Here is a 72089-nt window from a genome sequence, read left to right on the forward strand (position 1 = left end):
CCAGCAGTGACACTAGCATTCGGAGAGGTGTGTAAAAGCAGGAGACTACTTTGAAGGTGACTAATGTCAAACAATTTTCTCTGAATAAAGATTAATTTTATACGTAAAAATCGGATACTTTTTGAACAGCCCTCGTACATCCTTACTCTGTAACGAGATACCGGAGACCATCGATCCCTTATAACAAAATACTCACAACAGCGCTGAATAAGATTCGAAATGTTGTCGGTGGAGTTCTGGTTCATCCTGTATAATGCAGAAAATAAAAGCAGTGTAGTGTGGAAAACAAGAAACTGGAAAAGGCAGACATAAGTATAATAACGCAGAAATCAAAGATTCATGGGAGGATAACAGAAAGAAATTTAAATAACTATTTCGCTGATATTGTGGAAAAAGTACAACAAAATCTTCTTGAAACATAACTACCACCCACAATGACTTACACAACAGGCACAATGATGTTGTTCCTCACAGCAGAGGTTGAAATCAGGAAGACAATACAGAAACTGAAAAATAAGAAGTCCGCAGGTTTAGATGAGGTTCGAGTCTATGTTCAGAATGTGTGCGTAGAGAGCATACAAGCCCCATTAACAAACATAATAAATGAGTCTTTATTTCAGATATTTTACCAGAGAATCTAATGTAAGTTCAAGTTGCGCCCTTACTACAGAATGGCAATGCGGAGAGTGCTGAGAACTGCAGGCTAGTTTCAATGCTGTCAGCATTGTCAAAAATAAGAGGATCATTCATGAAAGACTAACGAGTCACATGAATAAATAGAACATTTTTTAACGAAGCATAGTTTGATTTCCGAAGTAGGAGTAGTACAAAATCGGACATTAAAGTGATCGCGAAAGTGGTAGTTGAAACTTTTGACAAGGATTACAGTGTTACAGTCATATTCCCTAACTTGTCCAAAGTTTTTGACAATGCTAACCATAAAATGCTTCTAAACGATCTAGAAGCATTAGTTATAAGAGGATTATCAAACGAGTTGTTTCAGTTGTACATCGAAAACAAGGTGTGGAAGGTAGGGATAGTTCACACATCTGCTGATGATAAATATTTAGTAAAACAGTCGTCAGACAAGACATATATAAACGAATCGGTTATTATGAAAAGGTCATAAGTCCATAAAACATGATTTTGAGATATATGAAGAAAACTGTTTTATGCTTCAATGGTAGAAGATATGAAGTACTTTGATTTTTATAATCTCGTGTACCTGGAAACCATTAAATCTCCATCCTCAAATCATCAGTTTTTGTGTTCATATTCTTCAAATTAATTTTTTTTATATTGGACTCATGATCGTTTTGACCCAAATTAAAATAAATAATAGTACAACTATAGAATTTTGAGAGGATTTGCTAATAAACACAAGTTACAAATAGTATTTTAACATAATCATCATTACAGATAAGCATTGTTGCAACATTTTGTGTAGGTTTCATACATTTTCGTCTTCTTCTGCTGTTGTAGACTAAGTGAATAAATCGACAATAAAGGTTTTGTTCTTTTCTGGGATTTACTGTTCCAGTTTTTTATATAGTTTATCTTAACTTTGTTTATAGGACATTTCTCTCCATGTGCTAAGGTTGTTGGGAGTCTAATATTTGCTAGGGGTTTTAGAAGTCTGAAAGAGTTTTGAGTCAGTCCATTAATGAATGATTGGGCTACTAATACCCCTGGGTTGTGGCTGTCATACTCAAACATACTGTACTGTGAAACAGTGAAGTTGACTTTCATTGAACCGTCTTTTCCCATTGTTTGTAAACTCTGGGAATTGCGTTTAAAAAGATCTGTCACCAGTCCTTATAGTTCTTAACAATGTTGTCAATTGAAAATTCAAGATTGAAGAATACGTTCAATTTATTCTTTCACGGTGTTTACTCTATCAGTTTGTCGTAACTTTCTACATATACTCACAAACACCCTATCACAAGGTAGGAAAGAATGCCCCCTGATAGGAAAGTATTGAAAATTTTTTTCAAACATACCAAGCCCGACTAATGCCATTAAGAATTTGACTACTGTATTCTTACGGCTTTGTCCTGGGCAAGAGGGGAAATGTCCATCTCCTTAATATTTTTACCAAAGTAATGCTCTTCAAAGAAAGCAAGCAAGAAACTACAAATGTCATTAGCTCCCTTTTTGGCTATTCCTTCATGGAATACAAAGAAATGAGGTTTGCCAGTCCTAAGGTCATAAATACAGACCTGACGTAGGTAAAACACTTCCTGCACTGGAATGCAGGGAAGTGGTACGTTCTGCGTAAAATCCATAAATATGCCTTGGACATCGTCGTTTTGCTTGCACTTTTCCTGTACAGCTTTTATCTTTTTATTAAACTTTTTGGTTCTTCGAATATGAACCATTTGCCCAGCAACAATCACTCTTTTAGCTGAATCACAAAGGTAAGTGTTTCCTTAGTTTAGTTTTAAGTTCCTCACAGTAAGCACAAACATCTTTTTGAGGTCTACCAAACCTGTAAGTATAATTTTTGTGGAAAAACTTTAAATAAAATCCATATTTTACGTCCAAATTAGAGAACGTCTCCAGAAACAGCGAATGCATGATCTTCAGATTCTAACCGGCCTTCAAATACTCAATATCTCTGTTTGCATAGTGAGTAACTTTTACCTCTAATGATTCGATATGTTCCTTTACTTTATCAATAACATCACCTTTTATAGCTCTGACTCTACTTCCCATGCTCTTACCCCTATTATCTACAGGAGATTTTCCTAAAACCAGCAGGTCCCCTAACCTTCGAATCCTCCTGTCACTCTTCAGGTCATGAATACTAGTAAATGCAGTTTTACACATAAGTATTCTCTTTCCCTGAATTTGAACATGATATTTGAAATTCCTCTCCCTACTTTTTGGACTACCCTTCCCTAGGAGTCTGCGGGTCATTTCCTTAACTTCCATAAGACCTTGCCGTCTTGTGCATCCCGAATTCCTTGGACATTTACAGGATCTGGGCTCGAGCTAGTGATATCAAAACAGCGAAGCTTACAACTGCAATACTAGAAAGCAATGTTTAGAATAAACGAGGAAAACATAGGCTTTATGTTTTACTATACATATACAAAACATGTACTCACCATTTAGTTTTGAAATTCATAATTACTTGCGATTTTTCCCCGTTGCAGTTACAGGAATGTTTTGCCCTTTGTAGTTAATGTACGCTTCTCCTCGTAATCTAGCTTTCTTTTAATATGATGTGTTTGTATTTATCATAATGCCGTATGCCTTTCCTCTTGTTATGGCTGTTACCTTCTTCATTTGAGTCCGTGCTCTCTTTTCCGATTAGATTGCCACTACTAATGAAAGATTGGACAACAACCACACAAGATTTGTCTTACAATGTGGTGCCAACAATAGAATATGAAATCGGTATTGTTAAAATTTGAGTGTTGTTAATGTAGGGACATAAACAGTAGGCTACTTCCGGTGATATAAAAATATTACATAAAAGTAATGAGAAGATGTAGTATGAAAACGTCATGAGTCCTGGACTCATGACATTTTTGTACCAACTAAATATTTTGGCAACTACACTCCTGGAAATTGAAATAAGAACACCGTGAATTCATTGTCCCAGGAAGGGGAAACTTTATTGACACATTCCTGGGGTCAGATACATCACATGATCACACTGACAGAACCACAGGCATATAGACACAGGCAACAGAGCATGCACAATGTCGGCACTAGTACAGTGTATATCCACCTTTCGCAGCAATGCAGGCTGCTATTCTCCCATGGAGACGATCGTAGAGATGCTGGATGTAGTCCTGTGGAACGGCTTGCCATGCCATTTCCACCTGGCGCCTCAGTTGGACCAGCGTTCGTGCTGGACGTGCAGACCGCGTGAGACGACGCTTCATCCAGTCCCAAACATGCTCAATGGGGGACAGATCCGGAGATCTTGCTGGCCAGGGTAGTTGACTTACACCTTCTAGAGCACGTTGGGTGGCACGGGATACATGCGGACGTGCATTGTCCTGTTGGAACAGCAAGTTCCCTTGCCGGTCTAGGAATGGTAGAACGATGGGTTCGATGACGGTTTGGATGTACCGTGCACTATTCAGTGTCCCCTCGACGATCACCAGTGGTGTACGGCCAGTGTAGGAGATCGCTCCCCACACCATGATGCCGGGTGTTGGCCCTTTGTGCCTCGGTCGTATGCAGTCCTGATTGTGGCGCTCACCTGCACGGCGCCAAACACGCATACGACCATCATTGGCACCAAGGCAGAAGCGACTCTCATCGCTGAAGACGACACGTCTCCATTCGTCCCTCCATTCACGCCTGTCGCGACACCACTGGAGGCGGGCTGCACGATGTTGGGGCGTGAGCGGAAGACGGCCTAACGGTGTGCGGGACCGTAGCCCAGCTTCATGGAGACGGTTGCGAATGGTCCTCGCCGATACCCCAGGAGCAACAGTGTCCCTAGTTTGCTGGGAAGTGGCAGTGCGGTCCCCTACGGCACTGCGTAGGATCCTACGGTCTTGGCGTGCATTCGTGCGTCGCCGCGGTCCGGTCCCAGGTCGACGGGCACGTGCACCTTCCGCCGTCCACTGGCGACAACATCGATGTACTGTGGAGACCTCACGCCCCACGTGTTGAGCAATTCGGCGGTACGTCCACCCGGCCTCCCGCATGCCCACTATACGCCCTCGCTCAAAGTCCGTCAACTGCACATACGGTTCACGTCCACGCTGTCGCGGCATGCTACCAGTGTTAAAGACTGCGATGGAGCTCCGTATGCCACGGCAAAGTGGCTGACACTGACGGCGGCGGTGCACAAATGCTGCGCAGCTAGCGCCATTCGACGGCCAACACCGCGGTTCCTGGTGTGTCCGCTGTGCCGTGCGTGTGATCATTGCTTGTACAGCCCTCTCGCAGTGTCCGGAGCAAGTATGGTGGGTCTGACACACCGGTGTCAATGTGTTCTTTTTTCCATTTCCAGGAGTGTATTTTCTTGGATTTAAAGGCAGAAACTCATGACGTTCTCAACACAGATACATGCGTCTACAGATGGAGAGTGCAAAAATACTGAAATCCGAATCTGTGAAAAATTGGACTCGTGACCTTTTCATAATAACTGATTCAAACGAAGGTTTTCCTAAGGGTAGTGTATTGGGCCCAACTCTAGTCTTAATACATATCAATGAATTTCCAGACACTGTAAGACATGGAGAAAAAGTTCTTTCTGCCGATGCCAGAAACATCGTTGTTATTAATAAAACACCAAAACTCCTATTAGAGAAAGTAAATGTAGCCCTCAAGGATGTTTACCATTGGGAAGTATGAGACAGAGTTCTGTCACATTAAGCTTAGATGATAAGTGTATTGGCTGTCTAACAAGCACTAAGTTTTTAGGGATGAATATCGATTGCCAGTTAACTTTGAAGAACAGACAAAGATGCTGGAAAAAAGGGTGTCTTTAGCATGTTTTCCTCTTAGGGTCTTGTTATCAGTTTGAAACACCGAACGTCTTCTGGTGAAGTACTATTGCTACGTCCATTCACTTCTTAAATATGTGTTTCTTTTCTGGGAGAGATGGCACAAAACATGTATAGAATTTTTAAACTACAGTTAAGGCCTGTAAGAATATTAACTAGACGTAATAGTTGGTCTCATTCTAAAAAACTGTTTCAAAAACTGGGTAGCCTTACTGGGCCAAATGATTTTATTTGTCAGTCTGTTTTACATTTCAGGGAAAACGTTACTAAGTATTTTGTTAATAGTTCTCTGGATTATCACAGAACAAAAGCCAGTTTGTACTTACATGTACCCAGAAAAATCTCAACGCAACATTTTCTATCAGGGAATAAATGTAGTAAATGGCCCGTGCAGATGAAAGCGATTACAAAAATACATTTGTTTCAAAAGGGAGTTAAAAGGTACTTCATAAGTAATGCATACTATACAAGCAAATATCACTGAGAGGATTCAGACTAGTGGTTAATAATAATGAAAGGGGATAACAACAGCACATTGTGAAATTACGGCACTGCCATGATTTTGCATTTGAAATGCGGTGCTGCAAAAGAATGCTGAAGATTTGATGGATAGGTCGCATACCTAATGAGGACGTACCAAATAAAATTGGAGAGAAAAGAAATTTGTGGTATAACCTGACTAAAAGAAGCGATCGCTCGATAGAAGACTTTCTGAGACATCAAGAGATCACCAATTTAGTACTGGAAGGAAGATTGGGTTTAACATCCCGTCGACATCCAGGCCATTAGAGACGGAGCACAAGCTCAGGTTGTGTCAAGGATGTGGAAGGAAATCGGCCGTTCCCTTTCAAAGGAACCATCCCGGCATTTGCCTGGAGCGATTTATGGAAGTCACGGAAAACCCAAATCTGGATGGCCGGACGCGGGTTTGAACGGTCGTCCTCCCGAATGCGAGTCCAGTGTGCTAACCACTGCGCCACTTTTCTCGGTCTGGAAGGAAGTGTGGGGGAAACAATCGCAGAGATGAATTCAGTAAGCAGATTCAGAAAGATGTATGTTGCAGTAGTTATTTGGAGATGAACAGATTTGCACAGGATAGTGTAGCAAGGAGTCTTCGGACTGAAGATTACAAGAACAAGAACAGGGATCTTCCAAGAAAGTCATGTGCCCGGATCTACAGTAGATGAGAGTAACATCTTGTCGTTTTCCTGAGTTCAGCATCCACACATCGTGGTGATATGCTGACAGATGATTGAGGGGATGGATTGAGGAAATAATGGCATCTTTACGGATCTGGAATCACCTATCCGAACGGACTGGTGTTAGTGCAAGCGTGTTCATGTTTCAAAAGTCAGCAACTGGCGTCCTTTGAGTGTTCAGCTGTGAACAGGAAAAATGTGTTTATATCAGAGAGCATTGTACAATATGAACCAGCCGAATAAGGCAGTGCACCTGTTACGATGAGGTTTTCCGCGATTTTCCTAAACCATTTCAAGCAAATGCCGGGATGGTTCATTTATCAAGGCCACGGCCGACCTTCTACCCTATCCTTATAACACATTCGTATATATTCTGCGTGCATGTGTATTTTCGAGCTATTTATTTTCATTGTATTGTAATGGTAATCCACAATCATTGTAAGATGATCGCTGGTTGAATAATAAAATAAAAAATAAACCTCGACTATTAGTGTACCTACCCTCATGTTCCAATGTCGTTCAACACTGGGCCACTGTCACGTTGGAATGACTCTCAAATCTTGATTTTGTACGATTCGACCAGCCGGCCAAATGGAGATTCAGAATGAGTCATCTTTTAAATTCTGTCAGACGCTAGTAACGCTCTCTCACACAAGTACGCGGGATCTCAGTGTCCTTCAGAGTGATTACTCAAGATCTGATGCTTACATGCCCTTACATTACACCTTGTAATTCGAACAACACTAACACAGTCTGGTGGCCATTTTACCGCTCACACAGAATTGCAACTCTAATAATTCACGTACCCCCCGATAGTGTGTGTATGTGGCCACCCGTCTGGAGGAAATTTATTGCAAAATTTTTGAATGGAAGTATTTTCTTTTGAGGTTGTCACTTGTTGGAAGAGCACTCCCTCAGTTCACGCTCAGTCCGGGCCTGTACTGCTGGGCTAAGTATAGCTCCAGTGGCTGGAAACTGCTTGCGAAGCACACTAGCCAGTTAGCCTCTAACTTGTCACCAATAGGAAACGTGGAAGGATGTCACGTGAGACACCGGAGATTGCGGCCAGAGCGTGGATTCCAGAACTGGCTCCCTCTCTGTCTTCAGCCTCCGACCTGACGTTATCCATCCCTTCCTCACACCTCCATAACTTCGTCGGAATGGCTCCTCCAAGACACTCACTGCCTGATTACCTTCCTTAATTACGTGCTTTGTATTCCATACTGTGAATTACACGTTATCTATTCAGCAATCCTTCCCGTTCTTACTTAAAAATATTTCATGTTAACAGCACTATACCCTCTTTTCTATTCATAATTAAAATGTTAGCTTATTGTCTTTTGTTACGATATCTGGTTGCGCCTGTTGACCTGTGTGATGGTACTAGTACCTTCGCTGTCTGCCGTATAGTATTCACTACTAAAAACAGAGATATTGATGCTTTGAACACTATTTTAGATAAACTGAACTCTCTTATGTTATCCGCATTTTTACCAATCTGAATATTAATTGAGCTTTTGTACTTCTTCTGAAGCGTTTAGTGGGCGAACTAGGGGTCATTGCTCTAGGAACGAAGTACAAACTTCACTTCAGAATTATCTGCAATCGTCGTTCTGATAAATAAGGTTTCCATCTAAATCACAGTGGGTCAGGAACCAATACTAAGTAATCCGTAGACTTTTCCTCTAAAAATAAATAAATCTACGTACAAATATCGGTCATCGCGTCCTGGAGGGCCAAATTTTGAAAGTAAGTCTGTTTATTCAGCTTAAAACAGATGGTGAATTTATAATTATAGGAATGTAATTACAGCTTCTTGTGCCAGAATGTAAGGAACAAGATCTTAAATGACTTCTATTTGGAACATTACTTTTCAAGCATTGCAAAGATAAAATGAAGTTAGTAGTTGTCTTTAGACTATAGATACTTCAAAATATTTGGAACATTACTTTCCGAGCCTAGCAAAGATAAAATGAAGTTAGTAGTTGTCATTACACTATAGCTACTTTAAAATATTGAGGCTTTCAGTGACTAAATGTAAACAAATGCAATTTAATGGAGTTCTGTAACAAAGCGGCCCATCAAAGTTGTGTGTCTCCACTTTGTTACTTTAATAATGTACTAAGCCATATCATTCACTGTTGTTAGTTTTCTACACAGCAAACTCTAATTTTAAGTTAGGATTTAGACAGATTATTGACAAGTTCTTGAAATGAGATGGTAAACTTACTAAAATTAGCTCTCAATATATTGGGTCAGAAGCACTTTTTATAACAGATGCTTTCCTGCACATGTGTAAGGAAACAAATTGTTTGTAGCTTGCAGTGCCAGAAATAGTGCAGTTGAGCATACGATGCAAACATGCTTCCAGAAAGTCCTCATGTGTCTTGTTAATTAAACAGACCAAACAATGTCATAATGTGCTGTTTAAGACATTCCAGACGTAGTAACTGCTTGATTGGTTTACGGGCGTTGCGTCAGATAATGTTGTGGAAGCTACACAATAAAAACTGCAAGAAAAAGGGACTAAATTTTGTGCCCTCTCCAAAGACCTTGCCTATCAATGATTCGATCAGTGCCGTTGAGCATGGTGTCTTGAAACTTCCGAGTGAGACTGCTGAAGGAATAAAGCGAGGCTTGCAGAGCCGTAACCAGGACCCCCGCACCGAAGCAGAACATCAACACTAAAGAATGGAAAGCTCTTTGTTCCTTCAGAGAAGACACAGAGATAGTGATTTTACCTGCTGTTGCCTGCAGCACTTTATTTCGGAAAGATGACGGATATACTACAGGACCCAGTATGTCCGTCTCCAGAAGGATCCAATTGACGCAGTACAACGCAGTACAACGGAAGACACCCGCGCTCCTCAAATCCAGCCAGTTTCCTGAACATCTCAAGAAGAGCTTAAGAGTACTAGCTCCAGTTCCACCACGACTTTATGGGCTGCCTAAAATCCACAAGGAAGGGGATCCTTTTCGCCCCATCGAGAGCAATATAGGAGCCCCAACATATTACCTGGCAAAACATCTGGCTTCTCTGAAACATGTGCTTACGTCGACTTACTTTTTAATTAACGAATAATATTTTGAGAAGGCTGACGGTGTTGCTATGGGTAGCCCTTTGTCTCCCATAGTAGCTAACCTTTTTGTGGAAGACATCGTGGAAAAGTCAGCGGTGTTGAAACCTAAATGTTTCTGGAGATATGTGGACGACACTTTTTTATTTCGGCCGCAAGGAGCCACAACGCTTCCTGCATTTCTGGAACACCTTAACTCCCTCCATCCCAGCATTTGCTTCACCGTGGAAGTGGAGAAAAATGGAAACCTCCCGTTTCTTGATGTCTTGATCCGCAGAAAAGAAAATGGTTACAGTGCGTTTCGCAAGTCAATTAACACTGATCTATATCTACGAGCTACCATCACCCATCTCAACCAACGCAGTGGCGTGTTGCGGACTCTCGTTCATAGAGCAATAATTATCTCAGATGCAGGGAGCTTATTAGCAGAGCTTAGGCATCTTTGAACAAAATGGGTACTCTGATAGACACATAAAAAATACTAAAAAAAACTCCTCCGAACAGGTCATGAAGGCTCAACGGCACCGACCGGCCGCCGTGTCATCCTCAGCCCATAGGCGTCACTGAATGCGGATATGGAGGGGCATGTGGTCAGCACACCGCTATCCCAGCCGTATGTCACTTTCCGGCTCTGGAGCTGCTACTTCTCAATCAAGTTGCTCCTCAGTTTGCCTCACAAGGGCCGAGTGCACTCCGCTTGCCAACAGCGCTCGGTCACCCATCCAAGTGCTAGCCTAGCCCGACAGCGCTTAAGTTAGGTGATCTGACGGGAACCGATGTTACCACTGTGGCAAGGCCGTTTTCTGATAGACAGATCGGTAACGTATTTAAGCCTGCACGCACTAAAGCTCAAGAACAGCCAGAAGATACAGAGAACTCAACGACTAGGGTTTTTCTACCGCATGTCGGTGGCGTGTCCTTTAAGATTGGCAGGCTGTTCAAAAAACATCAAATAAAATGTGTCTTCCGCCCTCCAGTGCAAGTGAAAACTATGCTGGGTTCTGTTAAAGACGGTCTAGGTCTAAGGAGACCAGGGATGTATAAAGTCCCGTGCCAGTGTGGGAAATTGCACACTGGCCAGACGTGTCGCACTGTTAATTATAGATGTACTGAACATAGCCGTCACACCAGACTGGCTCAGCCAGAAAAGTCTGCTGTGGCTGAACACTGTCTTGACACGGGAGACAGCATGAACTACGGAGAGACAAAGATCCTTTCGCCGGCTTCCACGCACTGGGACTGCGTCATTAAAGAATCAGTCGAAATTCGTATAAGTACGACCTGATCAATAGCGACACGGGATTTCAACTCAGCAAGGCATGAGAACTAGCACTGGCGGTACTAAGGCATCGTCGGCCGCAGACGAATCCGAGTCAACACAGACGGAAAATCAAAGTCCGCACACTTAAACTGGGCGCCAATGCTCTGCCCGCGCGCGCTCTTCCCGCGTCTCGAATGAGAAGCCCGTGGCCCGTTTGTCCGGCAGGGGGCACTGGATGTCGCTGTGCTCTTTGATTCGTCTACGATGACGTTATAGCCTGAACCCTTGGCACTTGCGCTTTTTTAGCGATTCAGCGTATTGGCGAGCCATTGCAGCAACACGTCAGTAAGCACCGGAAAATGACTAGCAGCTGTCTCGTCGAAATATTGTGCAGCTTCCCACAACATTATCCGACGCGATGCCCGTGAACCAATGAAGCAATGCCATAACGTCTGCCTCTGATGAGCATTCTTGAAGTAAGATGGTGTCGTTCATGCAACACTGTATTTTGGTGAGGAAATGTCTTGCACCCATGACTACAGTAAATATGAGAAGACCTGTATATATGGTTCTCGGGCGAGACGTCGGATGTCATAGTGAAAACTCCACAGTATTTCATCAGCGCAACTGGCCGACATATTCAGGTGCGACGAACACACTGCTAAGGCAGGACCAGAGCCCCCTATTTATGCCAGTCTTATGCAGGAAGTGCGCATCCGTGTAGGCGCCAAATTCGATGGCCAATAGCGACGATATCAACCGATAGCTGGAAGGACAGCAACGCCACCTACAGGATGAAGAACCAAAGACTTCGGCGCACGCGCGGAGGCTGCCGCCGCTGCTCTGCGCTGCCATCGACCGCCCCAGCGACCTCTTTCGGAAGCTGAAAGCAAAAATGCGCGTCCGCGTAGGCGCGTGACTATCCTCCCGTTGTCAACAGGATATTTATATTGTTGGCGAATCGTCATCCGTCGTATGACCAATAGTACTCCTCTCTGCTCGAAGCGACTTCAATATGGCACTTGCCCGCAAAAGGCAAAGGTCATGAGTTCGAGTCACGGTCCGGCACAAAGTGTTAATCTGCCAGGAAGTTTCATATCAGCGCACACTCCGCTGCAGAGTGAAAATCTCATTCTGGAAACTTCCTCCAGGCTGAGGCTAAGCCATAACTTCGCAATATCCTTTCTTCCAGGAGTGCTAGTTCTGCAAGTTTCGCAGAAGAGCTTTTGTGAAGTTCGGAAGGTAGAAGACGAGGTACTGGCAGAATTGAAATTGTGAGGACGGGTCGTGAGTTGTGCTTGGGTAGTTCAGTCTGTAGAGCACTTGCCCGCAAAAGGGAAAGGTCTCGAGTCTGGTCAAGAAGTTGTCTGCTGTACAATAGTTGTGTCTGAACGGGATTTCGCCCCCATGTAACAAATTACAGTACAGTTATGTACAGTAGACTACAAGATAGACATAACAACATAATAGCAGAACTGAAAATAAATATGCAAGTATCTGAATTATTTCCTGTAAACGTACTTTCCTCGTAGACCACAGCGTTTATACCTTATCGTCATGCGTGTGCATCATACACCTTTACACAACAAAAGCTGTATTCATAATGTGTACTACTGCCAAGCAGTTACTAAGTATCTGATGCTTGACTTCACTGGTATGCATATACTGTATGCTAAAGCAACAACAAATGAGGTGCTTGGGTGGGGGGGGGGGAGGGAGAGGTGTATCGGTGTTTACATGAGTCGGAAATCATAAACAAAACCCACATCTCTACTGCAGCACCACATTGGGTACATAATGTGTTCAATCAAGGCAGTAAACAGCTCAGTTTCTTCACAACAGGTGTTTTATTTATCGTTTGCATATCCACATTTTACTGACAAAAGTGGTACAGTGTGATACAGTTTTGAGTAGCTCTTGGAGAGAGTAAGTTTATTCTTGAATAAAATTTACATGTTCCATTTAAAAAATTTAAACTCTACCCCGTATCTCTTACATCTGTGGGGATATATAAAACGTATACCCTCAGTGAGAACTACCCAGTGATGTTAAAAAACACTGGTTGAAATAATTTTTCATTTAACTCACCAGAAAAAAAAGTTATTTTGGGGGAGCACGATATGTGGGACACCGTGCATATCGATGGTAGGCAATGAAAACCTCATAACTTCGTTTTGTTAAATTTTGTACGAGACGCGAAAACGGTTTCTTAACAAATAATATAAAGTGATACAGAAAGTTTCTACACGTGGAAGGTGGCAAACCACTGAAAGGTGGCAAGCCACTCTCTCACTTTAAATACTCTGTCAGTCAAATTCATATTCATATTTTAAGTCATGTTCTCCATGTTCCCCAATACTACATTTGGTAAGTGCGGCTTATGACTCTTTTACCTGAGGAAATTGTGTGCAGAATGTTCTTATAACTGCATTTGTAGCATGTAGAGAACTTGTACCCACAGGGCTGTAGTGGAGGCGACGGAGAGGAGGGAGACAGATGGATTGTGGGCCATAAATGTTGTGTCCAGCGTCCTGGCTGCGCGAGTGGTGCGGGGAAGCAGCGTTCTGTGGACTATACTTGCAGAGGTACCTCGGGCCGTGGTACTCCACTCTTCCCACTTAGGGTCGGAGCTGAAGGACGCCAGCTCACAATATATTTTACCTGGGCCAGGCGACACTCCATTGCGATGGCGGCCAGATGGCGGAAAGTGGGAGGAAGAAGCCATTTAGTAGAGACTGCTGTAATCTGAGCTGTTGTGCAAACGGCAGGACGTTCATAAAACTATAAGCATTCTCGTATTAGAAGCTGAGACGATACGATCAAAGCAGCTGGTGCACATGTTTAGTGGAGGCAAGATTGTAACTCCCCTGGCGCCAGGAAGTTGCCAGGTTATTTTAGCGAGTGGAAAAAAAAAACATAAAGTTCACAGGTACGACTGTCTGGGAAGTTTAACAGCCTTCTTTTAGAATTTGGAAATGGTCGGCCTGGAAAGTTAGATCTCTTCGTAAATGAGGACTGTGGTCCCTTCTATGTAGACTTTTTTTTCTTGTAGTATGCAACTTGTGGTGGACTAAGAGCCAGTTCTAGTTTCCCATTGTACCGACAGTGTAACTGCATATTATCTCGGACATATCGTGTGTCACAAGGGAGAACTTAACTCGCCCTGAGTCGGCCGCCTGATGTTCGACAATTCCAGCACGCACCGTCGTACCTGTGAGTCAGATTGATTGGCCAGACCACACTAAAACCTGCCGGAATTGCAGGTCTGATGAGAAAGTTTCCGACGTTCTATTAATCAGAGCGCCAGTCCGCATAGTTTTGGGGGACGCGTCAGAACATCACAGCTGCCGCCGCTCTCCGCTCCTGGCCCGCAGTGAGACGTTTTCTGCTGCCTCCGGAATCAAGGTGAAAGTGGAGGGTTGTTAAATGATACTCACAGCTCCATGTTCTCCTAGAACCATAGTTTGTGGTGTACCTGGTCGTAGTTGATTCCGTTTGAATAGAATTTTGTCTCACAGAGGAGTCGTGTAAACGAAGTCTGATTGCGTTGTAAAAGGGATTAATTCAGGGGAGAACTTGTATAGTTTCCACCCCAATGAATGTTTTACAAATGAAGCACCATTTCTTTCCTGATTTATGCTTGTCATTTTTTTGGTAAGATTTTTCAGCTCTATTGTAGTTATAAAAGGATGTGTAAAAACTTGTCACTGTCTTTGTAAACTTAAATACGCCATTGTTCACATTCACACTTCCCCAGTCATTCACTATTTTTGTTTTATTGTTGTGATACATGGATACGCCAGCAATTCAGATTGTAATTGTACTAAATTAGTTAATTTGACGATTAATTTGAGTTCTGTAAGTGACTGCAGACAAAGGCAACAAAAGTGCCATGAGTAAATTCACTAATTTCATATATAAAAATTAAGGGTGTAAGTCACTATCTGAAGGCTGTTGAGAAGATAATACTTTTCTTTATGTAAAGACAATAACATTTAGCATCACTTGGACGTATATTTATGACAAGGCAAGCTACTTCTTGCACATGTGTAACTGTGTAGTATAAGCCTAGTTATTGACAGATTAGAGAAATCCATGCACTTTCAAATTTCCACACACTAATGAAGTTACGAGGGTTTCATTGCCTAATCTCTGAAACAAATAGTTAGCCGATGTATGTTTTAATGTTTATTAGAACGTCGCGTAAAAATTTCAAATAATTCGCTCAAGAACTCTTCGACATTTTGGAAACAACGTTTCATCTATATGTAGCCTATACCCGTTCAAACGTTTATTAGAGTAATGTACAAAAATTTGTAAAAATGTGCAGTAAATCAATCAAGAAATCTTCGAGATTTTTGCTGACAACGTTTCCACGTTATTAAAAAAAAGTATGTAGCCTATGTCTGTCTGAAGCATTATTAGGTCAACATGTAAAAATTTAAATTAAATCAGCTAAGAAATTTTGTATGTGTTTGCACCAATATGCTCTGACATATGGTGTAGCAAAACACCTTGCTCTGTGTTGAGCTCACTAGTTGGTCGGTGTGAGCATCACATTAAGAACTCGGAGGATTTCTAACTTCGATTAGAGATAATGTGTTTAATGGCACTGATATTCTAGTAAGTTTTGACGTGCTCTCTCTATCCACTCGCGTTCCTCTGATTCGTTACGGTTTAGTGAGGTTAGGTTTGGCGTTGAATTAACGAATCTATTTCGCTATGTGTTGACTTCCACATACTTTTTATTCAGTGACCAGTACTATGAGCAGACAGGTGGAGTTGTGATGGAAAGCCCGTTGTCACTTTTATGGGAATTTGTTTGTAGAAGAGGTCGTGGAACGTGCCTTGGAGTCGTCAACTTTGAAACCTGCGTTTTTTTTTCAGATATGCAGACGATCCTTTTGTTTCTTGGCCTCATGCCAGTGAGAACTGGAACAACTTTTGAGGAGACCCTATAATATTAACACTCTCCCCTAAAAGTACTAATTGTCTTGTCGTGGGAAAAGCCATGCATAACACATCCGGCTAGTACTAAATCAGCAGTACACTGATAATGTTACTCCTGTGAAGGGACACTTCTTTGACCGTGATCGTGCGTAATGGGAAGGTACCGGACTTTTTTGTTTCTCTAAAGATTCCTATTGAAGGGAAGGAGTAGCAGAACAAATGGGAATCGAATCAAGGTTCAGTTAGCAATAAAGTAAACTGCAATTATTCAAAAGGAAACGGTCGCCAGCCGATTTAGGCAAAGTTTTACCTTGTACTAGCACGGTAATATTAACCGTCCAGTACACAATATAATTTCGTATTTCATTTTCATGATTCTTTAAAAAGATATAATTTCATCCCAAAGGTTGTTCTAGTTGTGCTCTGTCTATGCCAGGGGCTTCTTTGTTTTGGGGATTTCGAATTCTTTCGCTACTTGAATCCGTGTTTGATGGTACGTAGCATCGTTCGGTGGTTCTTTCTTTCTTGATTCTGTGTTTATATCATGATTTGGTTACGAAAATGCGTCATCTGATGGCACAAAACAACATTTCGTCACGTATTCCTCGACTTCCGCTAAGTCAACATATTCCTCATCCAAACTGTCTCCTATATCTGATCACTCTGGATCACTGTTCGGTTCTATCAGAAACGCTTTTCTTAGACACATGTTAATTTCCTCGTCTGATCTTTTGTCGTGTCTTAAATAGTCGGGGTCACGGTTTTCTCTTAACATTATTAGTTCTTTTTTTTTTCACAGCAGGCTCTTCGTCTGAGCTGTCATCTTCAACAGCTCTAATGACGTCTACCTTTACTTAGTATTTTGTGTAGTCATCGCGAACTTCAATAATTCCTAAGCAATCGTACGAAACTACCTCTTCATGTCTACTGACAACAGTTTGCTCTGCTGGCGATTCGTTAGTCAGGAATGCTTCCTCAGCAACTCTGAGGATTTCATCTCCTATTCTCCTCATTGCGACCCTATTTCTTACTATTAATCTCAGTATAATTGGCAGCTTGAGTAACTTGCGCGGCGTTCTTTTCCTCGCAGTCTACCATCTCTTTACTAACTGCTGCTCGCGAACTTTGCGTGGCACTAAAAATTTTTATTTCTTCCTGGCTGTCGGGCAACGTAATATTCTCAACGTCTCTTTTTTTTCTTTCACTACTACCTAATCTTCTAGTCGAGCAGTTCTTTTTGAAATCCTCCCACTCGCACCGCTTTAGCCCTTGATACAGATCATCGATTTGTTCCTACCAATTTGCAGTCCCTGACAGCTCACTTTCGTAAATTTTATCGTCATTTAAACTGTTGCCCGCGCTCCCTTCCTCTCTTGCCAATATGTTTACGTTTTCTGTTGCTACGGAGTCGTTATGTGACCCAGCGCGTTCATTGCATTCTACTGTGACGCTCTCATTCTGTCCTGCTGCCGTAGCTACAGCTTCCGCACTGACAGCCGACTGATACGATTTAAAGGCTTTGCCACAAAGGATGCGGCGGGCAACGATCTCTACCAGCCACCACCCTGCGATACGTTTGTATGACGCAACACTGCAATAGCATCGTCACACAAAAGGCGGTCTGTCGCAGAGAAACAGTTTCGACCGCGGCGGTAAGCTTTACTTTTGTACAAAATCACAAAAGTATCGTGCGATCTACATCAGTTCGTCCAGAGATTTTTTTCAGAATGGGAGACGAAATTGAACGGTTGATGAAAACGTGAGAAATTACACGTATTTGTACAACCCTTCGCAACAGTTCTACAAAAATGTGGTGAAAAAAGCAGAAACATTGGCCGTGATTGCAGAAGATCTGAATGTTACTAGTAAGTACGAATATGTGTGTATTTCACAAAGTTATTTTATTATGTAGTTATTATTTATTATTAGGTACTCCCTACAAATATTACAAACAGTGCCTATTGAAATCATGTACTACCGACAAAACAATCAGCGAAAGTTTCCTGTGCTTGAATTGCAGTATAGGTTGATCTCCGATTAACAGCGCTTGCATGGGCCTTATGACTTCTTCACTTTTACCATTAGCTGAACATTCACTGTCATTCTTCATTATAATGAAGTTATGCAAACAGGAAGCTGCTTTAACAAGACAATCTGCAGTTGACTCATCTGTATCTATGGCTCTCAGTAATACACACCATTTCATAGCCAATATACCGAACGCCCTTCTAACGATACGGCGTTCTAAACAGAGTTGTGCATTAAAACACTTTCTTTTCTGGGTTCAAATGGTTCAAATGGCTCTGAGCACTATGGGACTTAACATCTATGGTCATCAGTCCCCTAGAACTTAGAACTACTTAAACCTAACTAACCTAAGGACATCACACAACACCCAGCCATCACGAGGCAGAGAAAATCCCTGACCCCGCCGGGAATCGAACCCGGGAACCCGGGCGTGGGAAGCGAGAACGCTACCGCACGACCACGAGATGCGGGCTCTTTTCTGGGATCAGAGATCATTCCGGCTTTTGGACACGGTCTCATTAGGTACATCTGAAGTGTACGACCTTCGTCACCAAGGATAACGTGGAAAATGGGGATATGAGTGCCAGATTGCGGCTTAGGACATAGAATTGTTACTCCAGCAATGTACTGTCGGTAGAATGCTGATTTCTCAATAGCAGTACTGTCGTTATGTCTGCCGTGGCTTGCTATATCGATACGTAGAGTGGGATCACCAACGGTAAAAGAACGAATGAAAAATGATTTTTGTAACAATAGTGATCAGAACCATTATTCTTGGGACATTGATACATGTTTCCCATCTATGTTTCCAACACAGTTCAGAAAACCCCATAGTGCTGAAAAACTTTCCTCAGATTTTTTCCACATCAGTGTCGCGGGAGGAGGCAAGTAGATTGGCTGTAAAATATTCCATATTTCTTGACGAACTTTGCTCACTATCTTGGAAATAGTTGCGAGCCCCAAGCGGAAAGAAAAATCGATGGCCTATAAACTGTCGCCTGCAGGCAAATACCTGCAAAGATACTGAAAATTACAATCTATAATATAGGGTGGTCCATTGATAGTGACCGGGCCAAATATCTCACGAAATAAGCATCAAACGAAAAAACTACAAAACACGAAACTCGTCTAGCTTGAAGAGGGAAACCAGATGGCTCTATGGTTGGCGCTGCCATAGGTCAAACAGATATCAACTGCGTTTTTTAAAATAGGAAAATGGTTCAAATGGCTCTGCGCACCATGGGACTTAACATCTGTGGTCATCAGTCCCCTAGAACTTAGAACTACTTAAACCTAACTAACCTAAGGACATCACACACAGCCATGTCCGAGGCAGGATTCGAACCTGCGACCGTAGCAGTCGCGCTGTTCAAATGGTTCAAATGGCTCTGAGCACTATGGGACTTAACATCTGTGGTCATCAGTCCCCTAGAACTTAGAACTACTTAAACCTAACTAACCTAAGGACATCACACACATCCATGATCGAGGCAGAATTCGAACCTGCGACCGTAGCAGTCGCGCAGTTCCGGACTGATCGCCTAGAACCGCTAGACCACCGCGGCCGGCGTTAAAATAGGAACCCCCATTTTTTATTACATATTCAAGTAGTACGTAAAGAAATATCAATGTTTTACTTAGACCACTTTTCTCGCTTTGTGACAGAATAATAGTCACAAACGTATAAGTACGTGGTAGCACGTATCATTCCGCCAGTGCGGACGGTATTTGCTTCGTGATACATTACCCGTGTTAAAATGGACCTTTTACCAATTGCGGAAAAGGTCGATATCGTGTTGAAGTATGGCTATTGTGACCAAAATGTCCAAAGGGCGTGTACTATGTATGCTGCTCGGTATCCTGGACGACATCATCCAAGTGTCCGGACCGTTCACCGGATAGTTACGTTATTTAAGGAAACAGGAAGTGTTCAGCCATATGTGAAACGTCTACCACAACCTGCAACAAATGGTGATGCCCAAGTACGTGTTTTAGCTGCTGTCGCGGCTAATCCGCACATCAGTAGCAGACAAGTTGCGCGAGAATCGGGAATCTCAAAAACGTCGGTGTTGAGAATGCTACATCAACATCGATTGCACTCGTACCATATTTCTATGCACCAGGAATTGCATGGCGACGACTTTGAACGTCGTGTATAGTTCTGACACTGGGCATAAGAGAAATTACGGGACGATGACATATTTTTTGCACGCGTTCTCTTTAGCGACGAAGCGTCATTCACCAACAGCGGTAACGTAAACCGACGTAATATGCACTATTGGGAAACGGAAAATCCACGATGGCTGCGACAAGTGGAACATCAGCGACCTCGGCGGATTAATGTATGGTGTGGCATTATGGGAGGAAGGATAATTGGCCCGTTTTTTATCGATGGAAATGGCTCTGAGCACTATGGGACTTAACATCTATGGTCATCAGTCCCCTAGAACTTAGAACTACTTAAACCTAACTAATCTAAGGACATCACACAACACCCAGCCATCACGAGGCAGAGAAAATCCCTGACCCCGCCGGGAATCGAACCCGGGAACCCGGGCGTAGGAAGCGAGAACGCTACCGCACGACCACGAGATGCGGGCTATCGATGGAAATCTAAATGGTGCAATGTATGCTTATTTCCTACGTAATGTTCTATCGATGTTACTATAAGATGTGTCACTGCATGACAGAATGGCGATGTACTTCCAACATGATGGATGTCCGGTACATATCTCGCATGCGGCTGAAGCGGTATTGAATAGCATATTTCATGACAGGTGGATTGGTCGTTGAAGCACCATACCATGGCCTGCACGTTAATCGGATCTAATGTCCCAGGATTTCTTTCTGTGGGGAAAGTTGAAGGATATTTGTATCCTGGTCCACCGACAACGCCTGATAACATGGGTCAGCGCATTGTCAATGCATGTGCGAACATTGTGGAAGGCGAACTACTCGCTGTTGAGAGGAATGTCGTTACACGTATTGCCAAATGTATTGAGGTTGGCGGACATCATTTTGAGCATTTATTGCATTAATGTCGTATTTACAGATAATCAAGCTGTAACAGCATGCGTTCTCAGAAATGATACGTTCTCAAAGGTACATGTATCATATTGGAACAACCTAAATAAAATGTTCAAAAGTACCTACGTTCTGTATTTTAATTTGAAAAACCTACCTATTACCAACTGTTAGTCTAAAATTGTGAGCCATATATTTATGACTATTACAGCGCCATCTATCAAATAGCGAAAAAAATGGTCCAACTACGTAAGGTGTCAGGCAAATCCAACACCTTCCATGAAAATCCTGGCATGATAAGCAAATCCAGTAGTATGTCAAATAGCTCCGAATAAATCGTGACATTAAATTAACCAAAGTAATACGAGTAACGAGTGAGCAAATGGAATACCACAGACTAACACAAGAATGCCTAAATGCGTCACACCTTCCCACCGTGAGACAGACGCAGTTCCGAGGGGAGAAACGAGAACAGAAGCCGAGAGCAGAATCGTGTTAAGCTAGAAGGCCCTACGATAAAGGACGGGCACCCACGTCGCCAGCTAACCGCTTGGACCACCCCCCAGCCCATGTTAAAAACTAGAGCCCTCCAGAAGAACAGTATACATCTTAACGATAACACTAAAAGGGCCACCCCAGCCGCAAATTTTAGCGTGAGACTTCTTCGCGTCTCTGTTACGTCAGGACCACCCCCAGCCCATGTTAAAAGATAGAGCCCTCCAGAAGAACAGTATAGATCTTACGATAACACTAAAAGGACCACTCCAGCTGCAAGTTTTATCGCGAGACTTTTTCGCGTCTCTGTTAGGTTGCAAACTTTGAAAACATTGCCCCACCACGAAAAGTATAACGTTTCTCATTGGATGGACAGAACTTTTGTAGGCGGAGCTTAAGGTTGACATCGAGACCCTGACTGGTCAGATGAAAACACAGCCAGATAGTTTTTTTTTTTTTTTTTGTAAACCAACTTCGGTAAATTGTAGTAAGGAGAAGGTAGGAGGGAGTTGCTTCCGAGACGGCGAGGTGAGCGGAGCTGTGCTGCTCGCCGCCCCCTGATGAACACCGACAAGGTAATGGATGCACGCGATGCCGCATAACAGCGCATAAAGCTTCACTCAGAACTGCAGAAGTCTCATCTGTTACACCCCCTTTTTGCAAGAAGTTCAAGGTATTTCGGAACACAGTAAAAGAGAATTAGAGAGTATTTTACGAGATAAAGCAGAGGTATTTTTACCTAAGACTGGCAGTATTAAATACTTTCAGTACAAGTTTGAAGTAAAACAGCACAAACCATTTAGAGTGCCACCCTATACAGTCCCATTAAGCTACAGGAATAAAGTATTCCAGGAGATATCTAAAATGTTAGATGACGATATTATTGAACCAGCTACCTCCACATATAACAGCCCGCTCCATATTGTACAAAAACGAGATGGGAGGATCAGGTTAGCGCTTGATTCCAGACAGATCAACACAATCATAGTCACTGAGACAGATCGCCCAGAAAAATTAGAGGAATTGATACAAAACTTCCATGGTGCTAAGATATTTTCATCAATTGGTTTACAGAGTAGTATCTGGCAAATAGAATTGGCCCCAGAATGTAGAAAATTTACAGCATATATCGTATTCGGTAGATGTTACCAGTTTAAACGATTGCCATTTGGTTTAAACATATCATCATCCGCGTTTATTAGGGGATTTAATACTTTATTCAGTCCTGAAATTTTACAAAAAATTACTTCTTGTGTTGATGATGTGATTATAGCAGAACCCTCTTGGGAACATCACAACGACACATTAAATCAGTTTTTACAGATCATGAAAGAGCATGGGGTCACAGTAAATATTACAAAATCCAAATTTGGAAGGCGAGAGGTCAAATTTCTAGGAAAAATAATTTCCGAGAAAGGGGTAATGCCCAACCCAGAAATACTAACGGCAATCAAAGAATTCTGTACTCCATATAATAAGAAAACTCTCAGAGGATTTCTAGGTGTCATCGGATGCTATAAAAAATTTATTTGGATCGACTCTCTCGCAACACCATGCCTATGTGCATTGACTGGAAAAAACACACTATGAGTATGGGATCAACAAACCAATGAAGAATATTTAAAAGTGAAAAACGCACTAACAACAGCACCGATTTTAGCACATCCTGATCTAACACAAAATTTTTGTATGGCCACTGATTGCGCGAAAACAGGTTTAGGAGTTGTTTCATTCCAAGAATACAAACAGGCAGGGCTAAGATCATATAGAACAATTGCATTTGCCAGTCGGGTACTGACAAAAAGCGAGAAAAACTATTCATTCACTGAGCTGGAAGCATTGGCCATTGTATGGGGCTTCCAACGTTTTCGATACTTCCTATTCGGAAGAAAAACAAAAGTATACACTGACCACAAAGCACTAGAATTTCTGTTATCCACCAAACTAACTCATGGGAGGTTAGCCAGATGGATGTTAATACTACAAGAATTTGACTTCACTATTACACACATACCAGGACCAGCGAATGTATTAGCAGATGCTTTATCACGATGTCCACAGGGTGCATCCAATAACATAGGTTTGGAAGCAGCAGAAGACCAGTTTACAATGTACTATATAAAACAAGTACCTTTCGAAAACTACATTACGACAGCATTGAAAAACGTAGGCAAAGAACAGGACAAGGATCCCGAAATACTAGGAATCAAACACAAGTGGAGAAGTAAGGATTTTCCAGACATTAGACAGCACTATCTCGTAAAAAACAATGTTTTATTTTTTAGACGAAACGTTGCAACGAATGAATGGTTAATTTATATCCCAGATGAACCAATTAATAAGTTCATATGGTATACACATTTAAGTAATGGCCACTTTGGACCAAAGAAACGCTTTTTAAAAATAAAACAAACAAGCCATTTTCCTAATATGGAAAGACGAATTAGAACAGTATTAGTCAAATGCAAAAAATTTATGAGGGCTAAACACATCACTTTCCAAACCAAGCCACCTATGTTTCCAATAATCCCTAAAAGATTAAAACAAATAGCTGCAACAGATTTGATGGGGCCCCTCCCACGCACAAAAAATGGATATATTTTCATATTTGTCGTTTTGGAACTTACTTCTAAATATGTTACCTTGACACCATTAAAACGGGCAATAGGTCTTACTATTTGTAAAGTATTTAGACAAGATTTTCTCAGACAAGTAGGTCGAGTGGAACGACAAATTTCGGATAATGGCCCACAATACAAATCAGTGCAATGGCAGAACACGTTAAAACAACACAAAATAAAACCCATCTACATATCTAAGTACAAACCTAGCGTAAATCCAGCAGAACGATCTATGAAGGACATAGGCACATTCTGCCGATTATATGCAGGCAAAAGACACAACACGTAGGATATATACCTTAAGGATTTTCAAGAAGTAATAAATGAAATTCCACATAGCACTACACTACTTCCTCCAGTTACTGTACTTAAAAATATTGAGCCCCAAAACATAACCAGAGAAAATGTTAGATTTCCTATTGTACCATGTAGACAGCACAAACAAGTCATAGCAACAGCACTCTCCAACATCAGAAAGGCAGCCATTAAAAGAAAAGAAAGAGGGGATAGAACAGCAATTAAAAGAACATTCTCAGTAGGCCAAAAAGTATTTGTAAAAACACACCATCTCTCCAGCAAACAGAAACACAAAATACATAAGTTTTACGCTGCATACAAAGGACCTGTCGTAATTAGCCGAATTGCCCATGATAATGCTGTGGAACCAATGAGCCCAAAAACAGGCAAAACCTTAGGACTTCACCATGTGAGCCATATCAAAAAGTTTGAAGATTAATTTTATTACTGGTAAATAATCAGCACAATATTTCAAGATTATGTTGCAGATAAGATCGTCAGGAGAAAGAAGAATGAAGAGAGAGGAAGGTGGGAAAAAGAAAGTAGTTTCAATAAAAACAAATACAAAAATAACACCAATAGTACCATAGATTAAGGTGAAGGGATAAAGCGTAGATAGTCTAACAGCATGAAATACTAAAATGCTATACACCACGACACTACACAAAAATAAAAAACGAATTTGAGGATTCTTGTAGATGTTAAGACTCAAAATATCTTAGAATTGTAACATGGAAAGGGCGCTTAAATTTGTAAAGCTTTTAAGAAGGCATATAACAATGTAGGTACTAGACATATGTTAGATGATTATAAGTAAAACTTTTTGTAAGAACACATTGTAAAAATTCCAGCAAGGACGAGATGCAATGACCCACAAGTTGCAACGCGAAAAGTATCAAGAAAGGAAAAGACATAATTAGTAAAACATGATTCCTACAAGGCAGAAGCGTCAAGAAAAGGGAAAGGACAGCGAGACCAACAGAAGGCCCTTGTAGCCGAAGTGGGCAGTAAATAAATCTGCTGCCAAGCTGAACCACAGGGTGGCGGAACCCTGCTGGGCCAGAACACGGAACCACACAGTGGCGGAACCCTGCAGAGACATGACAGGACACCAAACACCAGAAGGGTCTCCGAACGCCCCAACTCAGCGGAGCGAGCAAAAAACAGCCCGACGAGAAGACCGCTTGGGCAAGCCACCACTGGCAAAAAAAAAAAAAGTGTAAAAGTCACACTACAGCACGCTGATGCACGAAACTGAAGAAAACTTCCACAGGGTACAAATGACATGCCCAAACAATTTATCAAACTGTTACTAAGAGGAGAACTTCAAAGCGACTAGTTATCAATAAATATTTCCATATCCTGCCCAGAGAAGAACCAAGAAGCAAGTAAGAAGCAGAGAAAAAGCAGGAAGAACAGAAATTGAAGATTCGCAAGATTGAGACCAAGAAAGAAGATGGGTGAAGAATAGACGACATACCTTCTCAAATCCCTATCCTATTGTAAACTAGTCGTCTGCGAAGTATTACAACGAAAAATGACCGCTTTCAGTGACACATAACGATGACTTTCACGCATACAAAGCCAGTAAACCACGAGATTCTGCACTCACAGCTCCATTCCATTACGGGACCTCCACAACAGCAACACACACTTGCAAAGCCAACAAGGAACGACGAACGAAGCTGTACATCAAATACTTGCCCACATCCATCTCGCTCAAATCCATCACCTTTGTGCAAAAAACATTCGCCAGTCTCATGCTTAAACATTCATAGGATTGTGTGAATGTGTGAAATCAAACTATGTGATGTAGGAATTGTGCAAAAGAAACGTGTGAAAAACCAAATGAGTTAAGCACACCAGACAGCTAATAATCTACAAAATAATGGTCATTGACTATGGATTTAAGTAAAAAATAGACTATCGATAAAAATAAGTCATTAGTTCTGAAATGCACAGTATATAAAGAACAAAAGCAAGGCATAATAAACACTAAAACTATATGCCACTTACTTTCTCCTCATAAAAATAGAAGAATAACTATATTTTACTTATTTTCTCCCTATAAAAACAAAGAACAAAAAATTATCTTGTGGGATATTTTCCCATTTCTTTTAACATTTGTACCATTTGTTAGGATAATATCTCAATACTTGTGTATGGATATTTCTTTGTCAAAACAATTCTTGGAAATAATTCTTATTTGTTAGTGTAACAATGTTGAAATGAGTGTCTAGAAACAAAAACATTTTACTCGTACATGATATTTAGAAAATGTGTTAGGAATAGATTTTGCTTAATTACTTCATTTATAAAAACAATATTTCTAAGAAAATCGATGTGAAAGACTCCTCACTTTCGATAACAAACTTCTTAAAAAACAAACTTCACAATTAAATAAAGAAAGAAAATAATTAAAAAATAATTATTATAATAGAATAAAAATATTCTTCCCTTGTCAATATAAACATATTTTTGATAATAATGTGGAAGAATATAAAAATATAAATTAGTAATACAAACTAGCATAGAACAGAATAATGTGGCTGAACAGTAGGCAACAAAATTTAGATAACAGAATAATTTTTGACTGGCTTAGACAACGATTCAATCATTGCCTAACTTCAGTACAAAAATTAAGTTCGAAGGGTGGTGATATGTAAGTTGTCAGGCAAATCCAACACCTCCCATGGAAAGCCTGACATGATAAGCAAATCCGGTAGTATGTCACGTAGCTCCAACTAAATCGTGACATTAAATTAACCAAAGTAATACGAGTAACGAGTGAGCAAATGGAATACCACAGACTAACACAAGAATGCCTAAATGCATGTCACACCTTCCCCCCGTGAGACAGACGCAGTTCCGAGGGGAGAAACGAGAACAGAAGCCGAGAGCAGAACCGTGTTAAGCTAGAAGGCCCTACGATAAGGGAGTCATCCCAGCCGCAAGTTTTAGCGTGAGACTTCTTCGTGTCTCTGTTACGTCAGGACCACCCCCCAGCCCATGTTAAAAGATAGAGCCCTCCAGAAGAACAGTATAGATCTTACGATAACACTAAAAGGACCACACCAGCTGCAAGTTTTAGCGTGAGACTTTTTCGCGTCTCTGTTAGGTTGCAAACTTTAAAAACATTGCCCTACCACGAAAAGTATAACGTTTCTCACTGGATAGACAGAATTTTTGTAGGCGGAGCTTAAGGTTAACATTGAGACCCTGACTGGTCAGATGAAAACACAGCCAGATAGTTTTTTTTGAACCAACTTTGGTAAATTGTAGTAAGGAGAAGTTAGGAGGGAGTTGCTTCCGAGACGGCGAGGTGAGCGGAGCTGTGCTGCCCGTCGCCCCCTGACGAACACCGACAAGGTAATGGATGCACGCGATGCCGCATAACTGCGCATAAAGCTTCACTCAGAACTGCAGAAGTCTCATCTGTTACACCCCCTTTTTGCCTAATACTAGTGTCGATCGTAAATTAAAGCTCGCGGTGTTCACATTTGCCACTTGAAGTAAAAATCTGAAACGCGATGATTTTTCTGTTATACAGTTATTGAGAAGCCACATCAGCCACTGTAATTTACGACAAGTTAGATAAGTAATTAAAGATAATTGAGGGTCATTGTAGACCATTTTGATAGTTTTCTCTTTTGTGAAACTTAATTTGAACCTAGATTATAGATTTGATATGGCATAGGTCATCCTTCGATCCATTGTAGAACTTGGAAACCCATTCAGGGAATATCCGTTCACATTTTTGTTGAACACAGTTGGTTTTTATCATCCTGTATTAAAACATTTCCTTTTATCAATAGTGCAATTTATAAACAATGTTTTGTGAGTAGAATAAAATTTCCCATGGTAAACTTAACTGCTTTTTCGACGTTATTTTACCAGCTAACTAAAAATAGGAAAGCCTTGAACCCCTTCCACTAAATTTAGTTAGTATTAAGATTCTTTTACAGGGAGTGCAGTGGAGCTGACGCTGAAATCATTAAGTATTTGGTTATATCATCGCTAGTCTCACTGAACTCTTCTGAACTCTACATGTCATGTGTGGTATGCCGTCTCCTTACCAGCAACAGGTCCCAGGTTCAAACTAGTCAATTCCCTAAAAAACACGCTCAGAGCGTCGTTGCGCGAAAGTGGTAGGGAGACACGACTTAGAACAAACAGACACCACGCAGAACGTTAGAACTAAAACATCCATATTTCTTTACGTACTACACGAATATGTAATAAAAAATGGGGGTTCCTATTTAAAAAAAAACGATGTTGATATCCGTTTGACCTAAGGCAGCGCCATTTAGCGGGCCAACCATAGCGCCATCTGATTTCCCCTTCTAGGTAGACAAGTTTCGTTCTTTGTAGTTTTTTCGTTTGACGCTTATTTCGTGAGATATTTGGCCCGGTCACGATCAATGGACCACCCTGTATTCTGCACCATGAATTACACTTTCTCTGTTTAGCAAATCTTCTCCTTATTGAAAACTACCCACTTTGATGCCCCGACCTATGTCCTGACCACTTCTATCCTGAACAAGCGTGTACACGCATGAAGTTACATTGACATCCGACCAAGCTTCTAGATGCTTCAGTATTTGTCGGGCAATGTATTTAATACAGATTTGTCAGAAAAGTAATATATCATGCACTCCTTTTCCACATCCTGAAGGTCCAAAGTACGCCGACTGCCCGCTGAGTCATTCTCTGCTATGCGGCATCTTGCGAAGGTAGTATGGACGCTGTAAGATCCCCCACCCGAGAAGATGATGTAAGAGGTGTACCGTATGACTGGCATTGCTTTTCCATCCAAGGCGTCCAGAGACTAAGATGGAACGACAGGGTGACGTACGAAAATATTACTCAAATCAGGATTTTTTTTCTCCGTGCTGGAATGTATTACTTTTTTAATTGGTCATTTAACCATAAATAAAGTCCTCTACATAAAAACAATTATACGTATGAAGTTCATTTATCCATATTCTTCGAGATCAATGCCTTTCACCTTGTTTGTTTACTAGCAGACATATTGAGAGGCATTGCTGGTTACGTCACGCCTACGTTCATTCATTCTCATACTCCGGCCGCGTCAGCTGCCGGGCGCGGCACTCAGAGGCTATTAGTACCTCTCCAACTGTCCGGGCCATTTAAATGCTTTGCCGGCACCACAAAACGCCTGACTTTTAACTCCCTCGGAGCTCATTCAACTCCTGCTGCCTATTGTATTCGAACATGAAACTAAACACACGTTATCTCAAAATTTTTAAAACTATTGTTTTTCGTAATATTCTTATATTCTCACTGTGCTACTATGTACAGTGAATTACGCGTCCTGTATCTGGGTCTTTCAAGTACATTTCATATTTTTGTTTACTAAAGAGTTGTTCTCGTCGGCAGCTCGTATTCAAACATGTCAGGGCGAACAGGCTTGCGCTTAACTACTACGGTGTCTTTTAACATCAACTCCATTACATATTCCACTTATTACTTTCGATTCAGGATGTGCCACGTCTGCTAGATTTTGGCTATGTACCCTGCTCATAATACACTGGTGTTAAACTTCCCATAATTTGTCTTTAACCTTGTCCTCAATATTGAACGAGTTGTTGTCGTTTTATCTTAATCTTGTACATTTAGAAATTACGTTCTGTTTCTTTGAAAACAAATTCTGTAACCCTCCTTTTACAGTTTTGTGTATTACTTTTATTCTGCCAATAGCATTATATACATTACCGCTTTTCCACATCATGGTTTTACTATTTGGAATTACATTCAGGCACTTTAAAATCATATTCTTCACTGTTCTTTTTACGATTTTACTTTAACTCTCATTCACAGTTTACTAGATTTATTTCACTGAAGTTCTGATTATTATTTTCCTTTCCTGCATTAATTTCACATTTACTGGATTCGTATTGGAAACATTCACTGATCACCGCCGCGTAGTAACACCTAATTGCTTCTCTATAAGAAACATCAATAACGGAAAATTTAATTGGATTCTCCATACTACTTACCTCAACACTCCCTCTGCACTTCTCAAAACTCACGACTTCTTAATGGTGTACCAATAGATTCTTCCCCATAATAAAACTGATACCTCGATCTGGTACGACATGTCATTAATTCTCACTACTTTTTCTCTATGTCTCATTTTCACAGGTATCTACGACCTCAAAGGCCTGCACTGTTAACACTGGTACGTTCTCTCTATCTATTATTCGCTAACATGATCCTGCTCCTACAGTGGCACATAACTTACCAGCTACCGCAATGATCGCTACTGTTTCAATACTACCGACTTCCACCCTCACAATAAATTAATAATGATCTTTATTCTCATTCCTTGACTCTTTGCTATTATCCATATTTTCTTCGACTTGACCACTTAATCAAAAACAAGTCCTCCGGTCCAGACTGTACACCAGTTAGGTTCCTTTCAAAGTACGCTGATACAATAGCTCCATACTTAACAATCATATACAACCGTTCGCTCGTCTAAAGATCCGCAACCAAGACTGAGAAGTTGCACAGGTCACACCAAGAAAGGTAGGAAGAGTAATCCACTAAATTACACACCTTTATCATTAACGTCGATATTCAAAAGTATTCTGGAACATATATTGTATTCGATCAGTATGCATTACCTCGAAGAGAACGGTCTGTTGATACACTGCCAACACGGATTTAGAAAGCATCGTTCTTGTGAAATACAGATAGTTCTTTACCCATACAAAGTGTTGGGTGCTACTGACAAGGAATTTCAGATTGATTCCGTATTTCTAAATTTCCGTACTTCTAGATTTCCACACAAGATGCCTGTAATAAAATTGCGTGCTTATAGAGTATATCCTCAGTTACCTGACTGGATTCGTGATTCCCTGTCAGAGAGGTCACAGTTAGTACTAATTGACGGAAAGTCATCGAGTAAAACAGAAGTGATTCCTGGCGTTCCTCAAGGTCGTGTTATAGGCCCTTTGTTGTTCCTTATCTACATAAACGATTTAGGAGGCATTCTGAGCAGCCGTCTTAGGTTTTTTGCAGATGATGATGTCGTTTATCGACTAGTAAATTCATCAGACGATCAAAACAAATTGCAAAACGATTTAGAAAAGATATCTGCATGGTGCAAAAATTGGCAATTGACCCTAAATAACGAAAACTGTGAGGTCATCCACATGAGTGCTAAAAGGAATCTGTTAAACTTCAATTACACGATAAATCAGTCAAATGTATAGGCCGTAAATTCAACTAAATATCTAGGAATTACAATTACGAACACCTTAAATTGGAAGGAGCACATAGTAATTATTGTGGGGAAGGCTAACCAAAGACTGCGTTTTATTGGCAAGACACTTAGAAAATGTACCAAATCTACTCAAGAGACTGCCTACACTACGTTTGTCCGTCATCTTTTAGAATAATGATGCGCGGTATGGGATCCTTATCAGATAGCATTGACGAAATACATTGAGAAAGTTCAAAGAAGGGCAGAATGTTTTGTATTATCGCGAAATTGGGGAGAGTGTCACTGAAATGATACAGGATTTGGGATGGACATCACTCAAACAAAGGCATTTTTCGTTGCGGCGAAATCTTCTGACGAAATTTCAATCACCATACTTCTCCTCCTAATGCGAAAATATTTTATTGACGCCGACCTACATAGGGAGAAACAGCCATCATAATAAAATAAGGGAAATCAGAGCTCGCGGGGAAAGATATACGTGAGCGTTTTTTCCGCGCCCCGCACGCTGTACGAGATTCGAATAATAGAGAATTGTTATGAAGGTAGGCCGATGAACCCTCTGTCAGGCACTGAAATGTGGTTTGCAGAGTACCCATGTAGACGTAGATGTAGGCATTATTATTACTTCTGTTATTATGAAATATTGAGCTCCAAAAAAGGTCCTCTCTGTCAAAATCGTGATTTTACCCACAGTCATAAAAATGTAAATGAACGTCAATGTTTTCTCTGTCGCAGTCATTATTTGTTTACTTCTACGAAAACGTGAGCCCCTTCAGTTCCCACCTATTCCTTTATTGGAAAAACAGTTATCGTATCTTTCATTTTCATTTGTGGGAACATTTCTTATTACTGTTTCCGTTCCCACTATTCTTTGATTTCCACCTTATGCCTTGTTTTCTCCAGAAGTTATTCGGTCTAACAAACCTTTAGCTACTGCCCTCTGTTTCTCTATTACATCCCTCATTCCCTCATCCTCTTCTGTCAATCTTTTGTCAATCTCCCTGATACATTCTTCTAATTTATCAATGTATTTTTCGTTATTTTCCTGAATGACTTTCATTGGCTGTTGGTTATTAGCAGTTTTCCCTATCTTCGCTTTTCACTCTTGGTTAGCGCCGCAGTCCGGAACCGCGGGACTGCTACGGTCGCAGGTTCGAATCCTGCCTCGGGCATGGGTGTGTGTGATGTACTTATGTTAGTTAGGTTTAAGTAGTTCTAAGTTCTAGGGGACTTACGACCTAAGGTGTTGAGTACCATAGTGCTCGGAGCCATTTGAACCATTTTTTGTAACAGTTACTTCAATTTTGTTCATTAAAACTACAAACATTTTTGTATATTATGTGTCCTTATTCTTATTAACTTCATCTCGTGTGGTCATAGAATTTCTAACAGCCACCTGGGTGTTTGCTTAGCCGTGATTTCTGCTGATTCTGAAGTCTTTAAAAACATTTCCTACTCCCGGTTTACTTCTGTTATCACTCATTTTAACTGCCGATCCTTCCTCAGACTTTGCAAGTGGAAACAGATCGCTATCTTCTAATAAATATGTTTCTTTTTGAAACAGGTTTTGCTCTGCACTTTCATTTAAGTTATCCATTTTAACAATTTGACTTACTTTACCGCTTCTAACAAGGGAACCTCCCCATCGCACCCCCCTCAGATTTAGTTATAAGTTGGCACAGTGGATAGGCCTTGAAAAACTGAACACAGATCAATCGAGAAAACAGGAAGAAGTTGTATGGAACTATGAAAAAATAAGCAAAATATACAAACTGAGTAGTCCATGGGGAACATAGGCCATATAAGAATAATGTGAAATCAAGAGCGCCGTGGTCCCGTGGTTAGCGTGAGCAGCTGCGGAACGAGAGGTCCTCGGTTCAAGTCTTTGCTCGAGTGAGAAGTTTAAATTTTTATTTTCAGACAATTATCAGAGTTCAGGAACTCATACATAATCAACTTCGCTCTCCAAAATTCCAGGACATGTTTAGATTTGCTTGGACATATGCAGGATTTGACGGTCTACACACGGAAAAATTTGAAAACGTTAAGCCAATGGTGGAGGAGTATTTATAGCAGTAAAGAATTCAATAATATCCAGTGAAGTTATTAGCGAATGCGAATGTGAAATAATCTGGGTTAAGTTAAGTATCAAAGGTGGGTCAGATATGATAATCGGATGCTTCTATAGACCACCTGCATCAGCAACCGTAGTAGTTGAGCGCCTCAGAGAGAACCTGCAGAACGTCGTGAAGAAGTTTCGTGATCATACTATTGTAATAGGGGGAGACTTCAATCTACCAGGTATAGAATGGGATAGTCACACAATCAGAACTGGAGCCAGGGACAGAGACTCTTGTGACATTATCCTGACTGCCTTGTCCGAGAATTACTTCGAGCAGATAGTTAGAGAACCAACTCGTGAAGCTAACGTTTTAGACCTCATAGCAACAAATAGACCGGAACTTTTCGACTCCGTGAATGTAGAAGAGGGTATCAGTGATCATAAGTCAGTGGTTGCATCAATGACTACAAGTGTAATAAGAAATGCCAAGAAAGGAAGGAAAATATATTTGCTTAACAAGAGTGATAGGGCACAAATCGCAGAATATCTGAGTGACCACCATCAAACGTTCATTTCTGAGGAAGAGGATGTGGAACAAAAATGGAAAAAATTCAGAAACATCGTCCAGTACGCCTTAGATAAGTTCGTACCGACTAAGGTCCAAAGCGAGGGGAAAGATCCACCGTGGTATAACAATCATGTACGAAAGGTACTACGGAAACAAAGAAAGCTTCATCATAGGTTTAAGAGTAGTCGAATCATAGCTGATAAGGAAAAGCTGAACGAAGCGAAAAAGAGCGTAAAGAGAGCAATGAGAGAAGCATTCAACGAATTCGAACATAAAACATTGGCAAACAATCTAAACAAGAACCCTAAAAAGTTTTGGTCATATGTAAAATCGGTAAGCGGATCTAAATCCCCTATTCAGTCACTCGTTGACCACGATGGCACCGAAACAGAGGACGACCGAAGAAAGGCAGAAATACTGAATTCAGTGTTCCGAAACTGTTTCACTGCGGAAAATCGTAACACGGTCCCTGACTTCAGCCGTCGCACGGACGCCAAAATGGAAAATATTGAAATAAACGATATCGGAATTGAAAAACAACTGCTATCACTTAGTAGCGGAAAAGCATCCGGACCAGACGAGATACCCTTAAGATTCTATAGTGATTATGCTAAAGAACTTGGCCCCTTTCTATCAGCAATTTATCGTAGATCGCTGGAAGAACGTAAAGTACCTAGCGACTGGAAGAAAGCGCAGGTCGTTCCCATTTTCAAGAAGGGTCATAAATCAGATGCGAATAATTATAGGCCTATTTCGCTTACGTCAATCTGTTGTAGAATAATGGAACATGTTTTGTGTTCTCGTATTATGACGTTCTTAGATAATACAAATCTCCTTCATCATAACCAACATGGATTCCGCAAACAGAGATCATGTGAAACTCAGCTCGCCCTATTTGCCCAAGAAATTCACAGTGCCGTCGACACTGGCGAGCAGATTGATGCCGTATTCCTGGATTTCAGGAAGGCATTTGATACGGTTCCGCACTTACGTTTAGTGAAAAAAATACGAGCTTACGGAATATCGGACCAGGTTTGTGATTGGATTCAGGATTTCCTAGAAGAAAGAACACAACATGTCATTCTTAACGGTTCAAAATCTGCAGATGTAGAGGTAATTTCGGGAGTACCGCAGGGAAGCGTGATAGGACCTTTATTGTTTACAATGTACATAAATGACTTAGTTGACAACATCGGTAGCTCAGTGAGGCTATTTGCAGATGACACGGTTGTCTACAAGAAAGTAGCAACATCAGAAGACTCGTACGTACTCCAGGAGGACCTGCAGAGGATTAATGCATGGTGCGACAGCTGGCAGCTTTCCCTAAACGTAGATAAATGTAATATAATGCGCATACATAGGGGCAGAAATCCATTCCAGTACGATTATGCCATAGGTGGTAAATCATTGGAAGCGGTAACGACCGTAAAATACTTAGGAGTTACTATCCGGAGCGATCTGAAGTGGAATGATCACATAAAACAAATAGTGGGAAAAGCAGGCGCCAGGTTGAGATTCGTAGGAAGAATTCTAAGAAAATGTGACTCATCAACGAAAGAAGTAGCTTACAAAACGCTTGTTCGTCCGATTCTTGAGTATTGCTCATCAGTATGGGACCCTTACCAGGTTGGATTAATAGAAGAGATAGACATGATCCAGCGAAAAGCAGCGCGATTCGTCATGGGGACATTTAGTCAGCGCGAGAGCGTTACGGAGATGCTGAACAAGCTCCAGTGGCGGACACTTCAAGAAAGGCATTACGCAATACGGAGAGGTTTATTATCGAAATTACGAGAGAGCACATTCCGGGAAGAGATGGGCAACATATTACTACCGCCCACATATATCTCGCGTAATGATCACAACGAAAAGATCCGAGAAATTAGAGCAAATACGGAGACTTACAAGCAGTCGTTCTTCCCACGCACAATTCGTGAATGGAACAGGGAAGGGGGGATCAGATAGTGGTACAATAAGTACCCTCCGCCACACACCGTAAGGTGGCTCGCGGAGTATAGATGTAGATGTAGATGTAGAACATATGTTTTGACAGAGCACAGAGAAAACTGTGCTACTGTGAAACTGTTGCATTCTTTTGTTGCAGTTTATGTGACACACTCTTATGTTTTCATCACTTTTTTGGGAGTAATTATCACATCCACAAGAAAACCTAAATCGGGCAAGGTAGAAGAATCGTTTTACCCATTCGCGAGGTGTGCAAGTTAGGTGGGTCGACAACATATTCCTGTCATGTGACGCACATGCCGTCACCAGTGTCGTATAGAATATATCAGACGTGTTTTCCTGTGGAGGAATCGGTTGACCTATGTTTTCGGTTCCCATTGAAGAGGCACGTCCTTTCGTCTACTAATCGCACGGTTTTGCGGTGCGGTCGCAAAACACAGACACTAAACTTATTACAGTGAACAGAGACGTCAATGAACGAACGGCAGATCACAACTTTGCAAAAATGAAGTAACTAAACTTTTCACTCGTGGGAAGACTTGAACCATGGACTTCTCGCTCCGCAGCTGCTCACGCTAACCACAGGACAACGGCGCTCCTGAGCTCACACTGTCCTTGATGTTGTCTATCTTGCGTATGGACTACTCAGTTTGTATATTTTGTCTATTTTTTCATAGTTCCACAGAACTTCTTCCTGTTTTCTCGATTGATCTGTGTTCAGTTTTTCAAGGCCTATCCACTGTGCCAAATTATTACTAAATCTGAGGGGGATGCGATGGGGAGGTTCCCTTGTAAGCAACATTATATTCACACTACACAATTTTCTAATACATTCCAAGTGAACCTTAACTTACTTTAATTAGGTTTCAGTGCTCTATGGTCAAAGTAACGCTCCGGTTTCTCGTCGTGCGCCGTACTTCACACCTACGCTCGTGCGCCTCCACCGCCATTCTCTCCCGTTGCGCTGAGCTTTGCTGCTTCCCGCGCGATCCCAGCTGGCTACGATGTCTTCTGACGCGTGGCTGGCCCCGCAACGTCTTCTGCGGCTGTCTTCTCTCTTCTCTCATTCGATGTCTTCTCGACGATCGTTCGTTACGTTCGTAATCCTTGGACGCGATATGTATTTGTCACTACGCCAACTTCTTACGATTTGAGACGCACCTTTCGCTCTCCGTGACACTCACAGTTTTAATGTTGCTGCCCGCGAATCACAAATTTCACTGACTTTAACTTTATTGTTCGTGTCTCGCTTCCTTTTCCGTTGTACTTACTGTCGAAGCTGCACTTCCTAGCCTTAACACAAATTTGCAATAAATACTTCCTTCCGTCGTATTCAAATGCGATAAGATTTCTTCCCACCCAAAGAATTTCAATTGCATCTACCACTAAGTTATCCAAATGATATCATCATTCCCACGGAATCGATGACAATTGTCAGATCCCACACTCACCCCTCCCCTTTTTACTAAGCTTCCAGAAGCGTCTCATTTTGTTTAGGAAAACCGTAGAAAATAAGAGGCGTACAATACGACTTGCTTAGATTATCTTAGTGAGTCGTGATTTCTTATTACCTGTTCTGCCACAAATGTCTGGTAACTGATGGCCCTCGCGGAAGCAGTATCAGCGCCATCTCTGGAAAGCGCAGTAGGCTATTTACCTATGTTAAAAATGTGGTTGAAATTGTTCTTATTCAGAGTGCTTATAAGATTCAAATCGCATTTACGGTAAATATTCTCACAAAATATGTCTTATTTTTATGTAATTAAAGCTTAAAAATCATAAAATATCAAGACTTGATCACATGATCGAAAACGCTCTCTTATTGGCTGACGCTCAGGTGACGTCACAGGCTAGGAGTAAGACGAAACTATACGTGTGTTACAGGAGTGTTAGCTGTAATTACTAGGTTTCTACGTACTTTTTCTGCAAATAATTTAGCTCTATAGGGATGGAAAACGCATTTACAACTTTTAAGTAACAATAGAATGTGTGACGTATAATTTTATATATATATATTCGTTGCATATAGGGCCACGTCCTTCAGTGACACACAAATTTTTATTTTTAAAGGGGATCACTTAAGACTATTTCCATGGGTTCGCCCCTCAAATTTCTCCCTCATATCACAAAATTGTCGTCTGATGTAGCACAAACTGAAAAAATAAATTCCTTTTAAAGCACAGTTTCGTATATAATTTATATTCAAAACCTTACACCTGTGTCATAGAACAACTCCTACATCGAGAATACTTTACACAAGTTTAAGGGAAGAAATGCTTCCGATAATTATTATAGTATTTAAAGAACATCAAAATATGAACAGGCTGAAATGAACAAACAGTACATGAGACTATGTTAATCAATTCAACTGTAGAAAGCTAAGGAGCTTATTATTAGTAAAATGAGAAATATGCAAAAGTGAAATGCCAAAATGAGCACTTCTCAATTGGGAGTAAATCAAATCAATCAGAATGGCTGAAAGAGAGCACAATAACATGAGCCATAAACGAATAAGAGCTAAGCAACTGAGCAAATAAGAGAATAGGCAAAAATGAGATGCCAACAAAATAAGAGCTGGCTGAACTCCGTCGGCACTTTTATACGGTTGCGCCCGTGGCGGCACCTCGCGGCCCGTACGCAACACGCGCGCCTCCGATGGCAATGCACTCTTAGCGCTCGCGGCAGCGTCTAGCGACCCGTACGAAAGTTGCGCGATTGCTGTCGCAGGTTGACCCTTAATCTAATATGCTACGTGGCCCCCAATGAGGAAGGCGGTTAATTTATGAAATGCTTGACACATTTTGTCAGATTACTCCGATCGCAAAATTTTACTTTAAATTTTCAAATTACTATCCCTTTTTCTGCCACCTTTACATTCAGTGGTTCACAAAACAATCATTGATTATCACATATAATGATATAAATACAAAACATTTTAGTCATATTTAAAAAGTATGACGACAGTAATACAAAACATTTTATTATATATTCTTCTACATCTATTGAATAGAAGGTATTGTACAATATTTCAGTTGATGCTTTGGTGTAAATATTTAATTATTTTACAGGTTTTATTTAACTAAAAAAGCTGTAATGATTAACAGGCATTTACACTGTTTGAAAATTCATTTTATATACATTGTGACATCTACTGTACATGGAAACGTCTGGAAATCGTTTATGTAGATGAAATTTTTCTGTAGTGTACTTCATTAACTTCGAAGGTACTACTTTAAAAATGTGTATAGAAATATATAGCACACACACATATATCTGTACAACCTTTTGCATCGAGAAGTTATTTTTCAAGAAGAATATATGTCAGGTTGGCTCGAAAGACCCCAAATTATACGAGTCCTTCGAGTAACGATGTTCAACAGACATATATTTCAAATATGTAAGGTAACGTTTGTATGTCCTTATCCTTTCCAATTTACTGGTTATTAACATAGTTTGAGTGTGGTGAAAGAAGTAGTCCAATAGCATCTAGAAATTTTGAATATTGCCCTTTTTGTTAAGGTCCTCAGGTCAAGCAATGGTGTATCACTCATTGTTGATAGGGTACATCTTTTACCTGTCCTATGACTAAGGTACTTTCTTTTATCTAGACATAAAAACATAAAAACAATTTTTGCATTTTATGTACATTATACGTATTTCCTTGTTTCTTTGCCCTTTTTGGACTTATCACTACTCAGAATGTAAGTACTACCAATTATAGGCGCTACGAATTTGGTGCGACTGTTATCGTGTTGTTTTGCTTATCTTCACAAAACTATTAGCTATTGTCAACATCATTCTTGTAGTCAAGTTTATGTTCACACGACTCCGTTTTTTTTTTTTTTTTTTTTTGCATCTTATATGTAGTCTCAAACGATATATATACAAAATAGTACATATTGATATCTCTCAAAAGAAGAAAAAAAAGGAGAGAAAAGTATTCCTGAATGAGTGCAAGTAACTTATCTTTCGTGAATTACTAGTTGAAAGGACTTGACTCTTCCGAGTCTTTTCTTGTATTGATGTGCATATAGAGAACCATAACTCTCGTAAGATTTTGTCTCATGCTATGTTTCCACTATTTGTGACCTAATTGTCCTGTTATATTAGGAACAATTTTACAGTTGGTCTTATGTTTATTTAGTATTTATTTTAAAGAAAAAAAATTATGTTGTTCCTTACACTACATTATCCTCATCCCTTTGCATTAGAAATATTTGTTTTATCAATATTTTACCGGAAGCATCTTTACAAAATTCTACTTGACACACTTAAATTTTATATAGAAAATGTGCTACCTCGATACTACATTATGTCGTTATAACTTCCTGTACTTTCACATATCACATAATATAATCAATTTTTGGGTGTTGTACGTCAAAAAAAATTTTTTCTTACGAGTGTAGGAAACATCTTTAGACATTTAACGTGTTTAGCTGAAAATTTTGAATAAAACAGTGAAAAAGCAAATTTATTAGTAGCAATATACGATGTTCAGTCCAAGATGGTTACCTGTACAGTCATTCTGTTTTTTTTTTTAATCTATATATTTTTTAATGTCTTGATGAGGATATAGTCCCTTTTGTTTAATGATTCCGGGATACACTAATAGATGCACGCCGGGATGGGGTATATTCTCTATTAAAAAAGGTCCAGTATATAATTACTACTGGATGCACCCCACTCATGTCAGGTGAGAATGACTGACCCCTTCTGTGTTTGATAATGTTTTCCTCCATAATGACATTTACATAAGGTGTCGTAGCCCCCGTTAATGAATATGATTCCTGATCCCGGGTTGCCTTAGAATTTACTTCGGTGGCTTGCCCCCGCTTTTGTGTACTAGCATCTACTACGTTCTCTCCACGTGTCGGCGTGGAAACATCACTCTTGAGTACCTCTTTAATATCGGTAAGCTCATTACTAAATTTGTTTAATTGCTCGTTTATTCCCCTTCGCCATTGAGATAATTCCTGAGTAATTTGCATTTTTACTTCAGAAATGTGAGTAGTTGTCTTTCGTGTTCTTTTGAAATGGAATTTACGGCTTCCTTTACCCGAGAATCTATTTCTACAGATATTTCTGTATGCTTTAATGACAATTCGTCGAGTGTCGTAGACAATTGATTTACTATGACCCCGAGAGCGCCTTGATTTCCTTTTAACTGTTTTACATCCGAATTTAAGTCTCCGACGGCGTCCTCGTGTTCGCGTCTGAGATTTATTATTTCTTGAGCCATTTGTGCTTTGATTTTGAAAAATTTGCCCTATCTTACGAGACATTTCGCCTACTTGTGCCGACACTGATTCCTGACTTTTATGTATGTCATCTACTCGTATATGTATGTCATCTACTCGTATCGATACGGCTTCCTCGTACTCGACATGATTCGTAATTGCTTTTGTATACTGGAAAGATTTTCAGCGACTTCTAATTCCTCATTCTCACTAGTCTCCAATTGTACTTCACCTACTTTCTTTAAATCCATGATTACGCACGTAAATTTCAAATCTTAGGCCAGTCGTCACACGAAATACGGATAAATATTCAGGGACGCATGTCCCTCACGCTTACGCGGCGGCCAGTTTTGATTACACTTGGCCGTGGTTCCACTTATCTACAGTACTACCCGCTAAGCTATATACCGTAGGAAAGGAAAATTGTTCACTAAGTATCGGTTGCAAATTATTCACTGCACTTCGGTATTGTTCAGATAAATAAACCACTAGGACAAAATAAAGTATGTTGCTCACCTAATACCTCGTTTAACCAACTGAACCGTCGGTTTTGAAGAATCCATTTTAATTACAATTGCTCATACACTCGTTTACATGAAAAAGAAAACAGACATAGATTAGCAGAATGCCAGTTTTTACCAGAAAAATAGAGATATACATATAACTCCTATTTTGATGAATAAATTGTGAACTTACTTTAGAAATAGGCTTAAGCGAAATCCCTCCGGTGCCTCCAGTGTGACGTGTAATTATACACACACACACACACACACACACACACACACACACATATATATATATATATATATATATATATATATATATATATATATATATATATATATGCCTCCAGTGTGACGTATAATTACACACACACACACATATATACACTCCTGGAAATTGAAATAAGAACACCGTGAATTCATTGTCCCAGGAAGGGGAAACTTTATTGACACATTCCTGGGGTCACATACATCACATGATCACACTGACAGAACCACAGGCACATAGACACAGGCAACAGAGCACGCACAATGTCGGCACTAGTACAGTGTACATCCACCTTTCGCAGCAATGCAGGCTGCTATTCTCCCATGGAGACGATCGTAGAGATGCTGTATGTAGTCCTGTGGAACGGCTTGCCATGCCATTTCCACCTGGCGCCTCAGTTGGACCAGCGTTCGTGCTGGACGTGCAGACCGCGTGAGACGACGCTTCATCCAGTCCCAAACATGCTCAATGGGGGACAGATCCGGAGATCTTGCTGGCCAGGGTAGTTGACTTACACCTTCTAGAGCACGTTGGGTGGCACGGGATACATGCGGACGTGCATTGTCCTGTTGGAACAGCAAGTTCCCTTGCCGGTCTAGGAATGGTAGAACGATGGGTTCGATGACGGTTTGGATGTACCGTGCATTATTCAGTGTCCCCTCGACGATCACCAGTGGTGTACGGCCAGTGTAGGAGATCGCTCCCCACACCATGATGCCGGGTGTTGGCCCTGTGTGCCTCGGTCGTATGCAGTCCTGATTGTGGCGCTCACCTGCACGGCGCCAAACACGCATACGACCATCATTGGCACCAAGGCAGAAGCGACTCTCATCGCTGAAGACGACACGTCTCCATTCGTCCCTCCATTCACGCCTGTCGCGACACCACTGGAGGCGGGCTGCACGATGTTGGGGCGTGAGCGGAAGACGGCCTAACGGTGTGCGGGACCGTAGCCCAGCTTCATGGAGACGGTTGCGAATGGTCCTCGCCGATACCCCAGGAGCAACAGTGTCCCTAATTTGCTGGGAAGTGGCGGTGCGGTCCCCTACGGCACTGCGTAGGATCCTACGGTCTTGGCGTGCATCCGTGCGTCGCTGCGGTCCGGTCCCAGGTCGACGGGCACGTGCACCTTCCGCCGACCACTGGCGACAACATCGATGTACTGTGGAGACCTCACGCCCCACGTGTTGAGCAATTCGGCGGTACGTCCACCCGGCCTCCCGCACGCCCACTATACGCCCTCGCTCAAAGTCCGTCAATTGCACATACGGTTCACGTCCACGCTGTCGCGGCATGCTACCAGTGTTAAAGACTGCGATGGAGCTCCGTATGCCACGGCAAACTGGCTGACACTGACGGCGGCGGTGCACAAATGCTGCGCAGCTAGCGCCATTCGACGGCCACCACCGCGGTTCCTGGTGTGTCCGCTGTGCCGTGCGTGTGATCATTGCTTGTACAGCCCTCTCGCAGTGTCCGGAGCAAGTATGGTGGGTCTGACACACCGGTGTCAATGTGTTCTTTTTTCCATTTCCAGGAGTGTATATATATATATATGTGTGTGTGTGTGTGTGTGTGTGTGTGTGTGTGTGTGTGTGTATAATTATACGTCACACTGGAGGCACCGGAGGGATTTCGCTTAACCCTATTTCTAAAGTAAGTTCACAATTTATATATATATATATATATATATATATATATATATATATTTTTTTTCGTTGTCTATAATGTCACGTCCTTCAGTGACACACAAATTTTTATTTTTAAAGGGGATCACTTAAGACTATTTCCATGGGTTCGCCCCTCAAATTTCTCCCTCATATCACAAAATTGTCGTCTGATGTAGTACAAACTGAAAAAATAAATTCCTTTTAAAGCACAGTTTCGTATATAATTCATATTCAAAACCTTACAACTGTGTCATAGAACAAATCCTACATCGAGAATACTTTACACAAGTTTAAGGGAAGAAATGCTTCCGATAATTATTACAGTATTTAAAGAACATAAAAATATGAACAGGCTGAAATGAACAAACAGTACATGAGACTATGTTAATCAATTCAACTGTAAAAAGCTAAGGAGCATATTATTAGCAAAATGAGAAATATGCAAAAGTAAAATGCCAAAATGAGCACTTCTCAATTGGGAGTAAATCAAAACAATCAGAATGGCTGAAAGAGAGCACAATAACATGAGCCATAAACGAATAAGAGCTAAGCAACTAAGCAAATAAGAGAATAGGCAAAAATGAGATGCCAACAAAATGAGAGCTGGCCGAACTCCGTCGGCACTAATATACGGTTGCGCTCGTGGCATACGCAACACGCGCGCCTGTGATCTCAATGCATTCTTAGCGCTCGCGGCTGCGTATAGCGGCCCGTACGAAAGTCGTGCGATTGCTGTCGCAGGTCGACCCTTAATCTATGATGTTACAAAGGGAACGCTGAGAATGGAAACCTTACGAAAATAGATGTGTTTATGCCCCATTCATATAGAGCGGCGATGTGTATAAGGACGGACATTCTGTTTCCTGCTCCCTGCAACATAGTTAAATCCGCTCAAAACTAAGGAATTTTAGAACTTTTGCAAACGAGTCCGTATCTTACATCTAGATTGTCAACTATTAGTCATGAAATACGACCCAACCCCCAAAGCACAGCATAACTGTTCTTGGCAGATCTTAGTGCTGACTTCCGCTCTACAAGAAACTCAGCAGAGTTGGGGCCAGAGGTACGGGCTCTGTGGCGCAATGGCTGGAGCATGTAACCTTAGAAGAACGCTGGTTCGAATCCTGGAAGGGTCATCAATTTATAAAATTTTACACGAAATGTGAAAATACAGTTAGCAAGAACTCAATGTAACAGTTGTTTCGATGGTGGTATTGTAGTATATAGCTTCACATTAATCTTAGTCTGAGAAATGGACAAGTGTAAATAAAAGCATCTTCTTTGCTTGTAAACAATTACCTTTTTTGCTCCCGCAGTACAACGAGGTTTAGGACGACGAGGTTTTGTATGCTCAGAGATATAAGGCATGTGCAGCATGCAGGTAACACAAACGCAAGGGGTGTGCTCTTTGTGAGTGTAAACTAACGTTAGTGTCTGAAGCAGACTTAACTTCATCTTATTTAACATGATGGAACTTCAAAGGCTTAAACATAAGGATCCTAGTTGGGCAGTATGAAGATAAAAAAAACGTTTTTTCTAATAAAGTAAAAAGTGTGTGGTCACATTAATTAGAAAATATCTTTTGGAACATGGCGTGTGTGTGTGTGTGTGTGTGTGTGTGTGTGTGTGTGTGTGTGTGAGATGGAGAGAGAGAGAGAGAGAGAGAGAGAGAGAGAGAGAGAGAGCAGCTATTGCAAATGTAAGTGTATGTAAACGCCAAGGGAAACACAATAATATGTTTCTAATCGGTGCGGTAATGTTATCGTGGTTTGGTTTTCACATGAAAGTACTGTTGACCTGTTTAATAAATAAAATTTTGTTTAAACACAATAATATGTTTCTATTCGGTGGGGTGAAGTTCTGTAATTGTGATTTGGTTTTCATATGAAAGTACTGTCGATTTGTTTTATAAAGAAGTTAAAAGATTTGAACCAGGGACCTACTAATATCATCTTTTCATATTCGACAGTCCACTACCCTATCAACTGAGCTACCAACGGTGTGCAATGTAGCTGGTGTAACGATAATTTTTACAAAGAGTTTGATTTCATCGACTGATGCTATCCTTCTTTGTAACAATGGGGAACGTATCTCGGAGGTAAATTAATGTTAACTTCAGAGTCCAAGACATTTTTAATTAAGTAAGGGAACTTGGGCATTGACGTGGTGGCATTTTACTGGTACAGTGCAATCAACTTTTACTCACTATCTCATTCTCTGAAACACTCACAAACAATTTTTCAAGAGTTGTTATGGATGTATTTGTACCGTGTGGTACTACATACAATTTGTAATCCATTTTACGAAACGTAAATTAGAAAAGAAGACATCACTGTGAATTCGTTTTATGATAGGAAGCTAACCAGTGACATCACAGGCATCACATGACTCGAACGGAGCATTTTAGCGGACTTTCAAAAGATTTGAAATTAATTTGCGTTTTTGTAACTGACAATGAAATTCAAGAAGGAAAAAAGCATGTTTTGACCATAACATGGCATAATTAACCAGAAAACAGTCAAATGCCCTATTCTATATCCTGTAATCTTTAAGTGATGCAAGGAGGAAGCTATAATAGTTTAAATGGTGTTCTTGGATGCCCTTATGACGTGTTTATTTACGAAAACATCGTTATCTAACAGTATCGCAGTAACGCAGCTTAGCCTGTTTCTACATGGGCTGCAGAAGGTGGTAGATATATTTTCCCCTGACTCCTGCTCAGTTGCGATTTAAATTGGAACGATCAAATTCGTAAAGCTGGAGAAATGGCAGGAGTTGCGTGGGGCCTAACTAAAACGAGGTTGGAATTTTACTGTAGCAGATCGGCTCGAGAAAGGTGAGTCGTTCCGAGATATGAGAGTGCTAGAAATATGATTCATTAGTGGTTGTAATAAAGGACTTCTCCATAGGATTCTACGCAGATAAGTGTTTGGATGCGAGGACTTGATTCAAAATCGGATACTGCATTTCTAGCGGATAGCGTAGCAGTAGAGATCTGAAAAGGTAGTGTACATTTCTTACTACATCATCCACTGTTTGTGATCCTTCTCAACCAAGCATCGCCTATAGCCTATAGCCTATCACGGAACCTCTGATATGGCATAGAGAGAGAATGCTTTACAAATGCTGGATAAATATGTAGCCGCAGTGGCTTGAGGGGGTTGAAAATACCGGTTTCATAACACGTTCCTTAGCAGAATAATTTTCGAAATTGGGTGCATCTGGTTTATAAAGTATGCGTTGTGATCTGAGATGTGTAAAGGAGATGACTCTGTTCAGTGGTAAGGAAGGCTTGAATTTGATGTGGAATACTATGATAGCAAAGGGGAGAGTATGTCAAGTGATAAGAATGGTACAGATATTTCTATTTCCAGAGCCGTAAGCAGGGTGTATTTCGGATACTCTGTTCAGTGGTAAGGAAGGCTTGGATTTGATGTGGAATACTATGATAGCAAAGGGGAGAGTATGTCAAGTGATAAGAATGGTACAGATATTTCTATTTCCAGAGCCGTAAGCAGGCTGTATTTCGGATACTTCGCTCATTGTTGAATGTCATTCGGTTGTAAGTATAGCGATCAAATGTATGTGTTCGATTTGGTAGGATGATGCTGTCTATGTTGGGCCTGTGGTGGGAATGATTCAAGTTTCCCGCTAACAGTGGGAGGCCATCCAATTGGAGACGGCTGTTGCAGTGTGGGAATGTATTTGACTTAACCATGTAGTCGTCTAGACGACCGAATAGCGAACTAATACTTAGTATGTGTTGGACAGCTTTCGTGATCAAGTGGGTATTTGACAAGATTGAATATGGACGTGTGTTTGTGCTGGGTCATTATTCCGTTATCATGTAAATTGTTCGGTCGAGTGCTTCTTCGCATTTGACTTATTTATTTAGTTGAGAGGAGGTCGACTGTGGTGTGTGCATCTAGCAGGTGGAAGACACGTTTGCCGGTTGTCTAGATACGAGAAAGACGTTTTTTGACTTTGTAAATTATAGGGCATGATTTGGAATCTGCTAAATCACAGAAATCGGTATTGTGAGTGGAAATATCGGTTTAGACGTAAATGTGTTCGCAGAAGTGATAAGTTTCTAAGTCGAACGTGAAAAACTATATAGATTTTTGCTCATAAAACTGGACTTTGTCTATTTTCGTGAAAAATAGGACATTTATTGTGATCGGAAATGTTTTGATTTATTATAGGAGCGAAGTTGACGTTAAATAAATAATGATCGAACACTGAACGATGGCTCTTGTCCACCCCTGCTCGAGCGTACTACGTGACGTAAAAACAAAGTCTGTGAACGCGAGGCGGTGTGCGGTTGTGACAGCAGTGCTTCGTAGCCATTAGGGTCAGTACACTTTTAGAGGAACAGGATACATTTGGAGGGAAAGCGGGGCTTTCGCGGTGAGACATTTCGGCGAGGCAGGTGCCATGATACTGTTACCGTAGTAGCTCGATCTCGTAGTTTGTGATTGCATATGGATGAGAAGGCAATCTTTTAGGACGAGGATCTCCCACTGGCCTAGGTTAGGGCGATTTTTTATTAGGCGTGTGTAGTGAACTCTGACGTCAAAAAGGGATAGATGGTATATGCTTGGAGCTAATAGGCTTTTTTAAACTCATCTCTGTCGAAGAGCAGGATCTAGTGAGTTGAACGTTTTTCCCCTAGCTTGTAGGTGTAGGGTAGAGTCTGAGAGTTTCTGTCGCTGGTTTCGAGTGGTATAATTTTTTTCCCAAGCAGGATAAGACTAGCTGTCGGTTTTTTGCGTAGTAATGCGGTTCTTGTGCAGTGCTGTGCATATAGTTGTGTAATTAAAGCATGATAAGGTGAGGTGTATAGTTAGTTTTTGCGATTTTAAACCGTCCTTATGCAGCGCTATCCATACAGTTGTGTAATTAGGACCGATCTTTGTGAACAGAGTTGATGGTTGTACTGGGTCTAATTGTTTAAATACTACTATCGATATCTCAGCCACTTTTGTAGTGAATTGTTATATTTTTGGAACTCTTTAGAGCTGGAGTACGTGTTTCATAGTCTTTCAATGCTTGGAAATGTTTTCTGGATATTATTAAGCTTATCGATTGAAGGAGATGTTAAGAACAACTGCGTGGTTCCTGTTTTGGGGATGTTCGGCATTTAAATAAATTTAAACAAATTTACAGACATTTAAAGAAATTTCAAGAAATTAATACAAATTTATAGAAATTATATTGGAATTGAATGAGCAGCCTCTAGTGGGGGGGGGGGGGGGTTACACCATACCAACTCCTCTCAGCAAAATTTTCCAAGAGGATGGCTTACACAATTGATGGTGGTGCTGCTTGTAATTGTTTAAATAAAGACTTATGTCCAGTTCCTACGAAGAGGTGACTTAGGTTAGTGGATGTAGCCCGAGTGCCGTTTCTTTGCCGCCATTTTCATAGGTTAGTAGAGGTAGCCCAGTTGACCTATCTTCCCACCAAAATTCAAACTCCCGGACAGTTCTTTGGACGATGTGACTTACATTAGTGGAGGTAGTCCATCCAAATGCCCTATCTTCCGGCCATCTTGAATTACGTCAATCGCGTCATCAGCTGACGTCACGTACTTGTGTCACTGCCGCCATATTGGATAACGGTACTTTGGGGTGAGAGCGGCTCTTGGGGTGACCTGCTTTGGGGTAACAAAAAAAAAAAAAAATGGTTCAAATGGCTCTGAGCACTATGGGACTTAACTTCTGAGGTCATCAGTCCCCTAGAGCTTAGAACTACTTAAACCTAAATAACCTAAGGACATCACACACATCCATGCCCGAGGCTGCTGAAGTCAGGGTGCCCTGTGGTTGGGATGAACTCGTCGCAGCTCGGCAGCCCAGTACGGCACGCCCACGGAGCCGCGTCGCCGTGAGGTGAGCTGCCGCCGCCTGCTGCACCGGCGGCTGGGAAGCCGTCAGTCGCGATGTCCGCGAGCTCCCGTCATGGACCGACCACGCGCCGTGCGGCCGGGTTGCTGTGGAGTCCAGGCGTCAGTCCCCGGGGGCGCCTGCGCCCAAGACCGCGCTGCGGCCGGTCCTGCTGGAAGTTCTCGCTGTTGTTAGTCAGCCATGGTGCCGACCGAAATCGGGCAGACCCCCAGAGCTGAAGTTGACATCTGGCGGCGAACGGATGACTACTGCGAGCTGGAACAGATTTCCGGTACCGTCACCTCATTCGGACACGGACCATGTCCGTCCTCAGATCCGAACCGCTTCCTAATGGCTTCTGTCCGTTGCTGCCTGCGCTCCACTACTTATACCTGGCAGGAGGACGTTTTTTACCCTCGGTGGCAGCTTCTTGTTATTACTCCAGCAGTATATTGCAGCGTAACTTAGCGTGCTGGCCTCACTTCTCCTTACTCAGCACTCTCCAGGCTTCACTCGGCGCTCGGTCTGTGTGCGTCCTTGCATCAGGCTGTTGGTAGACTGCTGCTGTCAGCATGTGCTTTAGTATATTTATTTGCAAAGTGTCAAATCTCAGAATGATCAGGTCATTATTTTTCCCGAACTACATCATTTTAAGAAAAAAATAAATCACGCTAAATAATAAAGCCAGAAACCCAAAAATTGGTCATAAAGTGCAGATGTATGTGACAATTAACTGGTACAAGTCTCAACGTAGTTAAATAAATATTTTGCTCAGAATCCACGTCTTAAACAAAAATTGGAGGCGCTAAATATTATTCTTAGAAATATGTAAATTTGTATAGAGCTTCAATTCAACATAAAAACAATAATTATATAACCCCAGTGCGCTACCTCTAATAGTTTTCGAGTAATTTGCAGAAAACTAAATTTGGAACCAAAACGTCGTTATTTGTAGTAGATTAAGTATCTGTTATATTAATGCTAGAAAGTTTTAGTTACAGCACGTGATGAAACCTGTTAAATGATAGAGCTGTAAAATGTTTCAAGGCCTGGGTGTAAATAATAAGAAATACAAGGTCTCTTAAGTGTGTAGTTCAGAGGTCAGGTTCTAGTGTCAGTTCTGTTTTGAAAGTTCTAGACGGCAAAGTTTAAATGTAGGCAAGCTAAAACTTTTCCTGTGATTTTAACCAACTTAACTACAAGCATGCAAAAATTACGAACATTCTAAATTAGTACGCACAGTGTTATAAAATATTATTTGTCCGAGAAAGCGGCCGTTTAGAGGCTGCTACCGTGGGCATAGGGCGGATGACAGCAGGTGTGTGTTCCCTCGGCGATCCGCCGAGCCACGTAATATATACGGCCCGAGAGTCTAAGGGTGGCATCATTCCGAGCTGAGACGCCATCGCGTGCAGACCGCAGTGACGAAGTGAAGGGTGTGGCGGATCGCTGTCCGGCCGAGCTTGCTTGCTCAGCGGCCCCATCCGGCCCCCCGACTACGACGACCCAGCAAATGGACTAGGTTCACGAACTGGCTGACGATCTAGGAATGGGCAGGCATTATGCGGAGGTGGCACACGCCACTGAAGCGAGTAGGAGGGGGGGGGGGGGGGCGACAGTCGTTAGAGCTTGCTCTGGCGGAGGCCGCTTCCTGTCCGCTACCTACGACTGACCTGGACCTGGACATGGACATGGACACCGAGACTGGCCACGCTCCTACTGCGTCGGCAGGCCGTCATGCGGACCCGGCTTCGGCTGGCGAGGCGAGTGGTGCGGCGGGCACGTCCCGCCCGCCACCTACGGCGAATCGGCGTACGAAGAGCGGCGCCAAGAGGACGAGATTGCGCGTTCTGACCACCAGCGATGGCCTGCCGTCGCTGACCGTAGCGCGTATATTGGACGTGGGAGGGCCGCAAACGTCCTCACCCACCTCCACCGAGACTTCAGAAGCCGCTGCCGGACGACCTGTAGCCGACACCAGCAACGGCGCCCCGAGCGACCGTAAAAGTAGCGGCGCAACAGGTGCAACGGAGGCTGACAAACACCTCCAATTTCTGATAGGGCTCATCCCTGGAGCCCAAAAAGCGGGAAACCACGAAGAAAACCCGGCCCTGGAGCCCACCTGCCGGAAACGTCGTGCCGAAGTATCGCACGACATTTCCGCAAAGCGCCCAGCCGCCGGCACCTCCAACAGTGCACCACGAGTGCGCACCCAGCAAAAGCCGTCACGGAAGGGGACCAGGATCCCTCCTGACACCGACGAACGCGGGTTTAGGAAGCCCACGAGGAAGCACACAGCCAGGGCAGTCGTGCTAGCAGCAGCAGCAGACGGAGCAATCACCGCCAACCGCTACAGCTGCCTCCCTGACGCAACAGCGGAGGCGACCGACGCGGAGCAGCAGAGGAGGGTGCCAGCTCCCACACCGGTCGTCATCCAGTGGGAAGGCACCTTCAAAGACTTCGAGGCGAAGTTAAAACAGGTGGTGGAGGACTCCTTCACGACGCGCCCGGCGCCAAAGCCGGCGCGTTAACCGACGCATTCGCTGCCAATTTCACGCCGGTGTAGGACGTCGTACACGAAGAACACGTCCGTTTGGTAGAACGGCGCCTTCCTGTGTACCTGGCGCACAGAGACGGGGACGACGTTGTCGCGGAAGTGACGGAGGATGAGGTCGCGCAACAGATCGCTCGCCCGCAGACAAGGAAGGCAGGAGGGTGCGACAACATCAGCAGCGAGCTGCCGAAGATGCTGCCGCCGAGCGCCGTACGGCAACTTACGAAGATCTTCAGCTCCGTGCTCGGGACTTGCAGCTTCCCATCTGCGTGGAAACATGCGGAAGTTGTAGCTGTCCCCGAGGCCGGAAAAGACCTGCGGCTGCCACAAAACCACAGGCCCGTCAGCCTGTTGCCTGCAGTTTCGAAGGTCTTCGAGAGGCTGTATGTCAGGAGGCTGTGGCGACACGTCGGGGAGGAAGGCCTGCTCCCTGACGAACAGTTCGGCTTCAGGAGGGTCCACTCCACGCAGCAGCAACTGCTTCGACTGGTAGAGCGGGCGTTGGGGGCGCTGGAGCGTCGCGAGTATCTTGGGGCGGTACTCCTGGACGTTACCAGAGCCTTCGACAGCGTGTGGCACGACAGCCTTGTGTATAAACTACTTACACAAGGCCTACCGGTGTCGCACGCCCGCCTGCTCAAATCCTACCTGACTGGGCGCACCTTACACGTGCCCGCCGACGACGGGACGTCGACAGCACGCCCCATAGCAGCCGGAGTACCGCAAGGGTCCGTCATCGGCCCCTTGCTCTACTCACTGTACACCGCCGACGTTCCGAGAAGGCAGGGCGTGCACGTTGCGCTCTACGCGGACGATACGGCGCTCTACGGCAGAAGCATCGACGCCAGGCTGAGGCGTCACCGCCTGCAACCGGCTTGCGACGTCCTCGGGGCTTGGGCCACCAAATGGCGGCTCAAGTTCAACGCAGCCAAAAGTCAGGCGGTGATCTTCACCAGAAAGAAGATTCTTGCCGACCTCCAGCCACTCAGCATCGTGGGAGGCTCCATCCCACGGTCGAACACCGGACGCTACCTAGGCGTCACTCTGAACCGGCGCCTGACGTGCAAGGCGCACATCGGGGAAGTAAGGGGTAAAGCACTTGGCAGATTGCGCTTGTTGGACCCCTTACTCAACCCAGCGACGACCCTGCCCGCACAGTGTGGCACAACTCTGTACCTGACATTCATCAGGCCTGTGTTAGAGTACGCTGCTGTGGTGTGGGGCAACGCGGCCGACTCGCCCATCGCCAAGCTGCAGACGGTCCAGAACGAGGCGCTTAGGTTAGCTCTTCACCTGCCACGAGACTTCAGTACCGGAGAACTCCACAGAGTAGCAGGAGTCCCGCTGCTGAAGCACCGAAGGCGGCGCATCGTTTTTACGCGGCCGCCCGGATGTCGGAGAACGAGCTTATACGCAACTTGGGAAACGAAGTGCACTGGCGCCCGATCACAAGGTGGCCAGACCTGTTGCTGGAGTGACGGCATGCCTCAACACGAGCCAGATGCAGTAAAAGGAAGAAACGCAACCTTGAGGAAGATTCCGAAGAGAGAACTACTACAAACTCACCCAGGCAGAAGTAGGAAAGGCGTGATCCACTCACCCTACTACACACCGGAGTACGATGCTCCGTGCATTTGCGTTGCGTAGCGTAGTAGTAGAGGTAGCTTCACTTCCCACTCAGCCACTGTACGATCCGCGTCAGTCAAACACCGGTGTGCGCTCTGCCCCGGATGACGTCAGAGACAGGCTGTTACTAAATTACACTTATTTTCAATAATAATAGAAAGTGAATTGACGAGGAATTTACACTGTCGTGGATCGCTTAGATTTTGCAGAAGTAATTTTTAGTGTGCCACCCGTAATGTTAAACAAATCTGCGTGGCAAGTGGTGACAATTATTTTCCACTTTTGTGGCGAACATTTCGATTATCAGAAGTAAGGGTGAAAGACAATTTAATAGGAATTACCGCAGAGGCCGCCTTTGAACTGCTCATAGTGCTGTTTAGGATAGAGAGATTTATTGTCGGTATTAACATAATGAATATTATCATGTAGAGCATGTGAAACTTTACCAGATATATCTATCAATTTGAACTCAAAATCTTCATGTATAATCCTAGTCCTGATTCCGCTGAGCAAATGGAGAATAGAAATGTTTCTTTCAGTGGGTCGGACAAGAATGTGGACTTGTGGACTGGAAACTATGGTCGGTATGTTCTCCATCGCTTTCTGTCTGACCACAGAAATAGTTTCCAGGCTCTTGTAAAAGACACCGAACAATATTCCAATATTTACCGCAATTCAACAATATTATAATATTGCAAATATTTCCTCATATTACTTATGACTGATTAAATAATATATATTATATTATTATTGTTATTATTAACCTGCCGCCCCATAATACTGATGGAAAAAATTGCAAAACCAAAAAATAATTAATTTAGAGTAATGAAATTTCGGGAATACATTTGTCTAGGTAACATATTTAAGCGGTTAGGGGTCAGCGGAATGAGTGCTACAGGTCGTGTGGCTCCTTGATGCGACCGATTTCTAACAGCTCGTTGTGTCGCTGTACTGTTCAAATTGCTGCTGCAGACGCAGTACGATGCGCCACAGCGATACGCCGAAGACGATAGTCTTCCTCTCGGTAGTGCCACGTAGCCGTCCGGAGACTGGTCTTACATTCTCGTGACCATTGCTGCCAGCAACCATGTACAATAGCTACCTTCCTCCCGTGTGTTTTATGCAGCATCGCAGAAGCAACATCCAGCTTCTTGTAGCCCTAGTGTTGTGTGATGTCCTTAGGTTAGTTACGTTTAAGTAGTTCTGGGTTCTAGGGGCCAGCCGCGGTGGTCTAGCGGTTCTGGCGCTGCAGTCCGGAACCGCGGGACTGCTACGGTCGCAGGTTCGAATCCTGCCTCGGGCATGGGTGTGTGTGATGTCCTTAGGTTAGTTAGGTTTAAGTAGTTCTAAGTTCTAGGGGACTTATGACCTAAGATGTTGAGTCCCATAGTGCTCAGAGCCATTTGAACCATTTTTTTGGGTTCTAGGGGACTGATGACCATACATGTTAAGTCCCATAATGCTCAGAGCCATTGTAGCCCTATTACACGACCTCGATCAAAGACAGTGAGTTATTAATAATGGCATCTTTGTCACCTTAAATACATTCTTAACTATCATCAACTCACCACGTCCAGTCTCAAAGGTAAATAACGCTCAACACCGTTAGAGTGTTTATCCAAAGCAAACGCGATTTTCATCTTCATGCGGCCCTAGTAGCGCCACTCTTCTGCGACTGGCGCAAAAAGTGAATAGATGTCATCTTTCAGATGTACAAACACCCTAAAAACATTCGACTGTGTCGCACAGCTCCTGCTCGGATTGATGTTTTGCCCAGTGGTGTATCTGTAGTGGAAAAAAGTAGCTATTATTAGTACATATTTATTCAACAAAATCACTTGCTTTGCGCCAGAATGTCTGTGGTTTCCGTACATATCATGAGCTGGCGTAACTGTTTCTCACAGCGCTTCACTCCACCATCTACCGGAAACGCCAGATGTTCCAGCAACTACTTCAGCCAGCGTGGGAACTGATATCTCGGTTCGGTCGCGGCGGTGGCCGATTTAAATACCCTCCGCCCGCGGCGCGCTCCCTCCGCTGTCCGCGCCCCGCGCCACGGTCGCGCGGTGGAACAGATTGCGACGGCGTCTGAGATGACGTCGGTGTGATGGCTCTGTCCCCCGTGGTCGTCACAACTATACGTTTGCTCGATTTACTCTCGATTAACCCAATCGCTGGTTCCCAAGCCTTGCTAAGATTATAGCCATAGCGTACGGATCTCCGTGCCGGCACGTTCACAGGAGCTCAGTCCGTCAGTTCACCTGATGATGGCGACATGTATGATCGCCGAAATATTGTGCCCGTTGGACGCAGTAGACGGGCAGTACACCCGTGGATATTTTGATTATCAAATACGCCGGGAGAAACTCAAGAATCACATCATACACCTTTACGGGGAGGAGATATACCGCAGCATGAAGAAATTTGAAAAGTTGCGCCACCGTAGATGTCGTTCGCTAAGTACTCTTGCCTTTCTAAAGAGATGTCGTTCCGAGAATGTTGTTCCAAATTTTGCTAAGTTTATGCATCATATCGATTCTGCAGCAGCTAAGAGAATCAGGAAACGAACCAGCCTCGCATTGGTACGTGAGAGAGTGCAATTCACCCGCCGGAGCCTTGAGTTTATCTCACAGGAATTACTCAAACTACATTTGCAACTGGCTAGTAATTTCACTTCTCTTTTTCTGGGATTAGATTGATGGTGTCACCTGGGTTGCAGCTGATTCCGTCCATAAGAAGGCAACGGGACGTCAAACAGCTAAATTCTCACGTCTCCTTGACAAACCATCTCTGCAGGTTCCGTGCAAGACTGTCATCAATTTGAGTGGCATGGTGTTGAGTGACGATGCGGTCTCGGTTTTGCAGAAATGTCTCAACTTCGCTCCCACCCCCAAGTTCACTCCGGTCGCAGAAATTGTTAGTGCTGTTGAACTAGTTGCAGCTCGACTTCCGCCTGAATCAGCTGAGGAAATACGTCGTAAAACTTGTCGTGCGTTGACGAAATCCAAGCCAATGAAGTCAAAAATCACCAGTAAAGAGAGGGCGGCCATTCGTGATCTGTGGGAGCGCTCTGAAATTGTTGTCTTACCGGCTGACAAAGGCAATGCTACAGTTGTTGTCTCCCATAAGGACTACACTGATAAGATGCAGAGCCTACTAAATGACGATTCTTACCGGAAGATCAGCGTTGACCCTACAAAGTAGGTGGAGAACAAGACGAGGTCGCTTCTCAAGGACGCAGATTTACCGGAGGGTGACGCTAAGAAATTGTTATCCCAAGGTCCGGTACCGCCTAGACTATATGGACTCCCGAAGGTTCACAAAGAGGGGGTACCATTACGAACCATTGTCAGCAACATCAGGGAACCTACATATTTGTTGGCCAAATACCTGACGGGAATATTAAGTCCTTATGTGGGTAAATGCCCTCATCACATCCGTAATTCCTTGGATTTTGTTAAACGCCTTGATAGCTTCAAGTTGGATGAGTCAGATATCATGGTGAGTTTTGACGTCGTTTCCTTGTTTACGAGGGTACCCCTGCGAGAGTCACTAGAATTGATTAGTCAGAAGTTTGACGAGAAGACCACTGAACTTTTTAGGCATGTCTTGACTTCCACGTATTTTCTTTTTAATGGAGAATACTACGAACAGACGGAGGGAGTCGCCATGGATAGCCCACTCTCACCGGTGGTAGCGAATTTGTACATGGAGAACTTCGAGGAGGAAGCCCTGTTGTCATCCGAATGGAAACCTACTTGCCTTTTCCGTTACGTGGACGACACGTTCGTTATCTGGCCACATGGTATGGATGAACTCCTTGACTTCCTTACGCATCTAAACTCCATACACCTCAACATCAAATTCACTATGGAGACTGAAACAGAAGGTAAATTACCTTTCCTTGACGTCTTGTTCAAGAGAAGGGCCGACGGCACCCTAGGTCATGGGGTGTATCGGAAGACAACGCACACTGATCTGTATTTTCACGCAGACAGCTGCCACCACCCCTCACAGAGGAATGGAGCACTTAAAACTCTAGTACGTAGGGCGCGCACTATCTCTGACGCAGAGAGTCTACCCCAGGAATTGGAACATATGAGAACTGTATTTCGAAGAAATGGGTACTCAGAGTGGCAGATTCAATGTTCTCTCCGCCCAACCACTACAGCACAACCTGTGGAGATGGATGAAATCACGAGGGAGGAGGTAGGCACTGCGTTTATTCCGTTACAGGGGCACCCTCGGGGAAATACGCCCACATTTTGAAGAAACACCGGGTCAGAACTGTGTTTTGTCCTCCGAATAAAACTCGTGCACTGGTGGGGAGCGCCAAAGATGACCTCGGTTTGAGGAAGGCCGGCGTGTACCAGATTCCATGTCAATGTGGCAAGTCGTATATTGGTCAGACGATGCGTACCGTCGGGGATCGATGCCATGAACACCAGAGGCACACTCAACTGATGTATCCGAGCAAGTCGGCAGTCGCTGAACATTGTTTGTCGGAAAATCACGCTATGGAGTATGAACGCACGAGGATTCTGGTACAGACGTCGAGATACTGGGACAGCGTTGTTAGAGAGGCCATCGAAATTCGCGCCAATGACGACCTCAAAAACCGTGACTGTGGCTATAATCTTAGCAAGGTTTGGGAACCAGCGATTGGGTTAATCAAGAGTAAATCGAGCAAACGTATAGTTGTGACGACCACGGCGGACAGAGCCATCACACCGACGTCATCTCAGACGCCGTCGCAATCTGTTCCACCGCGCGACCGTGCCGCGGGGCGCGGACAGCGGAGGGAGCGCGCCACGGGCGGAGGGTATTTAAATCGGCCACCACCGCGACCGAACCCAGTTCCCTCTGAGCAGCCATAGCGTACGGATCTCCGTGCCGGCACGTTCACAGGAGCTCAGTCCGTCAGTTCACCCGATGATGGCGACATGTATGATCGCCGAAATATTGTGCCCGTTGGACACTGTAGACCGGCAGTACACCCGTAGATATATTGATTATCAAATACGCCGGGAGAATCTCAAGAATGATATCTTACTGCCTGCTATGCATTCCGCTGTGTCGCCTGAGCTTATTGAATACTACTGATATCTATAGACGCAGCATAAAAGTAAATCTTGGAAATAAGACGTAATCGAAAATACGGGATGGCTTACAAGAGAGATGTCGTCAGCACACCTCTTTCCCGGCTGTTTTTACTATTATACAGACCTATGAGCCGCTGCTTCTCAGTCAGTTATTTCCTCAGTTGACATTACGACGCTGACAGTTCGTAGTACCAATCGTCCCACCAAGGAAAATTACTTGGTTGTTTCAGTAATCGAACCTGTGACCTCTACATGCTAGCCAACCATGTACTGTAACAAATCAGGACGGTAATGAATGTAAGTGAGTAGCCTTGGCTTGTGTGTGTGTTTTATCGTAAACACAGACCTGGGAATGTGTACTGATACCTAAATGTACTACTGAGCTCAAAGCCACATCACTTCCGTGAAACTGAAAATAATCCTGTGTGTGAGAAAACCGATTTCATTCATCAGCAAATAAATAAGAGAACCAATAATTTCACGCTTAGTAGAATTAGTCAGTGCGGATTGTTTGAAAGAATACGTAACTGTCTAGTAAAACCTGTATAAGAATGTATCCCGAAATACAAGAAAATTTCTGCACTGACATATGGCCTTGGTAAAATAACCTGACGCAACCTACAGTGCGCAAAGGAAACAAAACAATGACGTATTATGAATCTCACCAACAACATGAAGTACAGACAGGAACAGCAAGACTCCGCAACACCTCAAAAATACATACTTAAAACTAACAACAGTTGGTGCAGGGAAATTGGGTTCAATACGGTACTGGCCTCCCCCCATGAACCATAGACCTTGCCGTTGGTGGGGAAGCTTGTGTGCCTCAGCGATACAGATAGCCGTCCCGTAGGTGCAACCACAACGGAGGGGTATCTGTTGAGAGGCCAGACAAACGTATGGTTCCTGAAGAGGGGCACCAGCCTTTTCAGTAGTTGGAGGGGCAACAGTCTGGATGATTGACTGACCTGACCTTGTAACATTAACCAAAACGGCCTTGCTGTGCTGGTACTGCGAACGGCTGAAACCAAGGGGAAACTATGGCCGTAATTTTTCCCGAGGGCATGCAGCTCTACTGTATGGATAAATGATGATGGCGTCCTCCTGGGTAAAATATTCCGGAGGTAAAATTGTCCCCCATTCGGATCTCCGGGCGGGGACTACTCAGGAGGACGTCGTTATCAGGAGAAGGAAAACTGGCGTTCTACGGATCGGAGCGTGGAATGTCAGATCCCTTAATCGGGCAGGTAGATTAGAAAATTTAAAAATGGAATTGGATAGGTTAAAGTTAGATATAGTGGGAATTAGCGAAGTCCGGTGGCAGGAGGAACAAGATTTTTGGTCAGGTGAATACAGGGTTATAAATAGAAAATCAAATAGGGGTAATGCAGGAGTAGGTTTAATAATGAATAAAAAAATAGGATTTCGGGTAAGCTACTACAAACAACATAGTGAAGGCATTATTGTGGGCAAGATAGACACGAAACCCACACCTACAACAGTAGTACAAGTCTATATGCCAACTAGCTCTGCAGATGACGAAGAAATTGATGAAATGTATGATGAGATAAAAGAAATTATTCAGGTAGTGAAGAGAGACGAAAATTTAATAGTCATGGGTGATTGGAATTCGAGAGTAGGAAAAGGGAGAGAAGGAAACATAGTAGGTGAATATGGATTGAGGCTAAGAAATGAAAGAGGAAGCCGCCTGGTAGAATTTTGCGCAGAGCATAACTTAATCATAGCTAACACTTGGTTCAAGAATCATGAAAGAAGGTTGTATACATGGAAGAACCCTGGAGATACTAGAAGATATCAGATAGATTATATAATGATAAGACAGAGATTTGGGAACCAGGTTTTAAATTGTAAGAAATTTCCAGGGGCAGATGTGGACTCGGACCACAATTTATTGGTTATGAACTGTAGATTAAAACTGAAGAAACTGCAAAAAGGTGGGAATTTGAGGAGATGGGATCTGGATAAACTGAAAGAACCAGAGGTTGTAGAGAGTTTCAGGAAGAGCATAAAGGAATAACTGACAAGAATGGGGGAAAGAAATACAGTAGAAGAAGAATAGATAGCTTTGAGGGATGAAGTGATGAAGGCAGCAGAGGATCAAGTAGGTAAAAAGACGAGGGCTAGTAGAAATCCTTGGGTGACAGAAGAAATACTGAATTTAATTGATGAAAGAAGAAAATATAAAAGTGCAGTAAATGAAGCAGGCAAAAAGGAATACAAACGTCTCAAAAAGAAGATAGACAGGAAGCGCAAAATGGCTAAGCAGGTATGGCTAGAGGACAAATGTAAGGATGTAGAGGCTTATCTCACTAGGGGTAAGACAGATACTGCCTACAGGAAAATTAAAGAGACCTTTGGAGAAAAGAGGACCACTTGTATGAATATCAAGGGCTCAGATGGAAACCCAGTTCTAAGCAAAGAAGGGAAAGCAGAAAGGTGGAAGGAGTATATAGAGGGACTATACAAGGGCGATGTTCTTGAGGACAGTATTATGGAAATGGAAGAGGATATAGATGAAGATGATATGGGAGATATGATACTGCGTGAAGAATTTGATAGAGCACTGAAAGACCTAAGTCGAAACAAGGCCCCGGGAGTAGACAACATTCCATTAGAACTACTGACAGCCTTGGGAGAGCCAGTCCTGACAAAACTCTACCATCTGCTGAGCAAAATGTATGAGACAGGCGAAATACCCTCAGACTTCAAGAAGAATATAATAATTTCAATCCCAAAGAAAGCAGGCGTTGACAGATGTGAAAATTACCGAACTGTCAGTTTAATAAGTCACTGATGCAAAATACTAACGCGAATTCTGTACAGACGAATGGAAAAAGTGGTAGAAGCTGACCTCGGGGAAGATCAATTTCGATTCCGTAGAAATATTGGAACACGTGAGGCAGTACTGACCCTACGACTTACCTTAGAAGCTAGATTAAGAAAAGGCAAACCTACGTTTCTAGCATTTGTAGACTTGGAGAAAGCTTTTGACAATGTTGACTGGAATACTCTCTTTCAAATTCTGAAAGTGGCAGGGGTAAAATACAGGGAGCGAAAGGCTATTTACAATTTGTACAGAAACCAGATGGCAGTTATAAGAGTCGAGGGCCATGAAAGGGAAGCAGTGGTTGGGAAGGGAGTGAGACAGGGTTGTAGCCTCTCCCCAATGTTATTCAATCTGTATACTGAGCAAGCAGTAAAGGAAACAAAAGAAAAATTCGGAGTAGATATTAAAACCCATGGAGAAGAAATAAAAACTTTAAGGTTCGCCGATGAGATTGTAGTTCTGTCAGAGACAGCAAAGGACTTGGAAGAGCAGTTGAACAGAATGGACAGTGTCTTGAAAGGATATAAGATGAACATCAACAAAAGCAAAACGAGGATAATGGAATGTAGTCGAATTAAGTCAGGCGATGCTGAGGGAATTAGATTAGGAAATGAGACACTTAAGGTAGTAAAGGAGTTTTGCTATTTGGGGAGCAAAGTAACTGATGATGGTCGAAGTAGATAGGATATAATATATAGACTGACAATGGCAAGGAAAGCGTTTCTGAAGAAGAGAAATTTGTTAACATCGAGTATAGATTTAAATGTCAGGAAGTCGTTTCTGAAAGTATTTGTATGGAGTGTAGCCATGTATGGAAGTGAAACATGGACGATAAATAGTTTGGACAAGAAGAGAATAGAAGCCTTTGAAATGTGGTGCTACAGAAGAATGCTGAAGATTAGATGGGTAGATCACGTAACTAATGAGGAAGTATTGAATAGAATTGGGGAGAAGAGCAGTTTGTGGCACAGCTTGACAAGAAGAAGGGATCGGTTGGTAGGACATGTTCTGAGGCATCAAGGGATCACCAATTTAGTACAGGAGAGCAGCGTGGAGGGTAAAAATCGTAGAGGGAGACCAAGAGATGAATACACTAAGCAGATTCAGAAGGATGTAGGCTGCAGTACGTATTTTGAGATGAAGAAGCTTGCACAGGATTGAGTAGCATGGAGAGCTGCATGAAACCAGTCTCAGGACTAAAGACCACAACAACAACGGTACTGGCAGCAACAGCAACACAGCAGGATTCCGCAACAGCTAAAAAAATATGTGCTTGAAACTAACTACAGTTGATGCGAGGAAATTGGGACCATAATCTTGACACAGAATGTCAATGAAACAGATAACTCAACCTTTAAGTATCGAAATTTGATTTAGGTAGGAACTTATCAAAGAACACAATTATAGGTTCTAATATGAAAATTCATTTCCTCTAATAACTTCCACGGTACAGTAAATTAACTCAGAAGATCAATGAATAGAATAATTATCAAAAACTTGACTGTGACGAGGTGAAGTGTACCAAGAATAAAAGCCTTCGGAAATAAAAATTAATTTTTACCTCATCAAATAATACCTTGTTCTTCATTTGAAAACCTTTTTTATGTCTGTATGCTATCCAACCATTGTTCTGAGTCGTCATTCCTCCTTGTTGTCCGCCCCCGGTAGATGAATGGTCAGCGTGACGGATTATCAATCCTCTGGGCCTGAGTTGGATTCCCGGCTGGGTCGGGGAATTTTCTCCACCCAAGGACTGGGTGTTGTGCTGTCCTCATCATCATCCTATCATCCTCATTAACTGCAGATCGCCAAAGTGGCGTCAAATTGAAAGACCAGCGTCCGGCGAACTGTCTGCCCGACGGGGGGTCCTAGCCATACGATTAAATAAATAAATCAATAAAATTCCTCCTCTTAATAAATATGCAACGCACATGCATCCAAAAGTGGGTCCACGCAATACACTGTACACTCAACAAAACCTGCCTGCTACACACCACAGCTTTCCATTACTGACTGTCACAGATTCTACGACTGCACAGCGTTGCCATCGCAGACACAGATTCTGTTGCCTAACAACTGTTCCTCTGACCACAGCTCTTCAAATATATCATTTTCCCTTACAAATATGAAAACATCGAATAAAATCATCAGAAAATAGCTATCTTACATCACCCTTAGTCCCGTGAGGAATAAAATTCATATTTTTATAACTTGCCATGGAAGTTGAAAAATGAAAAAATTTGAAAGCAGTACTTAAATTCCTAAAAATAAAATTTGCTATCACTATGTGCTCAGGGTACTACATTTTTGTGCGCGGATGCACAACCATGTAGTGAAAAATACTTGCAGATTCAAAGCTTAATTAGTAAGCAGTCGAAGAACAAACACATCAATTCTGAACACAGAACCTTTTAAATTTTGTATCGCACCTTCCATTAACGCAGTGCCATACTTGGCTAAAGTCCTGCCTGTTCAATGTTTACAACATAACGTGTCCATTATTTAATAGATCGTCTACATGCAGTAAATTATCTGAAGAATAACTGTCTATTGCAGGTGCACCTAAGAAGTCCACATGTAGCATCTATAACGGAAAAAATTAAGTCACTGTACAAACTTTTAGTGCAGGCAGTACTCCAATTCATGATACAGGAACACAGTTGAAGCAGAAGTATGTCAACTGTAGAATAATCTTGAGTACTGGTAATACAGTAGTATGTAGTTCAGGCATTTGTATCTCATATACTCGTAAGTACAGGTAGATATTGCACTGTAATTGCACCAAAGATATTTCAGTCCTTGTACATCCATTGATAGTCAACGCAGCAGCAGGCGTACCACAGGTGCAGAAGAGGGAGTACTGCGTGATGGGGCCAGATAAGTCTGCGTGATGTGGCAGGATAAGACTCCTCAATGACCGAAGGGATAACTAGCCACTCAGAACTAGGCACTCAGAATAGCACAGTGCTGTAGATCATACTCACTTCTGCAATACACTGTTTATGGCACAAGTTCGGCCTGACAGTTACTAAATTCCAAAGTACAGTTCTCATTTCTAGACTAATAACAAAGAGCAAATTGTATAAGTCTAATCAACTGATCGCCAAATTGACTGTAGCTGATGGCACATAGTAGTGCAGAGCTTGTAACAACATAGTTTGGTATTGTCCGATAATCATAATATGTTGGTAAATTTTTAGTGGTATGCATCACCCTGGCACTTAAAAATTACTAAGGATAAACAGAATAAGAAATGAATATGTATGTACAGATTATATTAAAATTTACATATACATGAAGAAGAAAACCAGTGAAATCAAGTACATGTGTACATTAATATTTGCATATAAATGAAGAAGAAAGAAAAAATCAATGGAATCCAAGACATGTGGACAAAAAACTGCTCATACATCATAATCCATAGAAACATGAAATTGTTAACATAAGAAACTGTACACAGAAGCTGGCAAAACATAAGCACACATTTAAATGAAAACGTTCATAATTATCATCCTCTTAGTATGTTGAATCATAAGTGTACATTTTCCACAGGAAAACAGAAGTGTGTACAAACAATAGAGTGTGTTTTAAGTATCACAGAACTAAATTATGCAATCTGTATTCAGACTTAAATTCTGGAAAAAATAGTGTAACATAACAAGTAAATTGTTAGTGACAGGACACGTGGGAGTGGGAAAGGAAAAATTTTATGTCAGTCATCCATTAGCAAAAGTCAAATATTTTATGTCAAATATCTAAGTCTTTGAAGCATCAAAGTTCTGTCTATGAGATCTCAAACAAACAGTACTTCAAATGCATTGTCCAGGGACCCATATATTCATCAAAATTTCATCATACTTTCAAATATATGTTTTATAGACTCATAGACCACTTTTTCATCATGTATTACACATATACTCTGTGTTTTCATTTATAAATAATAAACTTCTATTTCATCACCTAATGTTTATAAGCCTCTGTGTCATCCTACCAGCATGCTGGCATTTCATATGTCATCTTCAACCACTTCACAAGAATATAACATACCCATTTCCTTTCTCTCTTAACGTAAATTCATTTCTTCTAGCCTGTACCAAAATTCATTTCCTTTCCTATACCAAAAATATACTGTAGTATCTGTTACTTCATATATCTTTATGTTTTCTTAATTTATCATAATGTCATACCAAGGTATACCTTTATCTCTGACATCCTCTTCCTCATGCACTTAAAGCTAAGATTTGTGTGCTGCTTAATCTAGGTCATTGGGTGCCCACATTCTCTCATTTATTCATACAAGAAAAGAAAACAAATTCTACTTGATACCAAACTCTACAGTAAATAAAGCAGAGAAAACTCAAACTACAGTCTGTCAAACTCATACAGATATGCATTGCCACTATATATAAAACATAAACTTTTTCACAAATAAACATATTCATATTATTTACGACACACATAGTAACGAACAAGAACACCCATTGTCAAGCAAAGAAATCTGAAAAGGTTGAAAGAAAAGGTAAGAAAACTGGCTCATTATGTTTTCTTTCTAAAACTGTATTTTAATATAATACTACCTGTTATTTCTGTATTGTGTGCTCTGTGATGCTAGCCATCATCATTATGCTGTATTTTCTTTCCTCCCCATTTTTAGCCTATAAAGTGCTGTTATCATAGAGAACTGTCTTTTAAGGTCTGCAGGATGAGAAATGGTGATTAATAGCATGAGCTACATCACACTATAGAATCACAGTTGGATCATATACATTATTTGCAGAATAAATTCAATGTCTACAACAAAATACAGGAAAGCATATGTTTCATACCAAACTAAATTGTTCAGAAAGGAAAACTGTCAGCAAATTCTTCAAATCAGATACACTGAGATAAATACTGCTGTATAAAGACCAAATGCCATTCATATCTGTACTTGTAAGAACCATATGTGGAAATGTGTGCACAGTAAAACATACATTTTCTCTAACAAACCAAAGAATTCATCAAACATTCACATACTTGTCTCCTGTTCTCTCTCTAAACGTATTCAGACTAATGTAATGTTATCACAGTAGTATGCAAGCCAGAAGCAGAGCATCACTCCTCCTTACCTCGTTAACAGTATAAGCGCAAATATAACCTCATATAGTTCCATAAAACTCTTCAAGCACAACAGGTTACTACTAAATACACAAAATCCATTAAGTATACCTATAAATATCAGCACTTCATATCCATTAAGTATACCCTATAAATATCAGCACTTCATCTCATCTCATTCAATACATCATAGTTTCTCTGTTCTGTTTACACGCAGGTAGACAATGTGAAGACTACATCACTGAAAACATCTACCTGTTCGTTCACTGTATATCCTTCAGCCATATTCTACAAAACTAACTGTTCCACAGGATTTCATCGTTTGACATTATATTTCCCACTTACCTTAATATGTTTACAATACATATAATAAAAAAGATTCACTGTACAGATTGAACGTCAGGAATATTTATCATGTTTCACAAATGTACCAAAATGTCACTGAAGTTAACCCAAAAATGAAAGGTGTATGTCTCATGTTTAACTTCCCAGTGCAGTATAATCAAACAAGAGTAAATAAAAAATAAAAATAAATAAATTAAATTTTATTGTCATTCAACTGATTACAGCTATAGACAACGTCAGGATTACAAAAACATGAATAAAGCATCTTACATTAAGAGCGTTAGAGAAATTATGGTACATTCTCCAACAGTTACTTCTACGTCATCAAATTATCACATTCATAAAATTCATTAATTGAGTAAAAAGGATTAATCAATAACCATCTGTCATGACATCAATAAACCGAAAACTATTCAACAAAATATTTAACATGTGAAATGTGATACAAACCTCCCAATTTTTTAGTGCATAAAATTCCTACCTCTATTGCATTTTCATGTGGGATTCTTTTGATCATATATGGTCCTTTATGCAAGGGAAGTATTTTTTCCTTAATGACTTTCTTTTGCTGGAGATGTGATATGCTCTAATTAGTGCCTTCTGTCCTACTTCAGACTTTCTTATTACTGAATTTTGCCACTGTTGCTGATTGTGTTGGTTTTATTGACCCGACCTCTGATTACAGTCTGAACGGTTTTGGTTTTACCAGGAATTACTTTTGTTTGAATGACTACATTGCTGATTTCATACATGTCTGTGAACGTTATATTGTTTGTCATTATACTTACTAGCGTTACTGTACTGATCTTTGTTTTGATCAAAATGCTGATGGTCATGACTCTGAAAATGTCGACGATTTTGGTAGCTGTTTTGATGCCAGATATTCTTGTTATATGGATGTCGGTTGTGTCTGCAATTTCTTTTGTTTTGAAGCGTACTGTATGACCCGCTGTTTCTGCCATGGTTACGAGAATGCACGTTGTCATAATTGTCAACTTTCCTGTTGCTTCTTTGTGAGTCAATTTGCTGTCAGAGTCAATCTCTAATTCTTGTAATAATTGACAAATTCCTCAATGTTGTCTTTACATCTGCTCGGAGTGATAATTTGGCGTAAATGTGCTGCAAATTTTATCAAACAAATTCTGAACAGTTCACGGTTGGGGGGGGGGGGGGGAGTACTGTGTAGGACTGGAAAAATATAATTGTTCGAAGTTTTGCATCACGATTATGCCGTGTTTAATGCGGTCCTGTTTTTCTGGTCACTAGTACGTTGCGAGAAAAGCGTTGTAAAAATCTTGCTCGGAATGACATTCGCTAATGTGTGCTCGCATTCTTACAGCAGGTTTATTTTCAACAAAACTGCACGTGAATTCTAACGTGTGTTTTAAAGGCCAACTGGGTGGAATAGCATAATAAAACTGGTTCAGCCACGCTTGGGGATGTATTTCGTCATTATAATTATGGAATGTTATAAATTTTCATACTGATGAGAAGTGTTTATAGCGAAAACTTTCCATGCGTCTTGGCCCGCCGAAATTCTGACTCCGCCAAGCGTTATGCTTAGTATGTTGCTGTGGCGTATTGTTTGACATAAATTGCTGTTCGCCAAGACGCCGGAGATGGTGATAGTTTTTATGGGTTCTCTGTTGCTGGACGGAGAAGGTTCCTGCTCACGATCATTTCCGTTCAGAATCTTTTAGATAATTCTGAGTTGTGCTCGAAGCCTCCTGTAGTGTTCCTTCCGCTGTTCGTTAGTCTTACCTTGTGTTTCTTTGAAGTGTTTCAGTGAATGGTATTCTGCCGTTTCCGAAAAATGCACTGGTGTATTATGAACTGTATCATTGTCAGAGTCGGTGGATAATGTTTCCATTTTATTATTAATCTCTCCTATTTACTCTGTTATTTCAATAAACCGCTCAGTGTGAGTATGTGTCAAGGTCTGCAAACTTTCTACTTAGGCAGTTAGCGTCTCGACGTGTTCCTGTAGCTGTGTGAATCCTTTTTGTACTTGTATTATCATTTCATTAGGTACAACGCTTGTGATTTTGCGCCGCGCGGGATTAGCCGAGCGGTCTTGGGCGTTGCAGTCATGGACTGTGCGGCTGTTCCCGACGGAGGTTCGAGTCCTTCTCCGGGCATGGGTGTGTGTGTTTGTCCTTAGGATAATTTAGGTTAAGTAGTGTGTAAGCTTAGAGACTGATGACCTTAGCAGTTAAGTCCCATAAGATTTCACACACATTTGAACATTTTGTGATTTTGCCGAGAATTTCATTGTATTCGCTCCGTTGCCTGTTTTTAATCTGCGCGACTTCCGTCTCTAATATTTGCACGCAATCGATTAGAGGCTGTAATTCAGTTTTGAGCTCGTTTTTTTATTTTTTCCGACAATGTTTCTAACTCCTCTTGGGATCGTTTCAACCGTTCATCTAATATGTCAAACTATGTGTTAGTTTCTTCCCTAATTTCATCTAATTTGTCAAATATTCTCTCGAGCTGTGAGAACATCCTCTGAAACATCGCCATCATATCCGGATTACAATCTACATTTACTAAATTTGTGTCAGGATTTGTACCCGTAATGGCTTCTGTAACACATCTAGATTCCATGTTGCTAACGATATTAGCACTGGACCGATTCGACCACTGTTTGTTACGTCAGAAAACTAATTTACATCACGTGTGGTAGTACTTTCACGTTAATCCATTCTACCGTTCTTATCTGATTCACAAGTCATGACAGAAACTGGAGATTGCTGAATGATGTCAACTGTCGTAGCGTCCTTTTGTTGCGCAAGCACATTCGGTGAAGTTTTGCTGCGCTTCGTGTTTCTGGTGTCCATTGTTGAGGTTTAAAGACTGCCAGACAGTACTGTTGCTAAAGAAATATATCTAAAAAAAAATTGGCTGTTACTACATGTATCGGAGAATGAAACTGAATCTCAACAATGAATTGGGTTTTAATTACGAAACTAAAACCGAAAAGAAATTGCACACGAAACCGTAGTTATGCAAACACAAAAACATATCTAAGAAAGCAAAAACTTCCTGCTTCCATCAACAAAAAAAGTTTCTCTATGTAATAGAAACACGTATTATACAAACTGAATACACATTAAGTAAATCACAAACTCAAAAGTAATTACGCAAATAGTTAAACACTGTACTAACTTGTAGCTGTTGCTGTTTGCTGCTGCCAAAAAGAAAGAATTAATATTCTGATCGCTTCAAAGAAAATAAATGAGCGTATCCTACACAGGCTGTCGCCAAGTGTAAGTGATTAGCCTTTTTCTTGTGTGTGTGTTATCGTAAATACAAACCTGGGAATGTGAACTGATAACCTAAATGTGCTACTGAGCTGAACCCCACACCAGTTACATGAAAATAAAAAGAATCCAGTGCGTGTGAAAACAGATTTCATTCATCAGCAAATAAATAATCAGACCAATTACTTCACGCTCAGTAGACTTGGTCAGTGCGAACTGTTTAAAAAAATACGTAACTGTGTAAAAAAAAATCTCTCTTGTCGAGCTGTATAAGAATGCAAACTGAAGCAGAATGAACGTTGTAATTGATTAGCCTTTTTCTTGTGTGTGTGTGTTATCGTAAATACAAACCTGGGAATGTGAACTGATAACCTAAATGTGCTACTGAGCTCAAAGCCGCATCACTTACATGAAATTGAAAAGAATCCTGTGTGTGTGTGTGTGAAAACCGATTTCATTCATCAGCAAATCAATGAGGAAACCAACAATTTCATGCTCAGTAGACTTGGTCAGTGCGTACTGACTGAGAAACTACATAACTATATATATATATATATATATATATATATATATATTTATATATATATATATATATATATATATATATATATATATATATATATATAAAAACTTTAATGTTTACCCGTATAAGAATGTAACCTGAAACATACGAAAATTAGGTTACCTCCCATTCAGAAAGCTGTTGCACTCAGCGACTGTTATCTTGACTTGTAAATTATAGATTGCAGCGATGAGTCGTCCTTTTTAAATTTTACTGCGCAGATCTAGATTTCGGCTAGAAGCTATCCATTCTCAATGCACTATTATTTTCACTCAATGCATGTAGTGCCTGTTGGTCAGGCTTCATCCACAGTTCATTGAATACTACTGTTCGCTGAAGGCACTACATGCAATAATAGTGCATTGAGAATGGCTGGCTTCTAGCCGAAATCTAGATCTGCACAATAAAATTTAAAAAGGACGACTGATCGCTGCAATCTATAATTTACAAAACACACGAAAATTTCTGCACTTACATTTGGCCCTGCTAAAATAAAGAAACTGACACAACCTACATTGCGCAAAGGAAACGAAACAATCACGTATTACCAATCTCACCTGCAAAACTAAGTACTGGCAGAAAGAATTAAGTACTGGTAGAAACAGCAACACAGCAAGACTCCGCAACAGCTAAAGAAATATTGCTAAAAACTCACTACAGTTGGTCCACGAAAATTGGGTTCATAATTTTGACACAGAATGCCAATGAAACAGATGACTCAACCTTTAAGTACTGAAATTTCGGTTAAGAAGGAACTTACCAAAGAACACAATTATAGACTCTAATATAAAAATTCATTAAATCTAATAACTTCCATGGTACAATAAATTTACTCAGAAGATTAATCAGTAGAATA

The sequence above is a fragment of the Schistocerca piceifrons genome, chromosome X (assembly GCF_021461385.2).
Source record: "Schistocerca piceifrons isolate TAMUIC-IGC-003096 chromosome X, iqSchPice1.1, whole genome shotgun sequence".
Classification (NCBI taxonomy): Eukaryota; Metazoa; Arthropoda; class Insecta; order Orthoptera; family Acrididae; genus Schistocerca; species Schistocerca piceifrons.